This window comes from Salvelinus fontinalis, chromosome 19 (assembly GCF_029448725.1).
Source record: "Salvelinus fontinalis isolate EN_2023a chromosome 19, ASM2944872v1, whole genome shotgun sequence".
NCBI classification, from domain to species: domain Eukaryota; kingdom Metazoa; phylum Chordata; class Actinopteri; order Salmoniformes; family Salmonidae; genus Salvelinus; species Salvelinus fontinalis.
This window is the reverse complement of record NC_074683.1, coordinates 45957609-46011437: the sequence shown is the minus strand read 5'-3', so window position 1 is coordinate 46011437 and position 53829 is coordinate 45957609. Positions and strand designations below refer to the sequence as shown.

The window sequence follows — 53829 nt, the reverse complement described above, 5'->3', positions numbered from 1 at the left end:
TAGCCCTATAAGGATAGGTGGCACTGCTTTGACTGATAAGTCGTTCACCCAAAGTCGCATCCATTTAGGATTAGATGGTCGCCAAGGGGTAATTAATGAGACTCACTGGCATCATTTGCAATATTAGTACCATCTCTTTTTGTCACTTTGGGACGTAAATGTAATGTGTTGTTGAGGTCCAGGTAGTTGCCACCATGGCCTGGGATGAAAAACTCTATAGGTCCATTGTCTGTAATGGCAGAGAGTGGGGCTATCTCCACATAACAGGATCTATCTATTGAATGTTGGGTTAAGGGGGCCGTGAAAAGATCGAGCTCTGTCTTTATAGCTTCAGAGGACATGCGGTGTAAAAGAGCCATGTTGCTTGTTCTTTTAGAAAATACTTCAGAGTATTCTTTTTGCAGTTTTTGGTCCAGACCTCCTCACTTTACGTTGTCTTACTGAGTTTCTTTTAACGGTTAACCTCCGCTTTTTAAGGGCCAGCATACACCTTATACACGGAGGTCTCTTTTTTGGTCTTCGAGACAACAGCATAAGACTCGAGCCTTCTTGATGCTCAGGATCTAATGACGCCCGTCTAGTCATAGTATTAGCCACCACCTCACTTACTATATTTTTGTCCGCTGATTTTAAATGAGGTTTGGCTATGCTAAGGTTGGAGGTTTGGCTATCCTCTCTTCATAAACAGTAAAACCATCCTAAAGAGGTTACGAAATATACCGCCTATCCCCGAACCATACATAGTAGGGGATCCATTACCCACTTGATCAACATAGTGTGATACATATCGGTTAGGGTCGAGATGGTGGTTGTGTACCATAACCATTTTAATTTATTTGTATTATGTTTATAAAAAGAAATATATATATATATATAAAATACTAATAAAAAAATTGATATGTAGAGAAGCTTTGTCGGGTCTAAAGTGGAGTTTTACAATCTTTTAACCATAAGTAAATTCGTCCGGCTAGCTATCTATCAGCTGTTAGCTGATCCATCGGCCAGTTTGTTGGACCACTATACCCATTTTGTCAATTGGACTTGGACCCCTCTGCTACATGGAACCCTACTAATTCCACGACTGTTCTACCGACGTCACCGCACGAGGCGGCAAAAACGGACTTTCCCCATTGCGACGTCCCTCTAAGGCCCTTATGCTAGCTTGCTAGCCCCGGCCTGCTAACTGTCTGAATCGCCGTGTCCACAGCCAGCCCAATCACTCACTGGACCCATACGATCACTTGGCTACGCATGCCTTTCCCTAACATTTTCCACCAAGATAGAACTGTCAAAGGGGGCGGTGTTGCAATCTACTGCAGAGAGAGCCTGCAGAGTTCTGTCCTACTATCCAGGTCTGTACCGAAACAATTCGAGCTTCTACTTCTAAAAATTCACCTTTCCAGAAACAAGTCTCTCACTGTTGCTGCTTGCTATAGACCTCCCTCTGCCCCCAGCTGTGCCCTGGACACCATATGTGAATTGATTGCCCCCCATTTATCTTCTGAGCTCGTGTTGCTAGGTGAACTGGAACATGCTTAACACCCCAGCCATCCTTCAATCTAAGCTTGATGCCCTCAATCTCACACAAATTATCAATGAACCTACCAGGTACAACCCCAAATCCGTAAATACGGGCACCCTCATAACATCCTAACTAACTAGCCCTCCAAATACAACTCTGCTGTTTTCAACCAAGATCTAGGCAATGACTGCCTCATTGCCTGCATCCGTAATGGGTCTGCGGTCAAACGACCACTAAAACACTTCAGCGAACAGGCCTTTCTAATTGACCTGGCCAGTGTATCCTTGAATGACATTGACCTCATCCCATCAATAGAGGATGCCTGGTTATTCTTTAAAAGTGCCTTCCTCACCATCTTAAATAAGCATGCTCCATTCAAAAAATATAGAACTAGGAATAGATATAGCCCTTAGTTCACTCCAGACCTGTCTGCCCTTGACCAGCACAAAAACATCCTGTGGCATTCTGCATTAGCATCAAAAAGCCCCCGTGATATGCACCTTTTCAGGGAAGTTAGGAACAAATATACACAGGCAGTTAGGAAAGCTAAGGCTATCTTTTTCAAACAAATTTGCATCCTGTAGTACAAACTCAAAGTTCTGGGACACTTGTCGTAGCTGAACCAGAATTAGTTAGGTAACATATAAATAAGATGTTTTATTTATTTTCATAATATGCAGAATATCAGAAAGGGAGAAGGGCTCCACTATGTCTGTACGCTAGTCACTCCCTTCTTTTCCCATTGGGGGGAGGAGTATGGCAATGTCTGGAATCATTGTATTACCCCTCTGATGTTGTATGAATCTTGACCTGATATATGACCTAGAGAATCACTCCCCTTCTGAGCTTGTCGAGGAGGGGTGTATATTTGAGATGGGAGTATCTAGAATTGACAATTGATATGCCATTGAATGAGGTAATGTTTTCGTACTAAAGAAGTACCAAGCACGAGATTAGAACCTCGTCTTAGGAGACCAAACTGAACGATAATTTATAGCTAATGCTATCTAGCTATGGGATACTCCTCTTTCAAGTAAAAGGTTCTTTGTGAACTGTTCCTACGATCTGTGGTTCGTCGTGTGAGTTGAGAGGGGTGTATCTTGGCTATAAAAGAGACTAAGAATTGTTTTGTAAGGACTCTCAGAGAATTCATTTATAGACACTGAATTGATCTGAGAGTCAAAAGGGCTATGGTGAAGCTCATATAATTTAAAGATGGAGTTTAAAATATAACTCTGACTTGTGTGGTTTGTAAACTCTTTCCATTTAGTAATACAGGAAATTACCATGACACACTGTAAAGTCCATGGAGAATAAGAGCACCTCCTCCCAGCCGCCCACTGCACTGAGGCTAGGAAACACTGTCACTACCGATAAATCCACAATAATTGAGAATTTCTATAAGCATTTTTCTACGGCTGGCCATGCTTTCCACCTGGCTACCCCTACCTCGGTCAACAGCCCTGCGCTCCCCACAGCAACTCGCCGAAACCTCCCCTACTTCTCCTTCACCCAAATCCAGATAGCTGATGTTCTGAAAGAGTTGCAAAATCTGGACCCCTACAAATCGGCCGGGCTAGACAATCTGGACCATCTCTTTCTAAAATTATTTGCCGGAATTATTGCAACCCCAATTACTAGCCTGTTCAACCTCTCTTTCGTATTGTCTGAGATTCCCATAGATTGGAAAGCTGCCGCGGTCATCCCCCTCTTCAAAAGGGGGAGACCCTCTAGACCCAAACTACTACAGACCTATATCTATTCTACCCTGCCGTTCGAAGGTCTTTGAAAGCCAATTTAACTAACAAATTACCGACCATTTCAAATCTCACTGTACCTTCTCCGCTATGCAAGCTGGTTTCAGAGCTGGTCATGGGTGCACCTCAGCCACGCTCAAGGTCCTAAACGATATCATAACCCCCGTCGATAACAGACATTACTGTGCAGCCGTATTAATCGTCCTGGCCAAGGCTTTCGACTCTGTCAATCACCACATTCTAATTGGAAGACTAAACAGCCTTGGTTTCTCAAATGATTGCCTCGCCCTGTTCACCAACTACTTCTCCGATAGAGTTCAGTATGTCAAATCGGAGGGCCTGTTGTCCGGACCTCTGGCAGTTTCTATGGGGGTGCCACAGGGTTCAATTCTCGGGACCCAAGGAAAGAACGAATAATAATCCAAAAACACCCCTAAGCTAGACTAGCCCATTTCAACAACAGCTAACTAACCAAAAATACAGGGGGTGGTCCGCCCAGTTCTAACTAGTGTATTTAACAAAGTTTACCTACGGGTAGTGTATGCCCATAGGCGACCTGTCTGGTTACCCCCTTTTCCCACCATCAAACAAACACTCAAACACCATAACCAAAAACAATACTCACAGGTGGGGACAACGTGACATGTATCCTAAACCACACAAGAGATCTACAAACATATGGGATTTACAGAGAGATTGAGCTCTAGATAACACAACTGATAGGGTTTTTAAACCAAGGGAAAAGGAGCAGGTGTCTTCCGATTAGCGACTGATTGGGGAATGATGATTGTCACCTGTGAGTAGGGGAGAAGGTGTAACGGGTGACGCTCTCCTCATCCTCAGATGAGGTGAGGAGAGAAGGATCCTCAGACCAAAACGCAGGCTTTGGGAAATAAGCCATCTTTATTAACACAACGATAAAGATGGCAACACGAAACGAAACAAACACTTGCAAAACTACAAAATAACAAAACGACGTTGACGCAACCTGAACATAAACTTACATAACTAAACATAAACTTACGTACAGGAAACAGACGACATCGAAACAAACAAACGCTACAGTCCTATGTGGTACGAACATACATACAGACACAGGAGACAATCACCCACAAACAAACAGTGAGAATGCCCTACCTAAATATGACTCTTAATTAGAGGCAAACGCAAACCACCTGCCTCTAATCAAGAGCCATACCAGGCAAACCGAAACCAACATAGAAACAGATAACATAGAATGCCCACCCAACCTCACGTCCTGACCAACTAACACACAAAAACTAACATAAATAGGTCAGGAACGTGACAGTACCCCCCCCACAAGGTGCGAACTCCGGACGCACCAGCACAAAGTCTAGGGGAGGGTCTGGGTGGGCATCTAACCACGGTGGTGGCTCAGGCTCCGGGCGCGGTTCCCACCCCACCATAATCCATCCTAGCCCCCTCCCTTCAAGAATGTCCACCCTCTTACTTCCCCCACAAAATCCTCCTAATAACATATCTAATAATGACAATACCGGGACAGAGAGATAAACCAAGACAGAGGGATAGATAAGACTATAGAGGTAGATAAAGATAGAGAGGGAGATCAGGATAGAGGGGCAACTCCGGACTGAAAGGCAGCTCCGGACAGAGAGACAGCTCTGGACTGATGGGCAGTTCTGGGTATCTAGCCTTTTCAGGCTTAAGGGCAGCTCATGGCTGACTGACGACTCTCGATGCTCATGGCTGGCTGACGGCTCTCGACGCTCATGGCAGGCTGACGGCTCTCGACGCTCATGGCAGGCTGACGGCTCTCGACGCTCATGGCAGGCTGACGGCTCTCGACGCTCATGGCAGGCTGACGGCTCTCGACGCTCATGGCAGGCTGACGGCTCTCGACGCTCATGGCAGGCTGACGGCTCTCGACGCTCATGGCAGGCTGACGGCTCTCGACGCTCATGGCAGGCTGACGGCTCTCGACGCTCATGGCAGGCTGACGGCTCTGGCTGCTCATGGCTCTCTGACGGCTCTGGCTGCTCATGGCTCTCTGACGGCTCTGGCTGCTCATGGCTCTCTGACGGCTCTGGCTGCTCATGGCTCTCTGACGGCTCTGGCTGCTCATGGCTCTCTGACGGCTCTGGCTGCTCATGGCTCTCTGACGGCTCTGGCTGCTCATGGCTCTCTGACGGCTCTGGCAGATCCTGTCTGGTTGGCGGCTCTGGCAGATCCTGTCTGGTTGGCGGCTCTGGCAGATCCTGTCTGGTTGGCGGCTCTGGCAGATCCTGTCTGGTTGGCGGCTCTGGCAGATCCTGTCTGGTTGGCGGCTCTGGCAGATCCTGTCTGGTTGGCGGCTCTGGCAGATCCTGTCTGGTTGGCGGCTCTGGCAGATCCTGTCTGGCTGACGGCTCTAGCGGCTCCTGTCTGGCTGACGGCTCTAGCGGCTCCTGTCTGGCTGATGGCTCTAGCGGCTCCTGTCTGGCTGACGGCTCTGTAGGCTCATGGCAGACGGGCGGCTTTGCAGGCTCCTGGCAGACGGATGGCTCAGACGGCGCTGGGGAGACGGATGGCTCAGATGGCGCTGGGGAGACGGATGGCTCAGATGGCGCTGGGGAGACGGATGGCTCAGATGGCGCTGGGGAGACGGATGGCTCTGGCCGGATATGGCGCACTGTAGACCTGGTGCGTGGTGCCGGAACTGGAGGCACCGTGCTAATGATAAGCACCTTCCTACTAGTGCGGGGAGCAGGAACAGGGCACACTGTATTCTCAAAGCCTACTCTATCCCTGATGCGTGGTACCGGCACTGGTGACGCCGGGCTGAGGACAAGCACATCAGGATTAGTAGGGGGAGAATATACAGTGTGTACAGGGCTCTGGAGACGCACTGGTAGCTTAGTGCGTGGGGCCGGAACTGGAGGCACCGGGCTAGATACACGCACTACAGGGAGAGTGCGTGGAGGAGGAACAGGGCTCAGGATACGCACTGGTAGCCTAGTGCGTAGTGTATACACTGTAGGTACTAGGCTGGGGCGGGGAGGTGGTGCCGGAAATACCGGACCGTGGAGGCGTACTGGCACTCTTGAGCATTGAGCTTGCCCAACCTTACCTGGTTGAATACTCCCGGTTGCCCGACCAGTGCGGGGAGGTGGAATAACCCGCACCGGGCTATGTAGGCGAACCGGGGAAACCATGCGTAAGGCAGGTGCCATGTATGCCGGCCCGAGGAGACGCACTGGAGACCAGACGCGTTGAGCCGGCCTCATGACACCTGGCTCAATACTCAATCTAGCCCTACCAGTGCGGGGAGGTGGAATAACCCGCACTGGGCTATGCACTCGTACAGGAGACACCGTGCGCTCTACTGCGTAACACGGCGCCTGCCCGTACTCCCGCTCTCCACGGTAAGCCTGGGAAGTGGGCGCAGGTCTCCTACCTGCCCTTGGCCCACCACCTCCTAGCCCCCCCCCAAGAAATTTTTGGGAATTACTTACGGGCTTTTTCGGCTTCCGTGCCAGACGCGTTCCCTCATAGCTCCGGTTCCTCTCTCCGGTAGCCTCCGCTCTCCTCAGTGCCTCCAGCTGTTCCCATGGGAGGCGATCTCTACCAGCTAGGATCTCCTCCCAAGTGTAGCAACCCTTTCCATCCAAAACCTCGTCCCATGTCCATTGCTCCTTTCTCTCCTGTCCCTTACTCCGTTTCGTTTTCCCTTGCCGCTTGGTCTTAGCGTGTTGGTGGGTGATTCTGTAACGGGTGACGCTCTCCTCATCCTCAGATGAGGTGAGGAGAGAAGGATCCTCAGACCAAAACGCAGGCTTTGGGAAATAAGCCATCTTTATTAACACAACGATAAAGATGGCAACACGAAACGAAACAAACACTTGCAAAACTACAAAATAACAAAACGACGTTGACGCAACCTGAACATAAACTTACATAACTAAACATAAACTTACGTACAGGAAACAGACGACATCGAAACGAAACAAACAAACGCTACAGTCCTATGTGGTACGAACATACATACAGACACAGGAGACAATCACCCACAAACAAACAGTGAGAATGCCCTACCTAAATATGACTCTTAATTAGAGGCAAACGCAAACCACCTGCCTCTAATCAAGAGCCATACCAGGCAAACCGAAACCAACATAGAAACAGATAACATAGAATGCCCACCCAACCTCACGTCCTGACCAACTAACACACAAAAACTAACATAAATAGGTCAGGAACGTGACAGAAGGAGAGAAAAGAAATACACATAGGATACACACAGAATACTTGTATCCGTAACATGATATGATGTCGGTATACACAAACATGTTGTAAAACCCTGCATGTATATCCGCAGGGAATGGGAATAATTTATCACTCACATACATCCATTTATTGGAATGCATCCCCAACATGTAGGCTAAATTACCACCGGTCTTTATACCACCCTCATCATCCCCTGAGATTTGTGTACGTTTGTGAATAGGATTGTAGTTCAATAGTATTTCCATATTGTTCAGGGTTAGGAGGCCATTCAACTCAAAGATGATCCTCTCTACAGTTCAATAGAATCGTTTTTTAACCTTTATACGCTTTGGGGGTTCAGATGTCCTTTTACAATAAAAATCGTGGTCCTTATCCTTGATATTATATCAACTATGGGGGTATGTAATCTCGCTGAGACCTACTTCTCAGGCCTCTGATAACTCTATAGGCTTTGGAAAATTGGTTGTATAATTCAAACTTTTGTTATTCCTGTATATCTGCAGATGCATTTCTGGGGAGAGTCAGATCAAATCCACTGTGCTTCATGATGCACTCTTGTGTATACTCGAATGATGGTGTTTTTACCATGCATGAGGGTTTAAATTAACCCCCACTGTCTCCACCACCTCCTCCACTAATACCCAACTGTTGAACTTTTGTGGCCAGTTTTTCCAACGGACCAGCAACCATTTTTTATCCTTTCTCTGTTTTGATCCAGAATCTGCGCCACGTGAAAGACTTTGTCTTTACCCATCTTTACCTTCTGGAGTTCCTTCTTATAAAAGGAACCCTCTATAAGTGTCACAGCTCTTGTCGGAATGAGTGGACCAAAGCGCAGCCAGGTAAGTGTTCATGATAAATGTATTAATCAAAAACACTCTTAACAAAATAACAAAGACGGAAAACGGAAACAGTCTTGTCAGGTGCAGACACTAAACAGAAAACAACTACTCACAAAACCCAAACGAAAAATGACAACTTATATATGATCCCCAATCAGAGACAACGATAGACAGCTGCCTCTGATTGGGAACCACACCAACATAGAAATAAAGAAACTAGAATGCTCACCCTAGTATCACCCTGGCCTAACCAAAATAGAGAATAAAACGCTCTCTATGGCCAGGGCGTGACAGTATCCCCCCCCCCCTCAAAGGTGCGGACTCCGGCCGCAAAACCTGACTCTAAAGGGGAGGGTCCGGGTGGGCATCCCTTTACTGCGGCAGCTCTGTTGCGGGACGTAGACCCCCCTCCGCCCGCAGATCCCTCCGCTTTGGTGGCGGCCCTGGTGCATGGACCTTCACTGGAGGAACCGAGGAACCACTAACTCTAACATTTTCAATTCCATTATATCCCAACTTTTAAAAGGAATAAGCATACGCAACCTAAAATCCCCGGTCAGTCCACCATCACGGATGTTACCGTTGCGGATTTTCTCGTTGCTGATATAGAACTTCACGCACCCACATGGAAGTCCATTCTGTCACGCCCTGACCTTAGTTCCTTGTTTATGTCTCTATTTTGGTTTGTTCAGAGCGTGAGTTGGGGTGGGCATTCTATGTTTTGTTCTATGTTTTGTATTTCTAGGTGTTTGGCCTGGTGTGGTTCTCAATCAGAGGCAACTGTCTATCGTTGTCTCTGATTGAGAACCATACTTAGGTAGCCTCTTTCCCACCTGTGCTTGGTGGGTAGTTGTTTTCTGTTTTGTGTATTGCACCTTGCAGAACTGTTCGTGTGTCGCGTTGTTGTTTTTGTTCAAGTGTTCGTATTTATTAAAAGTATTATGAATACTTACCACGCTGCGTATTGGTCCAAATCGTTACACATTCTATCTTTGTATTTTCACCCTATGAAATATTCTTCATGAGGAGTTAGGGGCACCTTCTCAATGGGCCTTGTAGCCCGTGAACAAGCTATACCTCTTTGTGATAACTCAGATCGGGACACACCACCTTGTGAAACACATTCCAGTCTTCAATTCTGTAGTCCACTCCTAAGGTCTGGTCTGTATATTCTTCGGCTATGGTATAGAGTTTCATTCTACAGGCCAGGTAATCAAACATACAGTATACCACCATAGTTGCCCATTAGACATCAACACATTTGCGGGCGATATTTGGGTTCTATACATTTTTAGAAAAAGCTTTTTTGGCGCATCGTATATTGATGCTTTATACTCTCCCCTTTCTTTATGCTTTAACCGGGGTCCTGCTTCGGATGTTAAGGCCGTCATGGCGTGTCAGTTATCAAAAAAATCCATGTTTTATTTATTTAGAGTCTTCTGTGGTTTATCTCGAGGTTTCTTGTTGCTCGTAGTGTTCACAGCTCTTTATTTATACTGACAAATACCCTACCCCCCCCCCCCCACCCCCCGGAAATTACTGTTTCATAAATATTATTGCTGAACAGCAGAGACTCACTACTCTACTCTTTAAAATGTTCAAACACATTCCACAGTTCAACAAGGTCAGTACACATCAATCATATTGACAGCTTTAATGCAAACACGTTTTACCATAAACAGATGCACTATCAGGTTACATAAGCACTCACTCGATAGCGTGAGAACGGAAGGACGGGATGTACATATATGGGCATAACTACGTGACACATAAAATAGGTCATCAATCACTTTTTGACCTGTGCCGTCTACTGTATTCTCTACTGAGATCAACACCTCGTTCTCACACAGACTTACTACTCCAATGTGGATGGAGGCTCTGGAATCGTGTTCGTTTTTTTCCCGGGATGATGATTTTCTCTTTGATTACAGGGGACCACAGTGAACTTTCCTGGAATGACGTCAGGATCAGGAGTTCTCAGATTAGTGTAGGGATGTAATCTCTGCAATTAACAGCTCTGTTTACAATGCAACTGTTTTGAACGTATTATTTTTGGGGGAATTTTGTATGTTTGTTCAAAATAAAAATGTATCACTGTTCTGTGTTGTGATTTTTTCTCTCTCAATTAATAGAAATAACCCCTTGCTTCATATATCACTGGCAACAAAGAATACACATATTAATGTTGTAATACATTACCAACAGCTTCTTAAAGTATATGAGAAGAAAATATGCAGGTTGTCCTTTATTGAGATGACTCGTGTACTGGAGGTAGCTCTGCATAGTGATCACTAGCTGGCACAACCACAAAGTCATAAAATCAGATTTTAAACCTATCCTTAATGCCCAATGTCACGATCGTTGTAATGATGAGACCAAGGCGCAGCATACATAGAGTTCCACATAGTTTTAATAAAGAGAAACTCACTAAACAAAACAACAAAAGCACAAACGAAACGCGAAGCTACTGGAGTGCACAAAGGCAACTTACTGTAGACTAGATCCCACAACATGCAATGGGGAAATGGCTACCTAAATATGATCCCCAATTATAGACAACGATAAACAGCTGTCTCTGATTGGGAACCATATCAGGCCAACATAGACATGCAAACACCTAGATGACCCACCCTAGTCACTATCACGCCCCAACCAACACAGAGAAAAACAGCTTACTATGGTCAGGGCGTGACAGACCCCCCCAAAGGTGCGGACTCCAACCGCAAAACCTGACTCAATAGGGAAGGGTCCGGGTGGGCATCTATGATGGATGACGTAGGGCATCGGGGGCGGCTCCGGTGCGGGGCGCGTCGCTGGAAGCTCCAGACCGTGGGTCGTCGCCGGAGGCTCCGGACCGTGGATCGTCGCAGGAGGCTCCGGACTGAGAACCCCTGCTGAAGACTCCAGACCGCCGACCGTCGCTGGAGGCTCCAGACCGCCGACCATCGCTGGAGGCTCCGGACCGTCGCTGGAGGCTCCGGACCGCCTACCGTCGCTGGAGGCTCCGGACTACCGTCGCTGGAGGCTCCGGACCGCCGACCGTCGCTTGAGGCTCCGTACCGCCGACCGTCGCTGGATGCTCCGGACCGCAGACCGCCTCAGGAGGTTCCGGACCGCAGACCGTCTCAGGAGGTTCCCGGACCGCGGCCCGTCTCAGGAAGTTCCCGGACCGCGGCCCGTCTCAGGAGGTTCCCGGACCGCCGACCGTCGCTGGAGGCTCCGGACCGCCGACCGTCGCTTGAGGCTCCGTACCGCAGACCGCCTCAGGAGGTTCCGGACCGCGGCCCGTCTCAGGAGGTTCCCGGACCGCGGCCCGTCTCAGGAGGTTCCCGGACCGCGGCCCGTCTCAGGAGGTTCCCGGACCGCGGCCCGTCTCAGGAGGTTCCCGGACCGCGGCCCGTCTCAGGAGGTTCCCGGACCGCGGCCCGTCTCAGGAGGTTCCCGGACCGCGGCCCGTCTCAGGAGGTTCCCGGACCGCGGCCCGTCTCAGGAGGTTCCCGGACCGCGGCCCGTCTCAGGAGGTTCCCGGACCGCGGCCCGTCTCAGGAGGTTCCCGGACCGCGGCCCGTCTCAGGAGGTTCCCGGACCGCGGCCCGTCTCAGGAGGTTCCCGGACCGCGGCCCGTCTCAGGAGGTTCCCGGACCGCGGCCCGTCTCAGGAGGTTCCGGACTGTGAACTGTCGCCGGAAGCTCTGGACTGGGAACTGTCGCCGGAAGCTCTGGACTGGGAACTGTCGTCGAAAGCTCTGGACTGTGGAGGCGCACTGTAGGCCTGATGCGTGGGACCGGTACCGGTGGCACCGGGCTGATGATACGCATCTCAGGGCGAGTGCGGGGAAGAGGCACAGGATGTACTGGACTGTGGATGCGCACTGGAGACCTGATGCATGGGACCGGTACAGGTGGCACCGGGCTGATGACACGCACCTCAGGGCGAGTGCGGGGAAGAGGCACAGGATGTACTGGACTGTGGATGCGCACTGGAGATCTGATGCGTGGGACCGGTACAGGTGGCACCGGGCTGATGACACGCACCTCAGAGCGAGTGCGGAGAGGAGGCACAGGATGTACTGGACTGTGGAGGCGCACTGGAGATCAGATGCGTGGGACCGGTACCGGTGCCACCGGGCTGATGACACGCATCTCAGGGCGAGTGCGGAGAGGAGGCACAGGACGTACTGGACTGTGGATGCGCACTGGAGACCTGATGCGTGGTATTGGTATAGGTGGCACCGGGCTGATGACACACACCTCAGGGCGAGTGCGGAGAGGAGGCACAGGACGTACTGGACTATGAAGGTACACTGGAGACCTGGTGTGTATAGCCGGCATCAATTGTTCCGGACCTTTAACACACGTTTCAGGATGAGTACGAGGAACTGGCACAGGTGGCATCGGACAGGTAACACGCTCCTCAGGGCGAATGCCGTGCATACTACGCCAAACCAACAGCTCTCTCTCTTCACTTTCCTCCAATTTGTCCAATAACTCCTCGACAGTCTCTGACTCACCCCTCAACTTCGCCGACTGCTCCATGTGCCCCCCGACTCCTGCCAAGGAAGGCGATCCTGTCCTGCCAGGATTTCCTCCCAAGTCCAGGATCCCTTCCCATCCAGGATCTCTTCCCAAATCCAGGATACTTCCTCCTCTTGGGCACGCTGCTTGGTCCTTTGTTGGTGGGATCTTCTGTCACGATCGTTTTAATGATGAGACCAAGGCGCAGCATGCATAGAGTTCCACATAATTTTAATAAAGAGAAACTCACTAAACAAAACAACAGAAGCACAACGAAACGTGAAGCTACTGGAGTGCACAAAGGCAACTTAATGTAGACAAGATCCCACAACATGCAATGGGGAAAATGGCTACCTAAATATGATCCCCAATCAGAGACAACGATAAACAGCTGTCTCTGATTGGGAACCATATCAGGCCAACATAGACATACAAACACCTAGATGACCCACCCTAGTCACTATCACGCCCCAACCAACACAGAGAAAAACAGCTTACTATGGTCAGGGCGTGACACCTAACCTTAAATTAAGACCAAAAAGCGAAATGTTGTTTCCATGAATTTTTGCCATATACTGTGGACAATTTTGACTTTATAGCCAATCTTTTGGAAACTGCTCAGTTCTGCCAGCAGGGCAAGACTCATAACAATAAATGTCAACATGCAGAAAATACAATAGACGTAGAAAACCCAATAACATTTACTGACTAAGGAATCCTCAATATATCACTATCACAATTTCATACACAATTAGTAATAATTTCTTTGTTTGGGAAGGCATCAAAATCAAAACGGAAGCAGAAAAGTCATTCAGTGTATTCGAATGGCACATAGTATCAAAGCAAGTGCATATTTGATGATTGGCAGGGCAATATAAAATACCTGCTCTTTGCCTGATGCACTTTAGGGGGGGGTAGAATCAAACCACAACCACATGCCCATCCCTGACTCCTGCTATATGTAGTGCCATCAGAAAGTATTCACAACTTTTGACTTTTTCCACATTTGTTTTGTGTTAGACTGAATTTAAAATGGATTACATTTAGTTTTTTTGACTGGCCTACACACAATACCCAATAATGTCAAAGTGGAATTATGTTTTTTGTCATTTTTACAAATTAATAAAAAATGAAAATTAATAAAAAACACTTTTTTATGGCAAGCCTAAGTTCAGGAGTACAAATGTGCTTAAGTCACATAAGTTGCATGGACTCTATGCAATAATAGTGTTTAATATGATTTTTAAATGACTGCACCCCACAAAAATCTCTGTACCCCACACATACAATTATCTGTAAGGTCCTTCAGTTGAGCAGTGAATTTCAAACAAATTCAACCATGAAGACTAGAGAGGTTTTTCCAAGGTACAGAGTGGCAGGCAGGCAGTATGGTCAGGCAGGCGAGTTCAGAGTCAAGCCAGGCAAGGGTCAAAACTTGGATGACTATCATTTTTTTTTGAAAATTAACAAGCTGGAGCACGGAGTAACACTCTGGTTGACTTGACAAAACAAGACGAACTGGCACAGAGACAAAAAACACAGGTATAAATACCCAGGGAATAATGGGGAAGATGGGTGACACCTGGAGGGGTGGAGACAAGCACAAACACAGATGAAACAGATCAGGGTGTGACAGTGGAAGGGGGAAAAGTAGGGAACTTGTCTGTCAGCCCTGCATTAAATGCCATAATTGGTTAAAAAAATTGACAAATAAAAAAGTATACCAGTTTCATTTAAGGACCAAAAAATGTGACAGCTATGCCATATAGATTGCAAAATAGTAGGGAAGAGATTTTCGAAGTACCGATTCCATGGCACATGGTTTATGAACTGATACGCAAAACGGATTCAAAACTTTGAATTTTTCATCAAAATTATTATACAAAATTCTTGCAACCAATAGATTGTTATATATATGGGGGGATACAACCTTCTCAGAGACAGAATCATTAGATAATTTGTTTTGGCACTGTCCATATGGAGCTTGTTTTTGGTCACAGGTCCAGGAATGGCTGAAGAATTGCAACATTTACCTGAAGCTCACTCTGCAGATAGCACTACTGGGTGATCTGAAAAGTCATAGTCAATCGATCAATAATATAATAATACTTTAGCAAAAAAAACTATTTTTAATGTACAATCTGTACAATTTATGAGAATAGAAAGGTTCAGAACTTTTGTGAAACATCACAGCACAGTTGAAAAATATATGGCAATTATAAATCCAATGTGGATGGTGTTAAGAGATAGATGGGAGGGGTTGAATGGAGCTGAAGGTTGGTAATAATAATAACTAATAACAACAAGATAACTAATGTAAAACATACTGTGTCCATAAAACGTATATAGGTTCATCACTTTTGTGAATTAAATAGATGGGAGAGGTTTAGGTTGAGGTTGAGGTTAGACGAAGGACAGGAGTAAAAATATATATATATATATAACTATTGTAAAATAGACTGTGCCATAAAAAGTATATAGTATGTATAAGCTGGAAGTAGAAGCCTAAGCGTTGTTGTTCACTAGTTTACTCCAATTAGGGAGGGGTGGTAGGGTTACAAAGTAAATCTCAAGACTTCCGCCGAAGTCGGCTCCTCTCCTTGTTCGTGCAGCGTTCTGCGGTCGACGCCGCCGGCTTTCTAGCCATCGCCACTCCCTTTTTCATGTATCTATTTGTGTTGTCTTGTTTCCTGCACACCTGGTTTTCATTTCCCAATCAATCTACATGTATTTATTCCTCTGTTCCCTTTCATGTCTTTGTGTAAGACTGTTTGTGTTACGTGTGTATTGTTGATGCGCCAGACTGGCTTGTTTTTTCCATGTTGTTTTTTCACGAAGATGTTTATTGTTAAACATAATTCTTGTGACTGTTTGCGCGTTTTGCACTTTTTCCTAAATAAAGTGTGGGCCTGTTCACAAACCTCTGCTCTCCTGCACCTGACTTCGCTACCAGTACTGTAACGGCAGCCTTCCTCCTCTTCGTCTGAAGAGGAGGTGTAGCAGGGTGTCACGTTCCTGACCTGTTTTCTGTTGTTTTGTATGTGTTTAGTTGGTCAGGACGTGAGCTGGGTGGGAATTCTATGTTGTGTGTCTAGTTTGTCTGTTTCAATGTCAGCCTAGTGTGGGTTCTCAATCAGAGGCAGATGGTAGTCGTTGTCTCTGATTGAGACTCATATATAGGAGGCTTGTTTTGTGTTGGGATTTTGTGGGTGTTTGTTTCCTGTCTCTGTGTTTGTTCTGCACCAGATAGGACTGTCTCGGTTTTCACGGTTTGTTATTTTGTTTGTTGTTTGTAGTGTTCACTTGTTCTTAATTAAACATGTTTAACACTAGCCGCGCTGCACTTTGGTCCTCTCCTTCACCCCTGGAAGAAAACCTTTACACAGGGATCGGACCAATACGCAGCGTAGTTAGTGTCCATGTTTTAATAAAAACAACTGAACATGAACACAATACAAAATAACAAATGTGGCAAAACCGAAACAGTCCTATCTGGTGCAAATGAACACAAAGACAGAAGACAACCACCCACAAACCCCAACACAAAACAAGCTACCTAAATATGGTTCCCAATCAGAGACAACGACAAATGCCTGCCTCTGATTGAGAACCATATCAGGCCAAACAACAAACCCAACATAGAAACACAAAACATAGAATGCCCACCCAGCTCACGCCCTGACCACACTAAAACAAAGACAAAACCAAAAGAACTATGGTCAGAACGTGACAAGTACGCACACATTCTGACAGTAATAAAGGAAAATATATATTTTTAAAGATGTATGTGTATATATATATATATATATATATATATATATATATATATATATATATATTTACACTGCCTCTGAAAAGTTTAAGAACACCTACTAATTCAAGGGTTTTTCTTTATTTGTACTATTTTCTACATCGTAGAATAATTGTGAAGACATCAAAACTATGAAATAACACATGGAATCATGTAGTAAAAAAAGTGTTAAACAAATCAAAATATATTTTCAATTTTATATTCTTCTAAGTAGCCACACTTTGCCTTGATGATGGCTTTGCACACAATGATTTATACTTTTACTTTTGATACTTTTGTATATTTTAGTAATTACATTTACTTTTGATACTTAATTATATTTAAAAGCAAATACTTTTTTACTTTTACTCAAGTAGGATTTTACTGGGTGACTTTCACTTTTACTTGAGTCATTTTCTATTAAGGTATCTGCTTTTACTCAAGTATGACAATTGGGTACTTTTTCCACCGCTGCTAGCTAGGCTACTAAAAGGTTGCAGTATGGCTTCGGTTTTTAAAGCTTGACAACAATGAATAACCATAAAACAAAACCTGCAACAAAACGACATGCAAAGAAGAAACAAGGTATATTACAGCAACATTTGAGCAATAGCCAGGCTGGCTACTCAACTACAACACATGTTGAGTGCAGCATACAGCAATGCTGCATTCAACTGCACTGGTGATCCATGCGGTGCCACAAAACTAAAAACATGTTTTAAGTTTCAATGTTACAACAACCTAGCTACTTTTTAGTTATTTGGAGTTACTATATACTTTTTGATTAGGGTCGCAGCATATTATGCACATCTGCAAGCATAGCAGCAAAGGCTGGACAAATATTATTTATCTCTTCTTTTGTTTTAATATGTTAAATACTATATGCAGCATCCTATGTACATAAGTGGACATTATAAAGGGACATATTTTTTCTATTAAAACAATGGCCAGTTTTGGTCGCAGTTATATGCATGTTATTTTTGTAAAAACAAACATAATAGGCTATGTTTGGCCTGTGAATTCGTTGTGTTTGTTCAATATGTTGTGTTTTTTCAATACGGCCCATGCGCTGATTGAGTTTGACACCCCTGCACTAAAGTAATATTGCAAAACATTTAGCAAAGCAATCCACTTGTTGTCATGAACACAAAGTGTTATGTTTAGGGCAAATCCAATACAACACATTACTGAGTGCTAATGTCCATATTTTCAAGCATAGTGTGACTGTATCATGTTATGGGTATGCTTGTAACTGTTAAAGACTGGGGTGTTTTTCAGGATACAAAAATAAATGGAATGGAGCTAAGCACGGGCAAAGTCATAGAGAAAAACATGATTCAGTCTGCTTTCCACTACAGACTGGGCAATTAATTCACCTTTTAGCAGGATAATAACCTAAAACACAAAGCAAATCTACACTGGAGTTGCTCACCAAGAAGACAGTGAATGTTCCTGAGTGGCCAAATTACAGTTTTAACTTAAATCTACTTGAAAATCTATGGCAGACCTGAAAATGGTTGTCTAGCAATGATTCACAACCAATTTGTTAGAGCTTGAAGAATTTTGAAAAGAATAATGGGCAAATGTTGCCCAATCCACGTTTTGACAGTTCTTAGAGATTTGCCCAGAAACATTTACACCTGTAATCGCTGCTAAAGGGGCTTCTACAAAGTAATGACTCAGGGGTGTGAATACTTATGTAAATTGGATATTTCTGTATTTCTTTTTTTTTAATTAGCTAAAATTTCTAAAATCATCTTTCACTTTGTCATTATGGTGTATTTAGGCGGTAACACAATGTGGAATAAGAGTGTGAAGACGTTCTGAAAGCACTTTAAATAGGGCTTCCCCACCTCCTAATTCCCAATTTACCCCAAGTCTCAAACTAAATTACATCATGCACTTCATGCACTTACAACGCCTTGAATGTCAGCATATACACTGCTCAAAAAAATAAAGGGAACACTTAAACAACACAATGTAACTCCAAGTCAATCACACTTCTGTGAAATCAAACTGTCCACTTAGGAAGCAACACTGATTGACAATACATTTCACATGCTGTTGTGCAAATGGAATAGACAACAGGTGGAAATTATAGGCAATTAGCAAGACACCCCCAATAAAGGAGTGGTTCTGCAGGTGGTGACCACAGACCACTTCTCAGTTCCTATGCTTCCTGGCTGATGTTTTGGTCACTTTTGAATGCTGGCAGTGCTCTCACTCTAGTGGTAGCATGAGACGGAGTCTACAACCCACACAAGTGGCTCAGGTAGTGCAGTTCATCCAGGATGGCACATCAATGCGAACTGTGGCAAAAAGGTTTGCTGTGTCTGTCAGCGTAGTGTCCAGAGCATGCAGGCGCTACCAGGAGACAGGCTAGTACATCAGGAGACGTGGAGGAGGCCGTAGGAGGGCAACAACCCAGCAGCAGGACCACTACCTCCGCCTTTGTGCAAGGAGGAGCAGGAGGAGCACTGCCAGAGCCCTGCAAAATTACCTCCAGCAGGCCACAAATGTAGCGCCTCCACGCTGACAGACACAGCAAACCTTCTTGCAACAGCTCGCATTGATGTGCCATCCTGGATGAGCTGCATTACCTGAGCCACTTGTGTGGGTTGTAGACTCCGTCTCATGCTACCACTAGAGTGAGAGCACCGCCAGCATTCAAAAGTGACCAAAACATTAGCCAGGAAGCATAGGAACTGAGAAGTGGTCTGTGGTCACCACCTGCAGAACCACTCCTTTATTGGGGGTGTCTTGCTAATTGCCTATAATTTCCACCTTTTGTCTATTCCATTTGCACAACAGCATGTGAAATGTATTGTCAATCAGTGTTGCTTCCTAAGTGGACAGTTTGATTTCACAGAAGTGTGATTGACTTGGAGTTACATTGTGTTGTTTAAGTGTTCCCTTTATTTTTTTGAGCAGTGCATGTTGTTATTCTACTATAATGTCATCTGAAATCTATTTTGAATGTCAATTTGCTGACCCCTTGAAATTACCCAGACTCAAGAGAGTCTGTGTATTTTGCCGCCATTTGGATTACTCTGGTATTACAGCACCCGGAACCATCTCTGATGTTGCAGGTTCTCATACCCGCCCCCTTTCCCTCTCCTCCTATCACTGTTGACTTCTCTACCGGAAGTTGTGGACGCACTCTACGCGGGAAACCAATGTTTTTTTTGTCTGTGCAGTCTGCTTGTAGACTGGACTCAGCAGAAAAGCGAAACAGCGGAAAAACAGGTAGATAGAGATAAATGTTTATTTATGCATATGTTCTGGATGTATATCTGAGTAATTCAATAGGTAATATAACTTTAACACTGTTCATTAGGTCATCGCAAGTGGTTTACTTCATCACACAGCTAGCTATCTGAACTAGCTAACGTAAGCTAGCTAGCGATTGAGCTAACTTAGCTCTGGCTAAGCTAACGAACATGTTGGCTTTACTAAGCAACATTTCTCGTAGGTACTGAGCTCAATGAGTATATGAGAGTAGAGCACTTGAAAGTTGCTAATGTCCCAACTTTCTTCACTGCCTTCTCATTTACACGTGACTGTTGGTGTCAACAACACAACAATTGTTGTTTGTTCAGTTGCTAGTTATAGCTAGTATCTCTAGCTGACATTCTCCTTACTCTTTCTTCCTTTCCCTGTATTTAGTAGCAGGATGAAGGTGATAACATGTGAGATTGCGTGGCACAACAAAGAGCCTGTCTACAGTCTGGACTTCCAGCACAACTCAGAGGGCCGCATACACAGGCTGGCCACAGCAGAAGTGGACACCACTGTCAGGGTGAGTACTAGCTAGCTGTTTAAAACAACCACATTGTCCAAATCGAAGTTTAGTGGTCGTGTACACAGATTTTCAGATGTTATGGCAGGTGCAGCGCCATGTCTCTCTTACTCTCTCTCACACACACTTACATAGTTACACACAAACTGAACACTTGTATGCATTAGCAGAGGGCATTTTTCTCTCACTCACACTGCTTGGTAAGGGAACAATGTAGTTATGCTTTCAGAGACAATGACCCAACGCGTGTAGTGGCTCTGTGTGATGCTGTAACGTGTGGTGTCACTTGCTGTGGTCAGCTGTGGCGTGTGGAGATGGGGCCTGATGGGAAGGCAGTGGTGGACTTCCTGTCAAACCTGGCGTGGCACACCAAGGCCGTCAACGTGGTGCGCTTCTGCCCCAACAGCGAAATGCTCGCTTCTGGAGGAGATGGTGGGTCACTATGTAGCAAACTTTTATATAGCAAATAGAATCGAACAAGGGTGATCAGCTTCTCCAATGCTGAAGGTGCATAAAGATGTCGGAATTCAAAAATGACATCATGGTTTTACCACTATCCATGGCGTTTTAAAACTATGGTGTGACATGGTTCAATTTTCCAAACTTGAAGCTAAAAATGGGATCATGTTTACTGTGGTTATGATACAAAAAAAGAGTAACAGAGAGCAATGTACAATACGGAAAACTTGGCAAAAGTCATTTGTGGTAAGTGCATGGAGGCCGCCATCTTTTTGCACCTCTGGTATTGTAATCAGTTGATTCCAAAACAACAATAATATACAATTTTTTTATTTTTGTGTTTTACCAATCTCGTTGAGATTAACTATCTCTTTCCAAGAGAGACCTGGCCTAAATAGCAGCACACAAAGTTGCAGACACATTTACAGCATGAAGCACTACAGTTTAAAAAACTTGAATGTACACATTGAACAGTAAGATGGTTTGAGAGTGTTGTGAAACTAGGGGTCAACATTGACGCCCCCCCCCCCCCCCCCCCTAATTTTCCATCATAGTGTTTAACCTAGCTTTAAACTCATTTAAAGGGACGAGGTCCTGTAATTTCAGGACCGTTTGAAACTCGTTCGAAGCGGAAGGTGCAGAGAACTGGAAAGCTTTTTCCCCCTAGTTCTGTACTGGCTTTAGGCACAATCAACAAAACACAGTTGAGTCAGGCAATAGTTTTTCATGTGACTGCTTGATAATGTAGTTAGACTAGTAAAAAAAGGGAACTGTCTCAGTATGGCTTTATAAATAAAAACGTACAAATGATTTAATCCCCTGAAGAGTTAAGGAAGGCCAGCCCACTCGCACATAGAGGGTACAGGGATGTGAGAGCTTTGGAGTTGGTAACAAACCTCAGCACCCCATGGTACAGTGGTCATCATAAATATTGACCTCACAGGGGCGTACATGTACAAGATATCACCATAATCAAGTATAAGCATAAAAATAGTGCAAACAAGCCTCTTTTATCGCTTCAAAATAAAAACATGACTTATTACGGACCAAAAAAAATCCAGCTTGTGCCTGAGCTTTTTCACAAGACCTTCGGTGTGGGATCTTTCAAGAAACCCAAGTACTTGTAAATTGCTATGATAAGAGATATTCAGTCCACAGAGTATATTTTTCCATGTGAGTGTAATGACTGTGTAACAGATGCAACCATCCTGCTGTGGAAGCTAAACGACAGTAAGGAGCCTGAACAGGCCCAATCGTTCCAGGAGGAGGAGGAGGATAGTCAGCTCAACAAGGAGAGCTGGAGTGTGGTCAAGACCTTGAGGTGAGACCCTCTAATAAATGCCCTTATCTACAATGCATGGTCCGCTCCCTGTAATATTTTGATATGTCTTACTTCATAACCACAGCTGTGATTGTTGTTTAAATTGTTTGGTAGGGGACACATAGAGGATGTGTATGATATCAGCTGGACCCGGGATGGGAACTTCATGGTCTCTGGTTCTGTGGACAACACTGCCATTATGTGGGATGTCACAAAGGGTAAGATGTGTGTACACAAAGTGTGTCTGTTGAGTTGTACCTCTATTACGTTTACTCGCGGTGAATGCATGCTGTTCATTAGTTATCACACAGGTAGTAACTGTGTTGTATTTCTCAGGACAGAAGCTGTGCATCTTTAATGACCATAAGAGCTATGTGCAGGGAGTGACCTGGGACCCGCTGGGCCAGTATGTGGCCACACTCAGCTGTGACCGGTAGGAACACACCGCACACAGCCACTGGTTCTGCGTGAGAAGCCATTTTGTCTCTCCCTTAATCAGTGATTAGTCAAACTAACATATAAACAATGAACCAGCATCAACTGGTAAACAATGTAATATGATTGATTGCCAATCTGACTGTCAACTCTCTCTTTCAGGGTGATGCGTGTGTACAGTACTCAGAGCAGGAGGAAGGCCTACAGTGTCAGTAAGATGGGCTCTGGATCAGCTGTGGGGGGAGAGGTCAGTATGAGCTGAATGGACAATCTCCCATACACACATGAAACAATCATACACACACTGAACACTCAATGATGTAATGGTGTTTATTTGCTTCTGTACAGGTGAAACAGTATCGAATGTTCCATGATGACAGCATGAAGTCTTTCTTCAGGCGACTCACCTTCACACCGGACGGATCCTTTCTGCTTGCCCCAGGTACACAAACACAAACGAAAACAATTACTCTGTGTATTTGTCTGGTGACTTGAAACAGGAAGAAATTGTGTCCTGTGCTGCTGTCATATCCTTTGATGTGGAGGTTATAGGTGACATCCTGTTTAGCCCATCTCCTTTCTCTCTGTCTCTCCCTCTCTCTCTCTCTGTCCTTCCTCTGCGTTCTCTCTCTATGTGTAGCGGGGTGTGTGGAGGCAGGGGAGAACGTCACCAGCACTACATACGTCTTCTCCAGGAAGAGCCTCAAGAGGTCATTGCTGCCAACCAATAACCCTCTGGGGACAATGAAGATTTAGTGAAATGAACTGAGACTGTCACAGCCTGCAGTTTGCTTCTGTATCAGAGTATGGGTATAACCTGTATCTGCCTTTCTGTATCTTAGGCCCATAGCTCACCTGCCCTGCCCTGGTAAAGCCACCCTGGCTGTACGCTGTTGCCCTGTCTACTTCGAGCTGAGGACCAAGAAGGGAGATGGTAAGGACACACACAATAGCAAAAAAAGTATAGCTAACTCCCTTCCTCTCCTCTCTATGCCTTCCTCTCTCCTCACCACTCCACTCTCCCTTCCCTACAGATGCCAGTGCCCAGCCCCTGCCCAACATGTTTGGCTTGCCCTACAGACTGGTGTTTGCTGTGGCATCAGAGGACTCCATCTTCCTCTATGACACTCAGCAGACCCTACCCTTCGGCTACGTGTCCAACATCCACTATCACACACTCAGCGACCTCACCTGGTACACACATGCTCTTCAGATGTCTTGTATTGCTCTGTTTTTGATTAGCTTGAGGTAGAAGATGCCCTTGATCTAGGATCTGATGACCCTATCCCCCAATCCCAAACTGCACTGAAAAATGTCTGACCCTGTATCAGTGTTTGGGGTAACTTCTAACTACTCCTTGTGATAATAAGTTGTTGTTGTATTATTCCAGTCTGTGTTCCATTCAGTCTATTTAGTGATGATGTGCTGTTGTAGGTCTCGGGACGATTCTTTCCTGGCGGTGTCTTCTACAGACGGCTACTGCTCCTTCCTTTCCTTCTCTCCTGGCGAGCTGGGCACCCCCCTGAAGGAGCCCCCAGTCCTGGAGGTCGTCACCCCCGGCAACGGCCCAGAGAAGAAGGGCAAGAAGGCTGCCATGGCTCGCATGGTGTCCCCCGTCCCTAAAACCACAGAGAGCACCGCCACTGTCCACGCCATTCCTAAAGAGACCCCCAGCACCCCCCTCTCCTCCCATCACCTCCCATGCCACCCCCCTGGTCCCTGGGGGTGAGGAGAAGAACAACCCTGGCAAGGCCAAGCCACAGCCCCATAGGATCACCCTCAACACCCTGGAGGGATGGGGCAAGCCCAGCACCCCCAAAGCCACTGCTGCTAATTCCCCCAAGATCCCTACCACAACCAGCATCAGCGCCCCCTCCACCCCCAACACCCCCTCTACAGCCCAGCCCTGCCTTACCCCAAAGGCCCAAAGAAACACTCTTGGCCCCAGCACCCCTAAAGCTTGCACCACCCCTAAAGAACCTGTCCCCAGGTAAGAGCACAGACACAAGATGTCATGGATTTTTTATCTATAGACCATTGTGTGTCTGGTCTGTATTTTTGTGTGCCTGTGTTTGTCTAATCAATGTAATGCTTACCTGTGAGTCAGAGTTTGTGCATTGGTGCGTATATTAGTGAGAATGTGTTTCTGCATGTGTGAGTAGCGTTTGCACGCTAAATCCCTGAACTCCCATTCAAATGGCTGGTGGTGACTGCCTGGTACCTACCTACACACAGCTACTACGTCACTGCCACATGATCACTGGATGGAAGGGAACAGTTAGACGGATAGGCTGATGGGAGCACCAGCCAGGGCAGCATGCCTAGTCTAGGGAAGGACATTGAACCATTTCTCCCCTACTGTTTCCATTTATTAGAAATGTGCAGTATCTAAGAATCTCTACGCAGGTTCTGAATCCACATTGTGGATGATAAGTAATTTGTTGACATTGAGTGTGAGACAAAATAATGGCAGAGCTTGCGGCGTGTATTGGTCGTTAGCTACTGTCTGTCAGAACAAAACCCTGTCTGGTATTCAGGGTTCTTTGGACCCCACCCACTGTTAATCACGTACCGATTATCCTGAGAGGCTGCCGGCAGACAAGATGGGCAGTGTGTGTGTGTGTGTGTGTGTCCGGTCATTATCAGTCTGTGAGGAGATTGAATGAGGAGAGAAAGAGCATAGATGGGAAGAAGTGCAGTTAGATTGTTATTATTTGCCGTTTTTTTCCCCTTATGAATCCTAAATTAGGTGCAAGTTTTTCTTATGTAGGCCTACATAAAAGCCGCATTTTGGAACTTATTCCTAAGCCACCTACTCAAGAGCCGGGTAGAATCCCTCTCTAAGTCACTGTTCTCTCGCTACCTTCTGTTTTTAGACGGATATCTCTGACTCCCGTCGTCTCTAGATCTCCAGCTGCCTTTACCACACCCTCCACGGAGAAAGCCAAACATGGTCAGCATATCATGCAACAACCAACACAGGGATTTGCCAAGCACTTTTACAACAAGGCCAGGGATTGGCTATGGACAGTGTTATAGTTACCTGTCTCTGTAATGGGTCTGCCTCTGAGCGCCCAACCAATGAAACAAAATTAACATCTGAGTATACTAAATGATGTAAAATCCTATTCCTAAGAAAGATTTATTCAGTCCAATGTTCTGTATACGATTGATGCATGTATTTTGGTTCACCTTTTCCCCCCAGAACAACCCTCTCCCCCCACCGACCCTGTGTGCCAGCCCCCAGAGTCCAAGCGGCCCAAGACCAGCACCCTGGCAGGCAAGACAGGGGTGGCTCCAGCCTCAATGGCCACACCCAACCCCTAAGGACCCCTCATTGCCAAGAACCCTCTGCAGGACAGAGTGGTGTCAACATGCAACTCGCATATTATCATTACGCACGCACACACACACACACACACACACACACACACACACACAGTCACACACAGTCTAGCCTATAGAACTGCTTAGAGACTGGTGTTGTGACCTAATTTACACGCTCACAAGAGTTCACAGAGCATAGACTGGTGTTTCCTCCTAATGCAACTTTCTGTATGTTTTTGTAATTTCACATCCTGAATTCTTCTGTAGCTTAATTTATTGGATAACCAGGTAGTTATTTAAGTGATAATGCCCAAGAAGCATTGTTAGCCGTGCCAATATATCCTCCAAACACCGTCTTCAAGGGCAGTATCAATTTTATACAGCGGGTTACCAACATATTCAAATAAGGTTATTTTCATGAATTTATTCATACTATTTCATCATTCCTCAAGATATAGTCCAGACACAAATCTAGGGTTGCTACCCAAGCCGGCTGGTCGGTCGTTCAGTCTTTTTGTTCTGTATCTATGCCATACTGGCAGGCAACGTTCTTATCCCCTGCTTGCTAGCTAGCCAACTACGGCTACCTTACAGTCACGTCAAACAGTGCAGACAGAATAACAACAGTAGCTGCATTTGTTTAAGCTGCTTTCTAGTGACATTTATTTGGAAACATCCATAACAATGAGCTAATGAGACGCGATTTAGCCTGGCTTTGAAAATGTGCTCTCTCATCAGGGCACTGTTGTTCAGAGGAGCTAGCTAACAACACAGCTACAATAACTTCAAACGGAAACTGGAAAGACTGCAAACTAGCTTTGTTTCATTTGACCTTTTTTCAATTGACATTTCTTTGTTTATATTCATAAAAATGATGCCAGTTGATTCATGATTTCGACTGGCTGAGAAACGCTGCCTGTCTTTCTCGTCCCGACCCCTACAAGTTCATAACTATGCGACAGCTGGAGAGAGACAGACAGCAATGTTCATACAAATCTCCATTGTTGAAAACTAAATGTTAGTCTAAAAGAAATGTGAGAATGTCTAGATGCTTTTTAAAGTTTAGAACTTCCCTGCCTGGTCTGAAGAGACAGTGGATTGCGTATTCAGATGGAACAGAGTAAATGTACATTTTAACATAGATTAGATAGATTTTGCCAGTGGTAATTTGTGGAATAGACACCGGCTAGAATGTGCTTTTAACCAATCAGCTTTCAGGATTAGACCCACCCGTTGTATGATGTAAATTAAAACTGTGTGGTTCCAGCCCTGATTGGCTGACAGCCATGGCATATCAGACCGTAAACCACGGGTATGACAAAACATTTATTTTTACTCCTCTAATTATGCTGTTAACCAGTTTATAACAGCAATAAGGCAGCTCTGGGGTTTGTGGTATATGGCCAATATACCACGGCTAAGGGCTGTGTCCAGGCACTCCGCGATGCGTCGTGCGTAAGAACAGCCCTCAGCTGTAGTATATTGGCCATATGCCACACCCCCTCATGACTTAATTCTTAAATATAAATGTACCTGGCTAAAAATAAAGGTTAAGAAACATTAAGTTACATATAAGATAAAACTACCTCAGTCCAAATTATGCTTAGCTCATTTATGAAACTGTACAATGGTCATTGACTTTAGTCTGAATGGTTGTCTCTAGTGGTGTTACATTGGGGTTATTTCTCCTTTTTATATGAATGTTTGTATATTGTACTTTTTGGATTTTGGTAACACTTCAATACAATAATGCTTGTCTAAAAAAAAATATGTATTTGTTACGTCTCTCTAAACATTCCCATGAATGTTCTCAGGACCTAGGTGGTAAATCTAAAAACACTATGAAAAATCAGGGAAACCAGGTCTGGTATTCATAGCTGACTTTGAAAAGGCCTTTGATAAAGTACGACTGGAATTTATAAATGCCTGGACTATTTTATTTTGGAGAATCTCTTATACAATGGGTTAAAGTTATGTATAGTAACCCCAGGTGTAAAATAGTAAATAATGGCTACTTCTCATAAAGTATTAAAATGATAAGAGGAGTAAAACAAGGTTGTCCACTATTGGCATATCTATTTATTATGACTATCAAAATGTTAGCTTTGAAATCAGATCCAACCATTAATATCAAGGGGCTAGAAATCCAGGGATTAAAAACAAAGGTGTCAATGTACGCTGACAATTCATGTTTTCTTTTAAATGTGTAATGTGGATCCCTGCACAGCCTCAAAGGATCTAGATCATTTTTCTAATCTCGCTGGATTACAACCAAATTGATACATGCACCATATTATGTATTGGATTGCTAAAAAATACAAATTTTACATTACTGTGTAGTTGACCAATAAAATGGTCTGATGGAGAAGTGGACTCTCTTCATATCCTGAAAAAATGAAATTATCTTACTACAATACATTTTTTTAAATTTGTCAAAAAAGATAATCTTACTACCATGGAAAGGACAATACCTATCTATTTGTGAAAAAATCACCCTTATAACCCTTTAGCCATATCCCAGTTTACCTATTTACTTATGCCTACACCTAACGACTTGTTTTTTAAATTATATGAGCAAATGATATTCAACTTTATTTGGAAGCGCAAGCCAGACAAAATTAAACGGGTTTATTTATATAGTAAATATGAATTTGGAGGGCAGAAAATATTAAAGGATTGGACCTCACTACAGGCTTCAGTCATACAAAACTGAAATTTAAATTCAAACTGGTTCTCTAGCTGATTAGTAAGAATGGCTCACCCCGTGTTCAATAATGGCCCTTTCCCCTTTATTCAGATTACAACCTCTCACTTTTGGTTAAGTAAAATAATCTCCAAAATATTGTAAAAAAAAAAACACATGCCATAGAAAGCTGGTTGCAATTTCTGTTTAATCCACCAGAAAATAACAAATATTACAACAAATAGTATGGTTAAACTCAAATATACTAATTGATAAAAAATAAAAATTTCATGGAAAAACTGTTTAAAAACAGTATAATCTTCGTAAATTATATCATAAATAGGACTGGTGGAGTTATGTCACACATGCAGTTAACAAAAATATATGAAAATGTCTGCTCTATCCAAGATTACAACCAAATGATTGCAGCATTACTACAAAAATGGAGGAGGCAAGTGGAAGGAGAAGGAACTTGTCTGTTGGCCCTGCATTAAAGACCAAAATTGGTTAAAGGAAATTGTGATAAATAAAAAAAGTATACCAGTAAAATTAAAGGACCATAAAAATGGCAGTTGAGTCATACAGGTTGAAAAATAGTTGGGAAGAGGTTTTCGATGTAACGATTCCATGGCACGTGGTTTATGAACTGATAAGGAAAGAAAACTTTGATTTTAAATTTAAATTATAATCCAAAATTCTTGCAACCAACAGAATATTTATATATATAGTACCAGTCAAAAGTTGACACACCTACTCATGAAAGGGTTTTTCTTTATTTTTACTATTTTCTACATTGTAAAGTAATAGTAAAGACATCAATGAATAATATAATAATAGAAGACATAAAAACTATGAAAAAACACATATGAAATCATGTTGTAACTAAAAAAGTGTTAAACAAATCAAAATATATTTTAAATTTGAGATTATTCAAAGTAGCCACCCTTTGCCTTGATGACAGCTTTGCACACTCTTGGCATTCTCTCCACCAGCTTCACCTGGAATGCTTTTCCAACAGTCTTGAAGGAGTTCCCACATATGCTGAGCACTTGTTGGCTGCTTTTCCTTCACTCTGAGGTACAACTCATCCCAAACCAACCTCTGAACAGTTGATGTTCAGATGTGTCTGTTACTTGAACTCTGTGAAGCATTTATTTCGGCTGCAATTTCTGAGGCTGGTAGCTCTAATGGACTTATCCTCTGCATCAGAGTTAACTCTGGGTCTTCCTTTCCTGTGGCTGTCCTCATGAGAACCGGTTTCATATCGCTTTATGTTTTTTTCGACTGCGCTTTAAGAAACTTTCTAAATTCTTGACATTTTCTAGATTGACTGACCTTCATGTCTTAAAGTAATGGTGGACTGTCATTTCTCTTTGCTTATTTGAGCTGTTCTTGCCTAAATATGAACTTGGTCTTTTACCAAATAGGGCTATATTCTGTATACCACTCCTACCTTGTCATAACACAACTGATTGGCTCAAACGCATTAAGAAGGAAAGAAATTCCACAAATGAACTTTTAACAAGGCACACCTGTTAATTGAAATGCATTCCAGTTCCAGGTGACTACCTCATGAAGCTGGTTGAGAGAATGCCAAGAGTGTGCAAAGCTGTCAAGGCAAAGGGTGGCTACTTTGAAGAATCTCAAATATAAAATATATTTTGATTTGTTTAACACTTTTTTTGGTTACAAAATTATTCCATATGTGTTATTTCATAGTTGTTATGTCTTCTATTATTCTACAATGTAGAAAATAGTAAAAATAAAGAAAAACCCTTGAGTGAGTAGGTGTGTCCAAACTTTTGACTGGTACTGTATATGGAGGATACCTCCATCGCAGTTCTGCAGATTTTGCTGCGAAGAGACAGAACCATTAGATTGCATGTTTTGGTGCTGTCCATATGTAGCCTGTTTATGGTCGCAGGTTAAGGAATGGCTGATGAATTGCAAAATGTATCCGGAGTGAACTCGGCAAATAGCACTACTGGGTGATTTGAAAAGTTATAGTCAATCGATCAATAATATAATAATACTCTTAGCAGAAATATTTATAATTAATTTAGCATCTGAGCTAAATAGGTTATTGTATATTTGTATGTTTCCAATTCATGATGAATTACGGTTGTATGTGTGTTTGCTACTAATCTCCTGTTAAGTGTGTTACAGGCCAATGGAGAAAACAGTTAAAGGCATACATGCTCCAAGGCCTACTGGAAGTGACCGTGATGGCAGCACACGTTCTTTTGACCATACCAGACCATGGTTACCATACTGTTTGTTTCTTTAGTTTTAATGATCAGAATTCGTTTTGTGAGAATTTACTTTACATTTTTGTATCCAGAAGAATGACAAATAAATGAATCAAACTGCACATTGGATTCGTATGTGTCAAGACTAACATTTTGCCACTCTCCATTGTTGTTGAAGGATTAGAATGGAAATTGTATTAGGACAATTATATTGAACAATTTAGCCACTAAAGAAACAATGAGAATAGAAAGGTTCAGAACTTTTGTGAAACATCACAGCACAGTGGGAAACAATATGGCAATTAGAAATTAAAACTGGATGATGGTCTTTGGAGATCGATGGAAGGGGTTTAGGGTAGCTGTAGGGTGGGACTGAAAACACACTACATGGTCAAAAGTATGTGGACACCTACTTGTCGAACATCTCATTCCAAAATCATGGGCATTAATATGTAGTTGGTCCCCCCCTTTGCTGCAATAACCGCCTTCATTCGTCTGGGTAGGCTTTGCACTAGATGTTGGAACATTGCTGCAGGGACTTGCTTCGTGAGGCTGGGTATTGATGTTGGGTGAATAGGCCTCGCTTGCAGGCGGCGTACCAATTCATCCCAAAGGTGTTTGATGGGGTTGAGGTCAGGGCTCTGCAGGCCAGTCAAGTTCTTCCACACCGATCTCGACAAACCATTTCTGTATGGGCCTCGCTTTGTGCATGGGGGCATTGTCATGCTGAAACAGGAAAGGGCCTTCCCCGTGCACAGAATTGTCTAGAATGTCATTGTACGCTGTAGCGTTAATATTTCATTTAATTGGAACTAAGGGGCCTAGCCCGAACCATTATTCCTCCACCAAACTTTACAGTTGGCACTATGTGTTGGGGCAGGTAGCGTTCTCCTGGTTATCCGCCAAGCCCAGATTCGTCCGTGGTGAAGCATGATTCATCACTCCAGAGAATGTATTTCCACTGCTCCAGAGTCCAACGGCGGCGAGCTTTACACCACTCCAGCCGATGCTTGGCATTGCGGATGCTGATCTTAGGCTTGTTGTATGGCTGCTCGGCCATGGAAACCAATTTCATGAAACTCCCAACAAACGGCTATTGTGCTGACGTTGCTTCCAGAGGCAGTTTGGAACTCGGTAGTGTGAATTGCAACTGAGGACAGGCAAAAGAATGTACGTACTATGTGCTTCAGCACTTGGCGGTCCCGTCCTGTGAGCTTGTGTGGCCTACCACTTCACGACTGAGCCGTTGCTCCTAGACATTTCCATTTCACAATAACAACACTTACAGTTGACCGGGACAGCTCTAGCAGGGCAGACATGAACTGGCTTGTTGGAAAGGTGGCATCCTATGATGGTGCCACGTTGAAAGTCAATGAGCTCTTCAGTAAGGCCATGCTACTGACAGTGTTTGTCTATGGAGATTGCATTGCGGTGTGCTCGATTTTATACTCCTGTCAGCAACGGATGTGGCTGAAATAGCCAAATCCACAAATTTGAAAGGGTGTCCACATACTTTTGTATATATAGTGTATGTTGAACTACAAATAAGAAGAAAGTGGAGTTGGATTGGACACACCATACGAAAACTGGCCACCAACCACTTGCCTTCCATGAAATGGAACCCCCAGTGCAAAAGAAAGAGGGGTTGACCCAAAACACTTGGAGGAGAGACTTCCAGGCAGAGATTACGGCAAAAATGGTGGATAAATTAAGACAGTTCACTCAGGCCGTTTACCATTGAAAGAAATGGTCAGTTCCTGTCTACTTAAGGGGGTGTCTCTCCCATAGACACCAATGTGATAGCAGCTGGGTCTGATCTAATTAGTTAATTGACTTCCATTGAAACAGAAAAAATGAGGGAGTGGGATGTCTTGCTTCCTCTTCCATCTCTCATGACCGAGAGTGGCCTCAACTGGTGCGACCTGAAAAAACTTTCCCCGGCCCAAACCAAGGGGGATGAAGGACATTCGTCAATGGCCTATGCTCCTTATAGAAGCCAAGTAAATATGTCAAGTAAGACAATTTATGAACATCTTTAAAAATGGTAGTTGCATCAGGTTTTCAACTAAATGTATCCATCAAACAAAGTACTGGGGATACCTGACACCTGGCAGGCATTTATGTTAAACAATTTGACGTGTGAAAACAAGTGGGGGCGGCAGCGTAGCCTAGTGGTTAGAGCGTTGGACTAGTAACCGGAAGGTTGCAAGTTCAAATCCCCGAACTGACAAGGTACAAATCTGTCGTTCTGCCCCTGAACAGGCAGTTAACCCACTGTTCCTAGGCCGTCATTGAAAATAAGAATTTGTTCTTAACTGACTTGCCTAGTTAAATAAAGGTAAAAAAAAAAAAAAAAAAAGTCTCCTATTGGCCTATCCAGAACAGTGTATGAAGGAAGGAAAATGAGAGGAAGCCCGATATACCTTTGAAACCCACCCATTGTCTGACACTGAGGTGAGATTATAATGCCTGAGAGAGGAGGGGTCGATGTGTACTTGTGAAAGTCACACTGCTTGTTTATGTGTTTATAGTAATAGTTTAAATGTTCACAAACCCTCACGGACAATCGTATGAGAAGCAGACATCTTCTGTAGACATTGGTTTCATTTCACACATAGGAAGTTCACAGAATCAATTAAACACCTAATCTTTCAATTTGCTTGTTTTTCTGTAACTGGGTGGTTACTTGGTCTTGGATGTTTCTTGGTAGAGGTTGCCCTTTGACAAATACCCAGGATCATCTTAAAACCACTCTCTACCTTTTGTTTTCAGGCAGATAACTCTGACCCCTGTCGTAGCCTGATCTTCTACTGCCACTCAAATCTTCACCATACCCTCCTCCACTGAGAAAGCCAACATGGTCAGTATATCCTGCAACAACCATATGTGTGAGGGAACAATTTACGAATCTGATTAGCAATAATAAGGCAGCAAGGTAGTAAGGCGCCTCCTCTTGCCCAATTGCAGATCCATAACGCCTTAAAGGTGAGCATTTAGAGCCTCAAATCAAATTGTACTTGTCGCATGCGCCGAATACAAAAGGTGTAGACCTTACAGTGAAATGCTTACTTACAAGCCCTTAACCAATAATGCAATTAAGAAAATACAAAAAAAAGTAAGAGATAAGAATGACAAATAATTAAAGAGCAGCAGTAAATAACAATAGCGGGGCTATATACAGGGGGTAGGTTACAGGAGGTAATTAAGGTAATTATGTACATGCAGGTAGAGTTATTTAAGTGGTAATGCATAGATAATAACAGAGAGTATCAGCAGCTTGGGGGGGGGGGGGGGTGCAATGCAAATAGTCTGGGTAGCCATTTGATTAGCTGTACAGGAGTCTTATGGCTTTGGGGTAGAAGCTGTTAAGAAGCCTCTTGGAGCTAGACTTGGCGCTCCGGTACTGCTTGCCGTACGGTAGCAGAGAGAACAGTCTATGACTAGGGTGGCTGGAGTCTTTGACACCGCCTGGTATAGAGGTCCTGGATGGCAGGAAGCTTGGCCCCAGTGACGTACTGGGCCGTACGCACTACCCTCTAGTGTACTCCTCAATGCCATCGAAAGAATCCCAGAAGATATTTCAATCTGTGCGAGCAAAACAGTCCTGTAGTTTAGCATCTGCTTCATCTGACCATTGGAACTGATCACTAGTCTTTCCAACCACAGGTGAACGTACACAAGAGTAATTTAGGGCAGAATCTGTCATTAGAGTAGTGGTGTATATTTAGCCTCAATCACTTTTTTTGCTTGCTGCATGTCATGCTTTAGAAGAAGAAGAGGATGATGATGATGATAATGATAATAATGATGATGATTAGGTTAAGGACTACAGAGTCTGTTATATAGTCAGGTGCATAGCGCTTGGTGTGTGTATTTGTTCATGTATGGTCCACTCTGGTCTTACGTCACACAGTCAGTATGGAAAATGCCTTATCATGGCTATGTGCAACTGGAAGCATATTAATGTGACTGTAAAGCCCATAATCTGTATAATAAAGGTTCTAAATTCGGTGATGCAAAATTAAATTAAATACTGCTAGTCCTGCCTTCCAGTTTTGGGGCACATACAGTATCTAAACTACTGCATATAATGCATTCACATGAATAAACTTTGTGGGTGAAGTGCATTTATAAAAAATGTTATTTATAGCCCATAGGAGATGAATACCTGAACATCTTGGTATCTGATCACATTTATTGGTCTGAATGCATGAGGAGAATTATCTAAGAATATATGAATTCCCTAGAGAGGTATTGGGTGATATATGAGAAGTAGCGGAATTGATACTTGTAAAAATCACACCAAGCGAGGCAAAACTGCCGTCAACAACCTATCTTGATGCATGAAAAAACACCATCTGACTGGCAGTTCCAATGGCCAATCGCATTGTCTATGGTCGGTGCTCTTTAAAGGGTCTACTAATAGGCATTGAGGCAGAGATGCTGCGAGTGTTAGAACGAGTTAGGTTGTCATGTAGTAACCAACAGAAGGTTACGAGTAAAAAAAAATAAAAAATGATTATTTGATCGTCTGACTGGTTTTGCGTAAAGGGAAGAGATATGGAATGAGTCGGATACCACAGATGCGAGTCTTGTGTTGTTTTTGGAGATATTATTTTGACATTTTTTATATTCGTGGTGATCGACGAGATACCTCGCTTCACGCGGTCGTTCAACTCGCGATGCTGGACAGATCGCTGCATCATCATGTTGCTTCCGAGTTAGCGAAAGAAATCACAAGTTACACCAGGGGGGCAGTGAGTCGTCGTCATTTAGCTACAGAGGCTACCCGACAATTGCAAGCAGAAAAAGAGGGATGCATTAGCTACATCTGTTGATTTGGCTTGTTGGCACTTCAGTGATACATTGTCGAGCCCGGTGATGTGACCTAAGAAGATCAGTAAGTGATTGTAGCCTATCACTTGTGTTAATGCCTGGGATTGGCTCGATATTCCTCCTAATTTGTTGGGTGGGTGCGATCGTAATTAGCCAATATTTTGATTATGGGCACAGTGGCTGAATTTGGGATAAAGAAAAACCAAAGGGCATTATTTTTCAAACACAATTTGCCACTGAAACAGGCTAATCTATCCAGACCTAGCCTACATCGTAATCATCTGGAATATAGGCAGTTCATGTGTACTGTTATTGACTCCATCATCATCAAATGACCTCTTGGACTTGTCAAGGGAGTGCACATGTTTAGTGTCTGTTGGATTACACAAATTGTGTAGGATAGCCTATCGACTCAGACACGACTCTGCTCAGGTTATGATCATGACCCTGGAATGTATGTATAATCGCCAAAGAGATGCTGACTTCATTGAACTATGCTGGTGACATTTCTCCTAAACTAACAAATAGTTTACATAGTCTTGTGCTGCTGACTCTTATTGGATAGGCTAGGTATTGATTTTAGTGGGTAATTGTGCCACTGTCTCAGTACTTGGTCTGTGTTAACCACACAATGGAATACAACATAAATAGCCTATCTAAATAGGTTGCAAATGGGTTCATTTCAAAGTTTCGTTGCATCCTATGTGTTCCTGAGGCGTGAGTAATCATTGGTCACAATCCACTCCTGCCACTGCATCCACGTGGAGTTCATGTAGGTATACTTGAAAACTTTGGGTTGAGGAAACTTCCAGCCGTGACGCACAGACTGCTCCCTCTGCTGTAGTCCTGCTGCAAAAAGGTGACAGCTTTTTAGTTTTTGCTGTCACACAGCAGAGAGGAAGAGGTATTGACTCAATAAGGAAAAAGTAGGCTACAGCAGATTAAAAACATCTGTCTAAAATGGACGGCGACTGCAACTATAAGATGCATTATGTGAATGATGACACATTTTCTCCATCCAAACCTCTACTGGACCAAGTGCGGGTGCCCGCGGGGGAGCCCGACGCCCCCAGTGTTCTACAGGGGCGTGGGTCTGTTTATTGCTCGCCAAACTTTGACATGATTGATGGGCTGCTGTACCGTAAGAAGTTGGAGAGAGGCTTCATCCACTACCGGGAGGTGCTAGACGAGGACCGACGGCTCGGGGCGATTGCCACTTTCCACCGGCGGCGGCCAGGCATGTGCCACCACTCCCTGGAGGATACGTACAGATCAGTGGCCGAGAACTACTGGTGGGAGGGTGAGTCTGGTCGGCTGGGATCCAGTGGGATCCTCATCCAGTTAAGTCTGTACTCGATTGAGCTCTCTGTGGGTTCGGACTGATGGTTGTGCTGATATTTACTGTTACTTTCTTTCATCTCTTTCTCCTTTTCTCTCACTGTCTGCCTTTCTCATCCAGACAAACTTTCTATCCCACTCACTCAATGACTTTCTCTTTCTAGCTGTTCCTCTCTGTCTGCCTGTCTAACCACCTTCTCTCTCCCTGTCCTGTAGGTTTCAGTGAGTCTAGCCTGATGTCTCTGCTGGACTTCTCCTACTCATCTATCCTTTTTACACAGGACAATGATTAAAACCACTTAGGATGTTCCCGAAAGTGGCTTTTCAGACAAAATAATTACACCTCATCTCATCACATTGTAGACTGTTATTGTAATGTTCTTGCGAGGCTTAGTATAGGCCAGTGTTTCCAAACTTCTCTATCCTCCTATCCTCTGGTGAGATGATGTATTCATCCATTCTGTAAAGAGGGATGTCCCTCTTTACAACCAGAGAGACCTAAAAAAGAAAGTGAACTGCAGGCGTTCGACAGAGGTGTTATTATATTGCAACATAAGTCAGATTGATGCTGTATAATGTCGAATTACGTTGAAAAAATACTGGTCTTGTTTTGCGGTTAAAAAAAACAATGACCCTTTTGGTGGTCAAAAACATTGCCTGTGTAATATGGTTTGTTTCGTTAATATAAAATCCGTTATGATGATCATTGCAATAACGTACATGATTGACCCTTCCTCAGGGATGTACTTCCAGATCCGAGACTTTGTCCGGGGATGTCCAGCGTGCCTGGAGCAGAGGAACAAGAGACCCAAGGTAAGAGATGGCACCATAGAGCATCCTGATGTGAAGGCACTGATACTGAATGATGTTTTCACCATGTCGTTCTCTCCCCCATCTCTCTGCCACTCACGTTTGCTCTCTTTCACACTTCCTTCTCTCACATTCTCTTTCCTTCAATCCCTTTCTCACCCTCGTTCTCACGTTATTGGTGACTCTGTTCTACTCGCTCGTGTTAATTCGCTCTCTCTCCTACAGAAGCGTGTGGGTGAGAGGCGTGTCTCTCAGACGATGATGTCACACAGCCGTGACATGCTGAGTAAACTGAGGAGCCAGCGGGAGGCGGGGCTGTTCTGTGACATCACTCTGAGGACTGACGGATGCTCTTACTCCGCCCACAAGGCGGTGCTGGCAGCGGTGAGCGAGTACTTTCAGGAATTATTCACTGAGATGGACTCCGCCCCTAGCTCCAGGTCTGACATTGACCTCACAGGTACGAGATTGACACACACACTTCTGAATGGGGTTGTTTCTTTATCCATCTGTCTCTGTTTTCCTCCATCTACTCTGCTCTCTCCTTTTGTGGATGCCCATGTTTTGGCATGGACATGACCGCTACTGCTCTGAAAAGGAACTTAACAGCACTTTCTACCTCACTCTCTTTTCCACTTTTTCACTTCCTCATGTTTGGTCTCCTCCTACTGTTTCCCCCCTCTGGTCTTCTCAACATATGTCATTTACAAAAGTTCAATCAGTCAGGCTGGTCTGAATGCTCGTTTAACTTCATCCAGTCAGTATAACATAATTCACTTTGTTTCCTATTCTACAGGCATAGTGGGAATGACGACAAACGTATCATCATCAGCAAGCATCTTGTTTCTTCTCCTCTTCTCCCATGTGCAGAATGCTATTTACCTATTTACCTTGTGGCCTATTAGCACAACACAATAATGCTCATTCCTCATGCTTGCTGTTTAACCTATGGGCTCACTCTGGCAATTAATACCTTCCTCTCTCTCAACCAATGGATGTAAGTCTTGGGATGTATTTATGTCAACTTACCGATGTTCTCTCACTTGCTGTTTTTCAGCAACAGTTTGACAACCATCCACCCCCCCACGAGCTATAATAACCTTAAGGCCCGTCATTGGAACTCCTTTCCCCTAGCAGGGGGGGGGGGGTTCGATGCCAGAAGTCCCACATAGGGCGACCTGCCATCATATGATCTTGCTCCGAGGATTTTCCCTCGCAGACAAGGCCATTCCCCAAACTATTTAATAAAATGTCATATTGCATTCCTATGTTGTCCATTCAGTTAATCCTGTACTAGATTGAACTGTCTGTGGGTTAGGATTGATGGTTGTGCTGAGATTTACTGTCACTTTTATCTTTCTCCTTTTCTCTCTCTCATCCAGACAAACTTTCTATCCCACTCACTCAATGACTTTCTCTTTCTGGCTGTTCCTCTCTGTCTGCCTGTCTAACCACCTTCTCTCTCCCTGTCCTGTAGGTTTCAGTGAGTCTAGCCTGATGTCTCTGCTGGACTTCTCCTACTCCTCTATTCTGTGTGTGTCTGAGGAGGACCTTCCAGAGGTCAGCACTATGGCCCGTCACCTGGGCATGTGGCCTGCCGTGGAGGCCTGTTCTGCCCTCCAGAGGGAGCAGGGATACCACGCCGCCCAATACCCCACCATGGAGCACCCTGCCCTAGGCTTCTCATCGCAGATCCCTGGATCTCCCCTGGAGCTCCACCACCACCAGAGGGACAGGAAGAGGAATAGGGGGTTGGCTAGAGAGGGCAGGGAGAGGGTGGCTGGGGGTGGAAGGGTAAAGGGGGTGGATGATGGCTTCAGACAGATTCTGGATCAGTCCAATGAGTCGAGGGAGGAGAGCCCGACCAGGCGGTCACCCCGTCGCCCCCCCGGACCCAGCCCCCTCCCCCTAGGGCAGAACGGTCTCCCCCTCAGCCCCACCCGCAGGATGAAGCTCATGGACTTCAAATCTCCGTCTTGTAAAATATCTTCTTCCCCTCCAAAAAACGTATCCTCCATCCCTCGCTCCCGAAACACCCAATCTTCCTCCTCCTCGCCCCACACGCGTCTTCTCCGCTCTACTCCCGGGGCCGCCCAGGAAGTCCAGAGACTGCTTCCCAGGACAGAGAGCCCTCGGGGCCGAAAACCTCACCCTGTCCCCCATCCTGCCTCCACCCCCTCCACACAGAGGGCTGGCTCTGAGGCCCCCATAGTGAGGGTAAAGCAGGAGGAAGAGCGGGACGAGGATGAGAAAGATCATTTCCGAGCACTGGAGAAGTACCGCCTGATGAGCGTGCTCGGGTTACAGAGGACGTCCCTCCTCCCCAGACCAGAGGATCTGATTGGCTGGAGGCAGAAAAAACGCCTCCGAAAGTTGAAGGTCAATAACTATTCGTTGACCAAGAGGAGGAAACCTCGCCCCCAGGCGTCAGGAGGGCTTACGTTCGGGGGGCCGCCCCTGTCACTCCCCCTATGTACCCCTGCCAAAGCTCACTTATTGAGCAGGATCATAAAGACGGAGCCTGAGTATCCAATCAGCATGGAGGACATGAGACTGAAGAAACCCAGGCAGCCCCGGCGGTTTCCGCCCAGTGACAGGAGCATGCGCAGTAAAGTAGTGTTACCAGACCTGCTGCAGCCCGTGTCCAGGCTGGTCTACGGAGGGAGGGATCTCAGGCGCTCTGTCAGGGGTGTTGAGGCCAGCCACCCCCCTCCACCTCTCCCACCCCGTTCTGGGAACACCAGAGTTCCAAATCCCAAGAGGAACGTCTCTACTGTCCGGATCAAACCCGAACCTGCCGACTATGCCATCTCAGCACCACCCCTCCCCTCACATGGCCGACACCCAAACCCACACCTCTCCCCTCCCAGGGCCCACCCCAGGCCTAAGGTTACCACAGAAACTGTCAGAGCGCTCCGCTACAACAGCGGCCGTCCGATGGCCAAAGATAAGCTGAAGCGGAGTGGCATGAAGTCTGGGAGAGCCCAGCGTAAGCCCAGAGAGGAGAGCATGAGGACCGGGAGCAGCCAGGGAGTGAGGAGGATCATGGAGAGAGGGCCTGGAGCTATGAGCAGCAGGAAGACGAGCAGCATCCTCAGCCCTGATCCTGTTCCTCCTCCCCTCCACAGCCATCCTCTGTACAGGGTCATCAAGGAGGAACCAGCAGACCCTCTACCTGTGGCGGGGTCCTTCCCCGAGCCACCCTCCGTGTCCTCCTCCCCAGAGCTGGGCAAAAGGCAGATCAAGCCCCCTGTCAAGCTCCTAGACCCAGGCTTCCTCTTCAGCTTCTGCCGGCCGGCAGGAGGGCCCATGTTGGGGGTGAAGAGGGAGGAGGAGAGTGTGGATATCTGCCTAACACGGTCGGTCTCAAGGGTAGAGAGATTTGGTTCCGGGGGGGCCCCAGCCAGGGTCCTGAGGGCCAGAGGAGGCCTCCCCACTCTCCACAGGGTGAAGAAGGAGAGGGAAGAAAGGAGTGTAAGCCAAAGTCCAACCCAGAGGCAGGGCCCACCAAGGGCTGTCAACTCTCACCAACACAAATCCCCCCACCTGGATAGAGCCACAGGGTCAAAGGATGCTTGCGTTGCTCGGGACATACCAAAGGTAAACACTGGACAATGGTGTAGTTGTTCTTGCACGTTCTCCTATGATTTGGGCAACTTTTAATATTTTAAAAAGTTGGTTGCTGCTCTCCTCAGTCCTCACCTTATCTCTGTCACATGTACTGACATGAAAACACAAGATGGATGAAAGAAATGGTATAGGTGTACTGAAGGACTTTTCACATGTCCAGTACAGATTAAGGAAAGGAAGCCAGGATGAAACGTTTGAGATGCAGCCTTGCTTTCCTCCACAGTGGAGAGTAGACTAGAGGGGAGGTCTGGGGTGGGTGAGGGGAGGTCTGGGGTGGGTGAAGTTAACTGTTATCTCTCCATAACACCATTCATCAGACTGAGGATTCCGTTAGGGGTTAAACAGGCTGAACCAATGTCAACCCTGTCTGAGGGGGAGGGTGTTCTACTCATCAGACATACTTTTTCTCTGGGAACTAACTGGAGCAAAATGTTGACACTTTAATACTCTCTTATATTACGTTAGAAAAGTCTGATCTGAGATAAGATTACGTTCTTATTTTGGAGATTGTAAATTGAGTTTGATAACATTCCATGTTCATTGCTCTCCGTTGACATGCATAGATCATTAAGCTAAAATATGTAATGACCATGGAACTGGTGTCATGAACTGGCGTCATGAACTGGTGTAATGACCATGGAACTGGTGTCATGAACTGGTGTCATGACCATGTAACTGGTGTCATGAACTGGTGTCATGACCATGTAACTGGTGTCATGAACTGGTGTAATGACCATGGAACTGGTGTCCTGAACTGGTGTCCTGAACTGGTGTCCTGAACTGGTGTCATGAACTGGTGTCAGGAACTGGTGTCAGGAACTGGTGTAATGACCATGGAACTGGTGTCATGAACTGGTGTCATGACCATGGAACTGGTGTCATGACCATGGAACTGGTGTCATGAACTGGTGTCATGACCATGTTACTGGTGTCATGAACTGGTGTCATGACCATGTAACTGGTGTCATGAACTGGTGTCATGACCATGTAACTGGTGTCATGAACTGGTGTCATGACCATGTAACTGGTGTCATGAACTGGTGTCATGACCATGTAACTGGTGTCATGAACTGGTGTCATGACCATGTAACTGGTGTCATGAACTGGTGTCATGACCATGTAACTGGTGTCATGAACTGGTGTCATGACCATGTAACTGGTGTCATGAACTGGTGTCATGACCATGTAACTGGTGTCATGAACTGGTGTCATGACCATGTAACTGGTGTAATGACCATGTTACTGGTGCCATGTAACTGGTGTAATGACCATGTAATTGGTGTCATGAACTGGTGTAATGCCCATGTAACTGGTGTCATGAACTGGTGTCATGACCATGTAACTGGTGTCATGAACTGGTGTCATGACCATGTAACTGGTGTCATGAACTGGTGTCATGACCATGTAACTGGTGTCATGAACTGGTGTCATGACCATGTAACTGGTGTCATGAACTGGTGTCATGACCATGTAACTGGTGTCATGAACTGGTGTCATGACCATGTAACTGGTGTCATGAACTGGTGTCATGACCATGTAACTGGTGTCATGAACTGGTGTCATGACCATGTAACTGGTGTCATGAACTGGTGTCATGACCATGTAACTGGTGTCATGAACTGGTGTCATGACCATGTAACTGGTGTCATGAACTGGTGTCATGAACTGGTGTCATGACCATGTAACTGGTGTAATGACCATGTTACTGGTCTCATGAACTGGTGTAATGACCATGTAACTGGTGTAATGACCATGTAACTGGTGTCATGAACTGGTGTAATGACCATGTAACTGGTGTAATGACCATGTAACTGGTGTCATGAACTGGTGTCATGACCATGTAACTGGTGTCATGAACTGGTGTCATGACCATGTAACTGGTGTCATGAACTGGTGTCATGACCATGTAACTGGTGTCATGAACTGGTGTCATGACCATGTAACTGGTGTCATGAACTGGTGTCATGACCATGTAACTGGTGTCATGAACTGGTGTCATGACCATGTAACTGGTGTCATGAACTGGTGTCATGACCATGTAACTGGTGTCATGAACTGGTGTCATGACCATGTAACTGGTGTCATGAACTGGTGTCATGACCATGTAACTGGTGTCATGAACTGGTGTCATGACCATGTAACTGGTGTCATGAACTGGTGTCATGACCATGTAACTGGTGTCATGAACTGGTGTCATGACCATGTAACTGGTGTCATGAACTGGTGTCATGACCATGTAACTGGTGTCATGAACTGGTGTCATGACCATGTAACTGGTGTCATGAACTGGTGTCATGACCATGTAACTGGTGTCATGAACTGGTGTCATGACCATGTAACTGGTGTCATGAACTGGTGTCATGACCATGTAACTGGTGTCATGAACTGGTGTCATGACCATGTAACTGGTGTCATGAACTGGTGTCATGACCATGTAACTGGTGTCATGAACTGGTGTCATGACCATGTAACTGGTGTCATGAACTGGTGTCATGACCATGTAACTGGTGTCATGAACTGGTGTCATGACCATGTAACTGGTGTCATGAACTGGTGTCATGACCATGTAACTGGTGTCATGAACTGGTGTCATGACCATGTAACTGGTGTCATGAACTGGTGTCATGACCATGTAACTGGTGTCATGAACTGGTGTCATGACCATGTAACTGGTGTCATGAACTGGTGTCATGACCATGTAACTGGTGTCATGACCATGTTACTGGTGCCATGTAACTGGTGTCATGACCATGTAACTGGTGTCATGAACTGGTGTCATGCCCATGTAACTGGTGTCATGAACTGGTGTCATGACCATGTAACTGGTGTCATGAACTGGTGTCATGACCATGTAACTGGTGTCATGAACTGGTGTCATGACCATGTAACTGGTGTCATGAACTGGTGTCATGACCATGTAACTGGTGTCATGAACTGGTGTCATGACCATGTAACTGGTGTCATGAACTGGTGTCATGACCATGTAACTGGTGTCATGAACTGGTGTCATGACCATGTAACTGGTGTCATGAACTGGTGTCATGACCATGTAACTGGTGTCATGAACTGGTGTCATGAACTGGTGTCATGACCATGTAACTGGTGTAATGACCATGTTACTGGTCTCATGAACTGGTGTAATGACCATGTAACTGGTGTAATGACCATGTAACTGGTGTCATGAACTGGTGTAATGACCATGTAACTGGTGTAATGACCATGTAACTGGTGTCATGAACTGGTGTCATGACCATGTAACTGGTGTCATGAACTGGTGTCATGACCATGTAACTGGTGTCATGAACTGGTGTCATGATCATGTAACTGGTGTCATGAACTGGTGTCATGACCATGTAACTGGTGTCATGAACTGGTGTCATGACCATGTAACTGGTGTCATGAACTGGTGTCATGACCATGTAACTGGTGTCATGAACTGGTGTCATGACCATGTAACTGGTGTCATGAACTGGTGTCATGACCATGTAACTGGTGTCATGAACTGGTGTCATGACCATGTAACTGGTGTCATGAACTGGTGTCATGAACTGGTGTCATGACCATGTAACTGGTGTCATGAACATGTTACTGGTCTCATGAACTGGTGTAATGACCATGTAACTGGTGTAATGACCATGTAACTGGTGTCATGAACTGGTGTAATGACCATGTAACTGGTGTAATGACCATGTAACTGGTGTCATGAACTGGTGTCATGACCATGTAACTGGTGTCATGAACTGGTGTCATGACCATGTAACTGGTGTCATGAACTGGTGTCATGACCATGTAACTGGTGTCATGAACTGGTGTCATGACCATGTAACTGGTGTCATGAACTGGTGTCATGACCATGTAACTGGTGTCATGAACTGGTGTCATGACCATGTAACTGGTGTCATGAACTGGTGTCATGACCATGTAACTGGTGTCATGAACTGGTGTCATGACCATGTAACTGGTGTCATGAACTGGTGTCATGACCATGTAACTGGTGTCATGAACTGGTGTCATGACCATGTAACTGGTGTCATGAACTGGTGTCATGACCATGTAACTGGTGTCATGAACTGGTGTCATGACCATGTTACTGGTGTCATGAACTGGTGTAATGACCATGTAACTGGTGTAATGACCATGTAACTGGTGTCATGAACTGGTGTAATGACCATGTAACTGGTGTCATGAACTGGTGTCATAAACTGGTGTCATGACCATGTAACTGGTGTCATGAACTGGTGTCATGACCATGGAACTGGTGTCATGAACATGGAACTGGGTACTTGTCCAGAAAAAAAGAGAGCATTAGAGCATCTTAAGAAATACGTGTTCCTGAAAGACATCTAACAAAATGGAATCGATTTGATTCTGTTTCTCCCTCTTTGTCTGCAGAAGCCAGCTAAGCCCCTGCCTAGCCGAGGCCCTGCCCTTTTGGACTCGATCCGCCGGGCGAGGTTAAAGCAGCTGCGAGGTCCTCGCAGTCAGGCCCCCAAGGCCAAGTCCTCCCACGTCTGCCTGCAGTGCCGGGCATCCTGTAAGGATTGTAACGCCCTCATCATGCACCGCATCAGGCACATCGAGGGCAAGCACTGGCCCTGCCCTGTACGTACTGAAACTGTTAGTCTTTGAACATCCCCCCTCCCTCTGTGTGTGTTGTAGCTGTGTGTGTGTATGTTTGTTCAGTGTTTTACTGATGTGTGTGTGTGTATATACAGTTGAAGTTGGAAGTTTACATACACCTTAGCCAAATACATTTAAAATCAGTTTTTCACAATTCGTGACATTTAATCCTAGTAAAAATTCCCTGTCTTAGGTCAGTTAGGATCACCACTTTATTTTAAGAATGTGAAATGTCAGAATAATATTAGTGTGATTTATTTCAGCTTTTATTTCTTTCATCACATTCCCAGTGGGTCAGAAGTTTACATGCACTCAATTAGTATTTGGTAGCATTGCCTTTAACTTGTTTAACTTGGGTCAAATGTTTCAGGTAGCCTTCCACAATAAGTTGGGTGAATTTTGGCCCATTCCTCATGACAGACCTGGTGTAACTGAGTCAGGTTTGTAGGCCACCTTGCTCGCACGCGCTTTTTCAGTTCTGCCCACAAATATTTGATAGGATTGAGGTCAGGGCTTTGTGATGGCCACTCCAATACCTTGACTTTGTTGTCCTTAAGCCATTTTGCCACAGCTTTGGAAGTATGCTTGGGGTCATTGTCCATTTGGAAGACCCATTTGCGACCAAGCTTTAACTTCCTGACTGATGTCTTGAGATGTTGCTTCAATATATCCACATAATTTTTCTCCCTCATGATGCCATCTGTTTTGTGAAGTGCACCAGTCCCTCCTGCAGCAAACCAAGTTTGTGACCCCACAACATGATGCTGCCACCCCCGTGCTTCACGGTTGGGATGGTGTTCTTCGGCTTGCAAGCCTCCCCCTTTTTCCTCCAAACATAACGATGGTCATTATGCCAAACAGTTCTATTTTTGTTTCATCAGACCAGAGGACATTTCTCTAAAAAGTACGGTCTTTGACCCCATGTGCAGTTGCAAATTGTAGTCTGGCTTTTTTATGGCGGTTTTGGAGCAGTGGCTTCTTCCTTGCTGAGCGGCCTTTCAGGTTATGTCGATATAGGACTAATTTTACTGTGGATACAGATACTTTTCTACCTGTTTCCTCCAGCATCTTCACAAGGTCCTTTGCTGTTGTTCTGGGATTGATTTGTACTTTTCGCACCAACGTACGTTCATCTCTAGGAGACAGTACGCATCTCCTTCCTGAGCATTATGACGGCTGTGTGGTCCCATGGTGTTTAGACTTGCGTACTATTGTTTGTACAGATGAACGTGGTACCTTCAGGCATTTGTAAATTGCTCCCAAGGATGAACCAGACTTGTGGAGGTCTACAATATTTTTTTCTGAGGTCTTGGCTGATTTCTTTTTATTTTCCCATGATGTCAAGCAAAGAGGCACTGAGTTTGAAGGTAGGCCTTGAAATACATCCACAGGTCCACCTCCAATTGACCCGAATTATGTCAATTAGCCTATCAGGAGCTTCTAAAGCCGTGACATCATTTTCTGGAATTTTCCAAGCTGTTTAATGGCACAGTCAACTAAGTGTATGTAAACTTCTGACCCACGGGAATTGTGATACAGTGAAATAATCTGTCTGTTAACAATTGTTGGAAAAATGACTTGCCATGCACAAGGTGGATGTCCTAACCGACTTGCCAAAACTATAGTTTGTTAAAAAGATATTTGTGGAGTGGTTGAAATACTAGTTTTAATGACTCCAACCTAAGTGTATGTAAACTTCAGACTTCAACTGTATGTGTATATATACTGTGGCTCTGTGTTGTAGCTGGTACTGATATATATATATACACTGCTCAAAAAAATAAAGGGAACACTTAAACAACACAATGTAACTCCAAGTCAATTACACTTCTGTGAAATCAAACTGTCCACTTAGGAAGCAACACTGATTGACAATACATTTCACATGCTGTTGTGCAAATGGAATAGACAAAAGGTGGAAATTATAGGCAATTAGCAAGACACCCCCCAAAACAGGAGTGATTCTGCAGGTGGTGACCACAGACCACTTCTCAGTTCCTATGCTTCCTGGCTGATGTTTTGGTCACTTTTGAATGCTGGCGGTGCTCTCACTCTAGTGGTAGCATGAGACGGAGTCTACAACCCACACAAGTGGCTCAGGTAGTGCAGTTCATCCAGGATGGCACATCAATGCGAACTGTGGCAAAAAGGTTTGCTGTGTCTGTCAGCGTAGTGTCCAGAGCATGCAGGCGCTACCAGGAGACAGGCCAGTACATCAGGAGACGTGGAGGAGGTCGTAGGAGGGTAACAACCCAGCAGCAGGACCGCTACCTCCGCCTTTGTGCAAGGAGGTGCACTGCCAGAGCCCTGCAAAATGACCTCCAGCAGGCCACAAATGTGCATGTGTCAGCATATGGTCTCACAAGGGGTCTGAGGATCTCATCTCGGTACCTAATGGCAGTCAGGCTACCTCTGGCGAGCACATGGAGGACTGTGCGGCCCCACAAAGAAATGCCACCCCACACCATGACTGACCCACCGCCAAACCGGTCATGCTGGAGGATGTTGCAGGCAGCAGAATGTTCTCCACGGCGTCTCCAGACTCTGTCACGTCTGTCACATGTGCTCATGTGCTCAGTGTGAACCTGCTTTCATCTGTGAAGAGCACAGGGCGCCAGTGGCAAATTTGCCAATATTGGTGTTCTCTGGCAAATGCGAAACGTCCTGCACGGTGTTGGGCTGTAAGCACAACCCCCACCTGTGGACGTCGGGCCCTCATACCACCCTCATGGAGTCTGTTTCTGCCCGTTTGAGCAGACACATGCACATTTCTGGCCTGCTGGAGGTCACTTTGCAGGGCTCTGGCAGGGCACCTCCTTGCACAAAGGCGGAGGTAGCGGTCCTGCTGCTGGGTTTTTGCCCTCCTACGGCCTCCTCCACGTCTCTTGATGTACTGGCCTGTCTCCTGGTAGCACCTGCATGCTCTGGACACTACGCTGACAGACACAGCAAACCTTTTTGCCACAGTTCGCATTGATGTGCCATCCTGGATGAAATGCACTACCTGAGCCACTTGTGTGGGTTGTAGACTCCGTCTCATGCTACCACTAGAGTGAGAGCACCGCCAGCATTCAAAAGTGACCAAAACATCAGCCAGGAAGCATAGGAACTGAGAAGTGGTCTGTGGTCACCACCTGCAGAATCACTCCTGTTTTGGGGGGTGTCTTGCTAATTGCCTATAATTTCCACCTTTTGTCTATTCCATTTGCACAACAGCATGTGAAATGTATTGTCAATCAGTGTTGCTTCCTAAGTGGACAGTTTGATTTCACAGAAGTGTAATTGACTTGGAGTTACATTGTGTTGTTTAAGTGTTCCCTTTATTTATTTGAGCAGTGTATATATATATTGTGGCTCTGTGTTGTAGCTGTGTACTGATATATATATATATATATATATATATATATATTGTGGCTCTGTGTTGTAGCTGTGTACTGATATATATATATATATATATATATATATATATATATATATATATATATATATATATATATATATATTGTGGCTCTGTGTTGTAGCTGTGTACTGATATATATATATTGTGGCTCTGTGTTGTAGCTGTGCAATAAGACATTCTTCAGGATGAGGAATGTGAAGAACCACATTCGTACCCACGACCAGAGGCTGTATAAGTGTCGCAGCTGTTTGGCTGCATCCTGAGACCTGACTGGGGAAGGAGGTGAGTGTCCCCTGTCCCTCTGTCCCACTTAAGGGCAAGACGCAATAACCAATGTCGGATGTGTGCAGTAGATCACCTGCTGGTGTCGACTAGCTGTGGCGCTTCAACATGTAAAATAGTTGGGAAATGAACAGAAAAATAGGGCTGATGTTCTGTAGTCGGAGGCGACAGGACGGCCACCCGCTGCTTTAAAACTGTTTGACGGCACAGTCTGTTTTGTCCTTTAAGCAAGTGTATATGTCAGCATTGTTCCTGCCAGTGAAGATGATAGTATTTGGTAAATCATTCTACAGTTTGCCTTTATCACAGATTTCCTGTCCGTCGTGCATTGTCAGTCTAGCTCTTCAGTCCCCTAATTGTCCTATTTGTGTTTTAGGGTTGAAGCTGTCTACATTGACTGACGGGATGAGGAGAGGAACATTGTTAAACTGCAAGCTTGTAAATACAAAGCATCAGTCCACATCCAAACACAAGGCTACCAGGAGAAATGTAATTACTATTACGATGATGATTATGATTATTGTGGTAATTCTTGATTGGTAATGTTATTTAAAAAACCAAACTTAATTTCTTGTTTGCATTTTAGGGAGCTACAGGGGTTTAAACTTGAACATTACACTCAGGGGGTGGGGAAACTGTGAGGTCACTGTATTTAAATGGTCGACGACGTCACAGTATGTAAATTAGAATGGAAATTACGGAGAATTATTATGATAATGATTACTACTATTGCTATCAATATTTTTGTATGTATAGACTGAATCTGAGTGCACCTATACCATAGCTTTGTTGTAAACCTAAAATAAGTTGATGTAAAACAGAGGGGTAGCTGGAGGGCAGTCCCAGGTGGAAATACTTGAAGGTTCACAGGGGTCGAGTTAGAGAGTGTTTCTTAAAGTCTGTAGACGAGGGGGGTTGTTGGGTTTTTACTCGCTTTGGTGTTCAGAGATGGTATGAGTTGGCTAGTATTGCCTCATGTATCAGTTCTCTAGTCTCACCTTTGTCCAGGGTTAGGGTTTGGGAAAGGGGGTTAGGAGGGGGGAATAGGCCCAATCACAAAATGACCCCTAAACACTATGCCCTATGCACTTGTGGAGATCGTAGCAGATTTGATTGATTGAAGCAATATGGAGAAACTTCCCCATAGTAGATCAAATAGAAAGGTAGATGTATTATCATATGTCTTACACATGTCATATCCTCTCAGATCTCCATAAGTGCATAGTCTAGGGGTCCATTTGGGATTGGGCCCATGGGGCTAGTTTTGGGTAAGGGGGTTCTATGACATCCCTGCATGTTTGACTGCAGGTCTGTTTCCTCCCCTTGTCTTTTCGAATGTTACTATATGTCTATGAAAGGGAAAACTGTCATGTCTAAATGGGAATCTTTAAAATTACTTTCTCAATACTGAAGTTTTTTTCTGGATTATAAACAGTTTTATTTGGGCTCGGTAGTCCAGAACGTTTTTTTAAAAAATGATACAACTATGGGGTTAAAGTGCAGACTGTCAGCTTTCATTTGAGGGTATTTTCATCCATATCAGGTGAACAGTTTATAAATTACAGCACTTTTTGTACATAGTCTCCCCCATTTTAGGGCACCAAAAATATTGGGACAAATTCACTTGTGTATTGAAAAGTTTAGTATTTGGTCCTGTATTCCTAGCATGCAATGATTACACCAAGTTTGTGACTCTAAAAACTTGATATTTGTGCGTCTCACGTTCACTAATTATTATTCACGATTCATTCAGGACTATTCGTAATCATGGTAGGAACACATTTTAATTTACAAAAGAAGTGACTCCAAAATGACACAATTCATTTCTATTGGGCACAAAATAATTTGAAACAACCAAAACAGCAAATGCATCTTCAGTCCAACTCTAATTTAGCATCTGATTCAGCTAGTTAAGGTGTTGTTGAGCAGCTAATTAGTAGAATCAGGTGTGTTAAATTAGGGATGGACTGAACCCACAGGACGGTAGATCTCCAGGAAGAGGGTTGGGCAGCCCTGCTGTAGAGTCATAAGCTTGGGGTAATCATTACGTGCTAGGAATATGGGACCAAATACTAAACTTTTGGTGCCCTAAAATGGGAGGACTATTTACAAAAAGTACTGTAATTTCTAAACAGTTCACCTGATATGGATGGATATACCCTCAAATTAAGCTTCCAGTCTGCACTTTAACCTCATAGCCGTTGTTTGATTTCAAATCCAAACTTCTGGAGTATAGATCCAAAATAAGAAAAATACTGCAATATCCCAATAATGGAGGGCACTGTATATGTTTCTCCTTTTTTAATTAAACTAGGATGTTTGGCCTTTTTTTTCTCATATTTAAGAACCTCTCTCGTACTGAATGCAACGCGTGCACATACTATGGAGACATTGACGATTCAGACACTCTCCTTTTGGTTCTGTAAAAAGAATGATATGGAATAAATGTTTGCCTTTTACATTTTTGCCTTTCCTGTTTGAAATTAGAATAGTTGTTCACATTTGTTTCTTGTCTACTGTACAGTTTCAGCAGAATACAGACAGAGTAGCTATATACACTGTGTGTACAAAACATTAAGGACACCATCTCTTTCCATGACATAAATTGACCAGGTGAACTATGATCCCTTATTGATGTCACTAGATGGAGAGGAGACAGGTTAAAGAAGGATTTTTAAGCCTTGAGACATGGATTGTGAATTGGGAAAAAAAAATATTTAAGTGCCTTTGAACTGCACAGCTGCTGGGTTTTTCCACACAATAGTTTCCGTGTGTCAACATTGGCCAGCATCCTTGTGAGGGGGAGGTGGTGGGGGTTTGGAACTAAATATTAGGAAGGTGTTCTTAATGTTTTGTACACGGTGTATAACACTTCTTCTCATTCTTGAGAAATGCATGTTTGATAAATGCATCAGCTTGGACATATATTCAAAACTGTAGCGATTCACCCAGTTACATAAAAGTAGTATTACTATGTAGTATTCTACATATTTCAGGCACATCTTCATGGTCCTACAAACCACAGTCTGTGCTCATCCAAACGGCTAGGAGGAACGATAGAAGGCAGGAATCTACCAGCGATGGTCACTAATCCATTTACTGTGCCCAAACAGCACATAAAAAGCTTCTGCTTCTCATTCAAACATAATGATGTGATGTCACAGGTGTATTCAGATACAGATATGTAACCATGACTCGCGTAATCCCAAGGACATTACCATGCAGTACCCGATACTACCACAAGATGGCAGCCAATACTAGGTAGTGAGAATTGGCTGTGGGTTCCTCTGCAAAATAATGAAATCTTCTTACATCTTTACTCTTCTAAATGGCCCCATGTAGATCTGAACGTTGGATAGGTGTATGTGTCAATAATATTGTCATACCTTTATCGCCAGCAGCATACCACCCTGCATACCACTGCTGGCTTGCTTCTGAAGCTAAGCAGGGTTGGTCCTGGTCAGTCCCTGGATGGGAGACCAGATGCTGCTGGAAGTGGTGTTGGAGGGCCAGTAGGAGGCACTCTTTCCTCTGGTCTAAAAAATATCCCAATTCCCCAGGGCAGTGATTGGGGACACTGCCCTGTGTAGGGTGCCGTCTTTCGGATGGGACGTTAAACGGGTGTCCTGGCTCTCTGAGGTCATTAAAGATCCCATGGCACTTATCGTAAGAGTAGGGGTGTTAACCCCGGTGTCCTGGCTAAATTCCCAATCTGGCCCTCAAACCATCATGGTCACCTAATAATCCCCAGTTTACAATTGGCTCATTCATCCCCCTCCTCTCCCCTGTAACTATTCCCCAGGTCGTTGCTGCAAATGAGAACGTGTTCTCAGTCAACTTACCTGGTAAAATAACGGTAAAATAAATAAAATAAAATAAATACCTAATAGACAACAGACTCGCACCAACCCAGTTCTTTCAGATCTAAAAAGGCCCCTTGTCAATGGTCCATCATGAAGTGTCTAAGGCA

The 53829-nt window shown here is 44.7% G+C and overlaps 2 protein-coding genes across 3 annotated transcripts; both read left to right on the top strand.

Moving 5' to 3' along the window:
• Positions 1 to 19806: 19806 nt before the first annotated feature.
• LOC129816833 (chromatin assembly factor 1 subunit B-like) lies at positions 19807 to 31065 on the top strand. The gene is given in 15 exon segments (XM_055871754.1): positions 19807 to 19916; positions 20337 to 20469; positions 20769 to 20901; positions 22126 to 22249; positions 22364 to 22467; positions 22586 to 22682; positions 22847 to 22931; positions 23033 to 23126; positions 23325 to 23394; positions 23527 to 23618; positions 23719 to 23878; positions 24119 to 24374; positions 24376 to 24674; positions 25561 to 25637; positions 25890 to 31065. Coding segments are annotated over 14 exon segments (1839 nt in total). The 5' UTR covers positions 19807 to 19916; positions 20337 to 20343; the 3' UTR covers positions 26012 to 31065.
• Positions 31066 to 35384: 4319 nt separating this feature from the next.
• Positions 35385 to 52318, top strand: LOC129816832 (serine/arginine repetitive matrix protein 1-like). Of its 2 annotated transcripts, none has more exons than XM_055871752.1 (7): positions 35385 to 37079; positions 37857 to 37930; positions 38153 to 38387; positions 39405 to 41527; positions 45950 to 46159; positions 49739 to 49859; positions 50236 to 52318. In XM_055871752.1, the coding sequence occupies exons 1-6, from the start codon at positions 36740 to 36742 to the stop codon at positions 49838 to 49840; spliced, it is 3084 nt and encodes a 1027-aa protein (XP_055727727.1). In that variant the 5' UTR covers positions 35385 to 36739; the 3' UTR covers positions 49841 to 49859; positions 50236 to 52318. The 2 variants fall into 2 exon arrangements, with proteins under 2 accessions (XP_055727727.1, XP_055727728.1); XM_055871753.1 differs by having other exon boundaries at positions 36993 to 37079; positions 37334 to 37930.
• Positions 52319 to 53829: the final 1511 nt, after the last annotated feature.

Coding starts and splice junctions, on each gene's coding strand:
- LOC129816832 (XM_055871752.1), top strand. CDS start 36,740: ATGGACGGCGACTGCAACTATAAGATGCATTATGTGAATGATGACACA. Junction 38,388..39,404: donor GTCTGACATTGACCTCACAG/GTACGAGATTGA, acceptor CCTGTCCTGTAG/GTTTCAGTGAGTCTAGCCTG. Junction 46,160..49,738: donor GCAAGCACTGGCCCTGCCCT/GTACGTACTGAA, acceptor TCTGTGTTGTAG/CTGTGCAATAAGACATTCTT.